The 72,089-nt window shown below is 39.4% G+C and overlaps 2 protein-coding genes across 2 annotated transcripts; one reads left to right on the top strand and one right to left on the bottom strand.

Moving 5' to 3' along the window:
* Positions 1 to 17,829: 17,829 nt before the first annotated feature.
* LOC306879935 (potassium channel subfamily K member 2-like) lies at positions 17,830 to 34,197 on the top strand (the record flags this gene model as incomplete). Its single annotated transcript, XM_079433168.1, has 6 exons — positions 17,830 to 18,132; positions 23,822 to 23,939; positions 28,569 to 28,729; positions 33,083 to 33,305; positions 33,384 to 33,523; positions 33,874 to 34,197. The coding sequence occupies exons 1-6, from the start codon at positions 17,944 to 17,946 to the stop codon at positions 34,195 to 34,197; spliced, it is 1,155 nt and encodes a 384-aa protein (XP_079289294.1). The 5' UTR covers positions 17,830 to 17,943.
* Positions 34,198 to 42,233: 8,036 nt separating this feature from the next.
* On the bottom strand, positions 42,234 to 65,927 carry LOC306880027 (cGMP-dependent protein kinase 1-like; the record flags this gene model as incomplete). Its single annotated transcript, XM_079433295.1, has 22 exons — positions 65,838 to 65,927; positions 59,509 to 59,635; positions 59,344 to 59,406; positions 58,355 to 58,481; positions 57,618 to 57,784; positions 54,265 to 54,378; positions 54,073 to 54,178; positions 53,844 to 53,913; positions 51,843 to 51,914; positions 51,597 to 51,685; positions 51,286 to 51,351; positions 51,121 to 51,168; positions 50,606 to 50,647; positions 49,588 to 49,699; positions 49,353 to 49,489; positions 49,167 to 49,256; positions 48,702 to 48,843; positions 44,055 to 44,218; positions 42,952 to 43,068; positions 42,754 to 42,816; positions 42,478 to 42,553; positions 42,234 to 42,320 (listed from the first exon to the last, which is right to left on the bottom strand). Exons 2-22 carry the CDS (start codon positions 59,594 to 59,596, stop codon positions 42,234 to 42,236), a joined length of 2,040 nt encoding a protein of 679 aa, XP_079289421.1. The 5' UTR covers positions 59,597 to 59,635; positions 65,838 to 65,927.
* Between the last annotated feature and the right edge of the window lie 6,162 nt (positions 65,928 to 72,089).

The raw sequence follows: 72,089 nt of genomic DNA, 5'->3' as shown, positions 1-72,089 counted from the left end.
TGCTCTGCATTTAACCCATCCAATGTGCACACACACAGCAGTGAACACACACCGTGAACACACACCCGGAGCAGTGGGCAGCCATTTATGCTGCGGCGCCCGGGGAGCAGTTGGGGGGGTTCGGTGCCTTGCTCAAGGGCACCTCAGTCGTGGTATTGAGGGTAGAGAGAGCGCTGGACATTCACTCCCCCCACCTACAATCCCTGCCGGCCCGAGACTCGAACCCGCAACCTTTGGATTACGAGTCCGACTCTCTAACCATTAGGCCACGACTTCCCCATAGTAATGGAGTTGAGTGTGAAAAAATTATTATTCAGTCAAAAATAATAATAATAATAATAGTAGTGGTAATAGAAGTTCATTGTTCCTTTACAAACTTAACATGTCAAAACAGACAAAATATGACTGTGTTAAAGTTTTGGCTGTTTGGACTTTGGAGGGACAGCTGAATGAAAGTTATAAGGGTTTGGAACGACATGAGGGTGAGTACGATGACAGAATTTTCATTTTTGGGTGAATTATCCCATTTATAATCAGAATGAGCTTTATTGGCCAAGTATGTACAAGGAATTTGTTGTTGTTATAATACTAACAAAGAGTATTAAATATGTTTATATAAATGTAAGCTTCATTTATATTATAAAATATAGTGTTATAAATGTACATACATTTAAAAGAAATATTAAAACTTTTGGAGGATTTATTATGATGATGCCCGTTGAGATGCATCCTCCAAGTGTTGTGAAAAGGGTCCATTAACAGGCAATCTGACCAATCCTAACGCCATCTTGTCCGTCAAACAAATCAGACAGGAGAGTAGATTAAATTCGGTGGACTTAAACTTGAAAAATGGTGTGTATTGATGTCTTTCTTGATTCAGATTTGATGTTGAAATAAACTACGTTCTTATGTTCATTCATGTTTATTTTGTGCTTTAAGTAAATATAAAAAGACGATTGGTTCACATGTCCCACTTTTAAGATACATTAAAGAGCTACAAAACGGTATTTTATTGCTTGAATTTCTTACAAAATGACCAAATTTGAAAGCTGTGACTTTATTTCATACCAAATTAACCTTCTCTGCCTTGTCTGTCAGCGTGCTGTCAGTTTCCTCTTTGCTCAGCGATGTATTTGTCACTGCGTGAGAACATGATGTGTAGTGTGAGAGTGGCATGGCTTTTCGGAGGTGAGATAATGGAGGTGAGATGGCATAACGAAGGTGGGCGGGTTTTTGTGAACGGTCATAAATAACAGAATTTTCATTTTTGGGTGAACTATCCCTTTAACTTATTGTTCAGTAATAATAGTAGTAGTAATAATAGATTGTCAAAGTTAATCGTTCCTTTACAAATTAACATATCAAGACAGACTAAAATATAACTGTGTTAAAGTTTTGTTTTTTTTGGATTTTGGAGGGACAGCTGAATGAAAGTCTTATGGGTTTGGAACGACATGAGGGTGAGACCGAATTTTTATTTTTTGGGTGAACTGCCCCTTTAACATTAACAATACTAACAAAGAATATTTAACATGTTTATATAAATTTAAGCTTCATTGCATTCTGGAATATATTACAAACAGTTAGCATAGGCCTAATGCTAGAAGACATGATTAAGGAAAGATATCAAATAAGGGATATACCATGTATATTACCAAAACCCCTTTAACTAGATGATACTATAGGTGATATTTTTTGACCAATTGTGTTTGTTTTGATTTTGTGGCACTAACCAGATGCAGAGATTGCATAAGATGGTGTAGGCTATACTCTCCAGTTGCTTATAGAGCTGTTCCCGGTTGTCGTGACTGCTCTCCATCAAAAGTGCTTAAAAGGATACTCCACCCCAAAATGCTAATTTTGTCATTAATCACTTACCCCCATGTCATTCCAAACCCGTAAAAGCTTCGTTCGTCTTTGGAACACAATTTAAGATATTTTGGATGAAAACCGGGAGGCTTGTGACTGTCCCATTGACTGCAGAGTAAATTGCACTGTAAAGTCCATAAAAGTATGAAAAGCATCATCAGAATAGTCCATCTACCATCAGTGGTTCAATCTGAATTTAATGAAGCGACGAGTACACTTTTGTATGCAAAGAAAATAAAAAATAACGACATTTGTTCAACAATTTGTCTCGTCTCTGTGTCAGCGTAGCGCCATTTTGAAGAGCATTCAAAGGATGCAAAGTGCATACGCATCAGTAACGCATGAATACGCTGTTTCCGTTCAAATCAGCGTAAATAAATATACAATACGTATCCAAGCGTTACTGATGACAGAGAATAGCGTGTGCACTTTGCGTCCATCGGATGCTTTCCAAAATGGCACTACGCTGATACAGAGAGACAGAGAGGAGACGAATTGTTGAATAAATGTCATTATTTATATTTTCTTTGGGTACAAAAAGTGTTCTCGTCGCTTCATTAAATTCAGATTGAACCACTGATGGTAGATGGACTATTCTGATGATGCTTTTCATACTTTTATGGACTTTACAGTGCAATTTACTCTGCAGTCAATGGGACAGTCACAAGCCTCCCGGTTTTCATCCAAAATATCTTAAATTGTGTTCCAAAGACAAATGAAGTTTGAGAGTCAGACAAGAAGTTTGACGAGTTTGAGAGTCAGAGGCACAGTTGTGATGGTTCAGAAATCAACCTGGTTCAAACCTACTACCTTGCCCAATTAACTACACAAGTTAATTGGGCAAACTTTGGGCCGATTTCTCCGCTTCTGACAATCTCAGGTAACGTCTCGATTATCTTGGTGGTTCTAAAGATTATCTTATCAATTTTTCCTGTGGTGTGCGGTGTGTTAAGAGTGTCTGAATCTGCATGACGGAAGCAACATGTTTCAGAATATTTATGATCAGAAATCCTGATGTGTGTGGGGGGGGGGGGGGGTACCCGAGGACACCACACACTATAGGAGCAAAACGGTTAAATCTAGGATTTTTTGTCCTCATGTTTGTAGTCTCTCATAATTGGAAGATCTTATAAGATTTAAAAAATCTTTTAGTGTGTCCCCAGCATTAGTTACCATTCAGATCCCGATCACTCTCGCGCGTCTTGCGTCATTGGAGTCAGGGATCTAGAGGAGGCGCAGTTCAGTTCCCTCCGCTTTCACTCATTCAAGATGTGCGTTTCCTGAGAGGTTCTGGCAGGTTAACAGCAGAAAAACAGTTCTATCACTGGCCAGAAGAAATGGAGTTGGGGAAATTGAACCGAACCTCTGTAACCACACGGTAACGCGAGCGTCGATGAGGAGAGGGCTGAAGAAGTAAGTTACATAAACAGGAACACAACCGGCTTTAAATACATCAGATGTGTTTTATTATGCGTGTGTGTGTCTGTGTGTGTGTGTGTGTGTGTGTGTGTGTGAGAGAGAGAGAGAGAGAGATGAGGAGAGGATGCGCATGAGGTTTAGATTTGATATAGTCGTCTTTGAAGTAAAGACAGGAATAAACGACATGAATATTAAAGGATCGACGTATCCGTGAATAATTTCCCTAGATCAAAAGGCAGAGCAGTCACATGGGTGAAGAGAGAGAGAGAGAGAGAGAGAGAGAGAACCTGCAACCTACAGAAATCGTTCATAAATTATCAATGTGTTGCGTATAACGAACTGCGTAATACAGATCATTTCATATCACCTGAATATTTCTGATGTTAACTGTGTATAGTGTATATGAATAGGACATTACTGAATACAGATCAGATGTTTAGATAAAATGTCTCTTTTAATAGACAACTTTTTTTTTTTGGTGCAGCTGATTTAGATTCATATTATGATAGGCTTACACCTTATTTACAATATGAATTGCAGTTATTAAGAACATTAAAGGATTTTTAAGGGTTCAATACAAATTAGGCATTTAACTTGTACCATCGAAAACATTTGTTAATTGTTGATTATTTGTTAATGTTGATTACCAAAAATGTTACATCATCCCTCCTTTTTTAAGAGAATTTACAAATACAATGTAAAGCTTATACATCCGTAAAAGTCCTTACATTAATTTTAAAACCTGTGTATTATTTAAGGTATAAAGTTGTTTTTATCATCATTATTACAGTAAAAGGCACATATTTGTTGAGGCATTGAATCTGGAAAAATTTAATAAATTAGTACTAGATTAATCATGTTATAATCCATTTTAATCTTGTGGCTGTTTTATTAAAACAGTGAATATTTCAATATAGCTGGAAGTGCTTCATTGTATCCCGTATTTTTTCAGTTTTTCTGGTACTTTTCTCAACATTATGCCACACATGCTGTCAATTAATCTTAACTTGTATTGAACCTGGAGTATCCCTTTTACAATTACTCAACTCTGAACTCTGTTGTAGAGTGAGCCACATGACCTTGTGCGTCAACATCCACCATGAATGTGTATTAGCCCAGGGAGAATACTGTATGATGTGAATCTCATTTTAAGAATGAAAACATACAATTTAAAATTGTTTATTAAAATATAGGTTTATAACCCACTGCCTAAAATTTATTAAAGGTGGTTTAAAATGGTAAATTTAAGATTTAAATGCCTTACTCAATTAAAATACACTTTTTTAAAACTTTTTTTTAATGCATGGAATATGCTGCAGCACCCTTATATCCTGCATCTTTTGAATCAACAATCAGTGATTTAATCATTTGTGCATGTATTTTGTGTATTTTAGCCCTAATTTACTAAATGACTGCATGTATGAAATTGTGCACACTTTAGTTCTTTTCAGTATTTCTGTTTAACTAGTGGTTCTTTGTGGTTCTCAGCCTATGTCATGTGCATCTTAGTCTTGCGTAGCCAGACCTTCAGACTGATGGCTGAAGGTCTGGAATAGAATAGCTTTTATCGGTCAAGGCCTGCCCATGAGGCTGTTTGACTGACATGTCAAACAACCAATCACAGTTCGTTTCGTTCAGCGTCACGTTTCGGTGCGTGGAAATGTCGCCACAATAACAGACTGGTGTGTAAAACTCTCAGACGTATTTTAATGATTCTATGCCGCGAACTTTAAATATTCCACATACTTTTGAAAATCCAGGGTTTAACCGGAACTGTAACCGGAAATGCTGTAGGTGACGTCAGACGCTGGAGACTTGGCAGAAAAACTGAATGAACAGCGAGGACAACGAGGAAAATTTGGAAACTCTTCAGGAATACATCGACTGGTGCTTCGACGTTATAGACATGAAGAAAAACCAAAATGCATGTTCCCCAGCCAAAAGCGAGACGCCGTCTTCCAAAAGAAGTCGCCCGACAGACTCGCCTGAAACAACATCGCCGACAGGTAAAAGCTTTACCGACATCCTGGATTCAATCGACAAGCGGTTATCCAGCTTCGACGCGAGGTTGTCCCTGGTCGAGATCCTGCACCGTGAATTCAAATCCCTGAGGGAATCACTGGAATTCAGCCAGCAGCAGGTGGAAACACTTGCTGCTGAAAACGCATCACTACGGGACTCGGTCAAGTCTCTAACTGAGAATGTGACCCGTATAAGTGAAGAAAATAAAAAAATAAAAGAGACTATTATCGATCTCCAGGCCCGTAGCATGAGAGATAACCTGGTGTTTTCGGGCATCTCGGAATCTGCCGAAGAGGACGTAGAAACTACGGTTAAAACCTTTATCAAGACATACCTGAAGCTTCCAGAAGACACCGTGGAAAACATCTGCTTCGAAAGAGTCCATCGGATGGGAGCGAAGAAACCTGGAGCCCCGAGGCCGCGTCCTATTGTGGCCAAATTTGGATACTTCAAGCAGAAAGAGCAGGTGAAGAGTCGCGGCAGGGAGCTGAAAGGAACCGACTTCAGCGTAAACGACCAGTTCCCCAAAGAAATCCTGGAGCGACGCAAAATTCTGTTCCCAATCCGACGCAGTCTTATCCAAAAGGGCTCCCGAGCTGTCATCGCCGTGGACCGGCTCTACGTGGACGGGCAGCTCTACCGTAACCTCAGTACCACTCCGTGGTTATATTAACACCACTCCAGATAAGAATCCGTTATATTTTTCTTTTTTTTTTCTTTCCTCTTTCCTCGCTTGTTCTTCCATTTACCTCTAACTATTTATGTCAATTCGCTAATTTAATATGATATCATAACAAACACGATACCGTCAGTCTCTGCAGCGTTTAAATGTTGTTGCAATGTTTTTGTTTCTGTCAAGTTTTTACTTGCATCCCTCTCTGCTTGCTTCTTTGTATGTCTTTCTTACTTCTAACTCCTTTCACTGCACCGATCACCTGCTTTACTACACATACACACACACAACACCCTATATCACACATCTGCACGGCACGACCATGTACATATACATTCAGCGTCAACGCAACCACTCCGACCTTACAGCGCACACAGACATGAAGGACATACTCGCATACAAGCGCGTACGCCCGCTCATATCTTATTCATTTGAGCATCACACGCAGCGAACAGCATTAGCTACACACACACATCTATGGGCGCACTGAGGTTTGTCACATGGAATGTGAATGGAGCTGGCTCCAGAGAAAAGAGGTTAAAAATATTTAGCCAGCTTAAAAAACTACAGGCAGACGTTGTTTTATTACAAGAGACTCATAGATCTGCCACAGCTACAGATCAACTTAAAACAACTGAGTTTCCTAATGTGTTCTCAGCCTGCTATAACTGGGGTAGCAAAGGGGGGTAGCAATTTTAATACATAAAAATGTTAATTTCACAGTACTCAACACAGTTATAGATCCAGAAGGTAGATTTCTAATCATTAAATTATCTATATTTGACAAAAAGTTATGTATTGTTAGTATATATGGTCCAAATGTTGATGACCCCTCTTTTTTTCACGGTTTTTTTACCGCACTCTCTGAACACCTAGATTGTGCATTTGTTCTTGGGGGAGACCTCAACTTTGGACTAAATAAAGAAATGGACAGGCTGAGTACAGCTGGAACTCAGCGCAATTGGGAATCCACAAATATAGTTAAACAGTACATGAGCGACTATGGACTTTGCGATGCATGGCGTTCTTTTCACCCCAACCGTAGGGAATATACTTTCTTCTCACATGTCCATCACTCTTACTCTCGTCTGGATTATTTCCTAGTCAGCAGCTCACTGCTGAGTGACATTTCAGACACAGAGATAAACCCTATAGCTGTCAGCGATCATGCTGCTGTTTCTTTAACTCTAGTAAATAAGAAGGCCACTCCACCAAGTAATAACTGGAGATTCAATACATCATTGCTTAAAGACGACGATTTTATTAAATATTTTAAAGAAGAGTGGGCTTTATATTTAGACTATAATGACCTGCCTGGAACATCAGCATCTGTTCTCTGGGAAGCAGGCAAAGCTGTGATGAGAGGTAGAATAATCTCATTCTCATCGCATAAAAAGAAAAGAGAAAATAAATGTATTCAGGAATTAGAAGAAACTATAAAAACTTTAGAAGAAGCCTACGTATCCTCCCAGGAACAGGAAATGCTGAAAAAAATACGTAAAGCAAAACTAGAATTAAATGAAATTATTAATAAAAAAAACCAATTCTTAGCTGGCAAGAATTTGAATATGGTAACAAATCAGGTCAATTCCTAGCGAACCAGTTAAAAATAAATAAAGAAAAAACAACTATATGTGCTGTTAAAGATTTAACTGGGGATACAGTATATGACCCTGAAAGAATAAACAACACTTTCAGGGACTTTTACAAATCTTTATATTCTCCACAGATAAACCCATCTAAAGACGAAATTGACCAATTTCTTGACAATATAACTCTTCCGAAATTATCAGAAAATCAAGCGATGACATTGGATTCTCCACTGACATCAGATGAACTTCAGGAAGCCTTGAACAGTATGCCCAATAAAAAGGCTTCAGGTCCAGATGGCTTTCCAGCAGAATTCTATAAAGAATTCTGGGTAATTCTGTCACCAACATTCTACAGAATGTTGCAGGAAACCAAGGAAAATGGTAGACTTCCACCAAATATGAATTCTGCCAACATTAGTCTCTTGCTAAAACCAGGCAAAGACCCTGTATTGCCTACCAGCTATCGTCCAATATCCCTTATTAATGTGGACACTAAAATAATCTGCAAAGCTATCTCAAAAAGAATAGAGAAGATAACCCCTCTCATAATTCATTCCGACCAAACTGGTTTCATAAAAGGGAGGCACTCCTCAACAAATACACATAGGTTACTTAACTTGATAGACTATTCATGCAATAGAAACCTTCAAATTACAATATTGTCTCTAGATGCAGAAAAAGCTTTTGATAGGGTTAACTGGAATTTTCTATTTGCAACTTTACACAAATTTGGTTTTGGAAACTCTTTCATAAACTGGTTAAAAATATTATATAACTCTCCAACAGCATGTGTCAGGACAAATGGCCAAACATCCTCTAGCTTCTATCTTAAGAGGGGCACCAGGCAGGGATGCCCCCTCTCCCCCTCACTGTTTGCAGTTTTTATTGAACCACTAGCAGCAGCAATTAGACAGGCTACAGTGATTAAAGGCATTAAATGCAAGAATGTAGAACATAAAGTTAGTCTTTACGCAGATGATGTGTTACTTTTTCTTCAGCATTCACAAACCACTCTCTCTGAGGTAATTACATTAATAAACTCTTTCTCAAGAGTCTCAGATTATTCAATAAACTGGTTAAAATCAACAGTTCTTCCAATTAATTGCTCCTTCCAGAATTCCTCCACTCCACTGCAATCTGGAAATATTAAATATTTAGGTATTAATGTTTCTCCTAGGCTGGCAGATTTGATTAAATTAAACCACATCCCACTTTTAAAGACGGTAGAAGATGATCTAACCAGATGGAAGTCTCTACCCATATCACTCATGGGAAGAGTCGCCTCAATAAAAATGATGGTTTTGCCAAGAATTAATTATTTATTTGCAATGATCCCGAGCAAACCATCACCTGACTGGTTTAGATCTCTGGACTCCTCCATCTCTAAATTCCTTTGGAAAGGTAAACCCCCGCGTATTAGCTTAAAAACGCTGCAAAAGACCAAGGATAAAGGAGGACTAGATCTACCTAACTTTCACCACTATTTCTTAGCCAACAGGCTTCAACACATTTCAGGGTGGTTAAAACACACCCTCTTAGATGAGCCTTGGCTAGATGTAGAACAGGCATTATGCAATAATATAGAGATTTCGGATCTGCCATTCATTAGCTTGGTCATCAAACGACACGTATGCTTCAAAAGCATCAGTATCAGCTCTTCTCTGACAGCATGGTGGGAGTTTCTAAAAATGACTGAGTCTTCACTAATCCCATGCAAACGTACCCCCATCTGGAACAATCCTGACATATTGCTAAACAATAATATGATGAACCTCACAGATTGGAGTTGTAAAGGTATTAAATACCTGGAACATATATTAGAAGGGACAGACTTTATTCCCTTTGACAAATTAGTTAAACAATATGGGATTAACAAAAACAGATTTTTAGAATATCAACAAATTAAATCTATTGTAAAAGGGAAATTTAAATCTAATCATATCAAATTACAAATACCACCAAGTGTGGCAGATTTTCTTAATCTCAAAACCCCCAAATTAATGTCTAAAATATACAGGACACTTTCCAAAATAGATGAATCAGTATCACTTCCTATTGCAAAATGGGAGGCAGATCTAGCAGTAAACTGGGACCATAATTTCTGGTCTCAGATATGTTTAAAAACCTTTGAACTGATTAGAAATCCTGGTTTACAATTAATACAATACAAAATCCTGCATAGAGTGCACTACACAGGTCATCGGATGTTCAGGATGGGTCTTACAGCTTCTAACAACTGCTCACACTGTCAAGGCAATACACCTGACAATTACATCCACGCTCTATGGTTCTGTCCACCTGTTCAGAGGTACTGGTACAGGATTTGTGAAGATTTATCAAAGTGTCTTAAATGCTCTATTCCAGCCTCTCCTTCAGTCTGCTTGTTGGGCGACCTAGATGGTGTCACTACAGAAGGTAACACAATCCACATGGCTTTCACTGCCCTATGCATTGCTAAGAAGACTGTCCTCATGAACTGGAAAAATAAAAATAATCTTAATATCAACCAATATAGAAATCATTTGTGGGATTATATTAGTCTTGACACAGCTTCTGCTGCCACATTAGATCAATCTCTCTGGGCTCCTTTGATCAGCTCCATCACCTAGTGTGAGTGGGGGTCCCGATTCTGTCCGGCTGTGGTTTTTGCTGTTGGGGTGGCCATATGGGCTTGGGGCATCTGGGAGTTCCCTGGGGGTGGGTTTCTTGGGGGGTTCGGCGCTGGGGCTGCGATCTTGGCCTGGATGGGGTATTGGTGACTCTTGGGTGCTGTTTTTCTGGCGGCTGCATGCGGCGCTACTGGGGATGCCTGTGCCGGCGGACGTAGGTTGCCGGCCTGGCGGCTGCACTGTTCCAGGGTTGGTCCGGGGGGGGCTTGGGGTTCTGGGGGCGCTCTGCCTCCCGGTTGGGGTTACGGCTGGGCCTGGGGGGCTTGGGTCCTGGTTGGTGTGCCGCCGGGAGCATGGGTTGGTGCATGCGCTTGGGCCCGGCCCTGGTGTGGGGGTCTTCGATACATCGGTGCCTCCGCGGGGGGGATCCAATAGAGGCAGGGAAAACGGGCTTAACCTGGGTGTCTTATTGTCTTATGTAGTCTGGGAGTTGAATGAGTGATGGGGTGGGGTAGTTTTTCCTCTGCTGTGGGGTCTGGTGGGCCGCCCCGGGCTGCCATGGGCCCTGGTCTGGATGGGCCTGGGCCCCCCGCCCTGGGCAGATTTGGGGTAATGGGGGTGCCTATGGGGGTCAGCGGGGGAGCTGGCTCCAAAGGGGGGGGTATTTTGCCCCCTCTGATGCTTTCCTCCCCATCCCTAAGGCTTCACTTCTCCCGCTCCATCACACCAACACATAGGTAGGGTTTTGAGGTGCGGGTGTGTCGCTGGGATGCGGGGGAGGTGGTACTCCTCTGTCTCCTCGTGGCCACCTGCATCTCAATCACACATTACAGCTTAGACATTCTCATTACTTACTGTCACATGACACATACATATAGGGCCTTGGGGGTGGGCACACTGAATGGCATCCGGAGGGCGGTCTGTTCATTCAGCCTTCCCTCTGGTGCCAGTGCCCACTTCTCAATTTTAAGTTGCACATAGACATTGAGGGCTCTAGGGAGGGGACGAGCTGACACAAGCTTGTGGAGGGTGCCCCTCCCCTGTTTTAAAGCACCCCTGTTTTAAAGCACCTTAGAACAACACACACCAACACTACATTTGAGCGGGTGAGGTGAAGCATGGGGTCTTTTTTTTTTTTTTTCTTTTATCTCACACCCCTGTTCTCTGTTCTCTGTCCGGGGCCGGGGGCTGTGAGGATGAGCTGGCCGCCCGGTCGGGGTCTGGGCTGGTGGTCTTCTCTGCTGCTGCGGGGACCGGGGTGGTCTTCCTGTCCCCACGCCAGAGCGAAGGGGGTTCAGCTCCGGGATCGGGCGCTGATTACCCCTCTGGGGGTGGTGGTGCCTGGATCTAGGAGTATAGAGTGCATATAGGGAGTGTGAGTGTGGGTACCATGTCCATTTTTGTGTGTCTACATGTGGGGCGAGGGTAAGAATATTCGTTGCGTGCATGAGTCAGGTATATATATATATAAAAAATATATTAAAAAAAAATATATAAAAAAAAAAAAAAGGCTGTGAATGATGATAGCATAGCTACACATACGTACTGTCATGTGTTATCTGTGTTACTGACAGGCCGAAAAAAAAAAAGAAAATCCAGCATTTAGTTAACCCTGATAAGCGCTCGTCGTCACCATTGTAAACACGATGGAGAGGGGTTTGGCGTTACGGCATCTTTGTTTCCATGCAGAACATTAAAGAACACGACATGTGCTCATAAATGTGTAAATAATGTAATAGAAATAAAACTGTTTTGACTGTTTACATTGAAAAATCACACCCCTACATATATGCAATAATGGCATTGTTATTACCCAATATATAATTATGACGATAAAATTCCCAGTATCGCGTCGGCATATTGACTTTAAATAGGGTTTCCTATTTAAAACAACGGTGGACCCTTCACGTCGAAAAGTGACGCCAAAATGGTCCTAAACAAGCTTCATTATGTGACGATTTGGGATGAGACTGTGTAGTTTTCGGGGTGCAGAGATTTTAAACTACCAACCTACCTGCTCAGGATGACCTACCAGTAGTAAAATTTCTGTCATGACAACTCTGGGAGGGATTAGCATGGTAATGTCGATGACAATATGAATGTGTTTTTTCTTGGTGGAATAGATCTGCTACGCTGCTGCTGCTGCGGCAGAGCAAGTACCAAGACTTGCTACTGCCAATACATCCACAACATGCTGCTATGAGCATGTAAGAAATACTGCTGCTGCACATATAGCATATATGAATATACCCCATATAGCATACATGATCATCTCATAGCAGATCTATACAGGTGGAGCTGGGGAAGGTGGAGGGTTTCTGAAGCACGCTGCAACTGCTGCAAGCACTAGCCAAGTATTTGAATGTTAAGCAGCAAGCTCATTGGCTGCTGATACAAAAGAACCAATCAGCTGCACCATGTGATGATGTCATTGAATTGTCAGATTGAGTTAGATCTATCGGATTGCACCATCTAGAGTTTCATACCAGAACTTTAGATGTAACGCACAAACTTGTCCCTAGCACTGAGCCTTTGCTTCACAAGTCCCAAAAGATTTCATGCTTTCAAGCATAAGTGTGTAAGATAAACTGTCTACAGAATAATATGTTTAAAGGTATAGTTTACACAAAAATGGAAATTATGTCATTATTTAGTTTTCCTGTAGCTCAAATAGTAGAGCATGGTGCTAGCAACGCTAAGGTCATGGGTTCGATTCCCAGGGAAAGCCAGGGCTGATAAAATGTAAAAACTGTAACTTGAATGCAATGTAAGTCGCTTTGGATAAAAGCGTCTGCTAAATGCATAAATGTAAATTTACTCACCTTTATGTTGACTTCATATGCAGAGTCCAAATTAACCTTTTGCTACACAAGCCAATGGTTGGTGACTTGAGAAAATTTACTGGGCATAAATATTTTTAGTGGCCATGAAACTGTATTTGTATTATTTGATATTGTCAAATATCACCATTTTACCTATGACGATTGTGACTCATATATTATGCTTAGTGAGTGGTCATTTCTTTCTTCAGTGGAACGTGATAAGTTAATTTTTAACAAGTCTATTTATGGTCTTCGACAAGCTGCAGAGAAACGTGAGCAAAAGCGGCCCTTTTTACATGGACGATACAATCTTAAATATTTTCCAACAGATTCTGAGGCTTCGACCCGTACACTCTTAAAAGCATCACTTTTAAGCCTGGCTCACACTACAGAATATTTAGCCGGATTTAGCCCCAATTTCCCCCTCCCAAGAATCGGAGGAAAAATCTTGTCGAGCACCTCGATTGGTCCCGATGTTCGGCGCGGATTATCTGGTAATGTGAGGCGTTCGTAGATTGAACCTTGCACCTCCCGATCTGCTCGCACACAAATCGGGGCCACCCCGATCATATCAAACATGTTTGATATTTAGGATTTAAATCGGGATGATGATGGCTATATGATTATGTCAGTACTTTCACAATAGCCAATACGCGACCGCAAAACAGCTGCTGTACGGCTCTTTGGATAGTGGAGACAGAGGAAACAGCTTCTTGAAGTTTTGTAGTAACACTGTCTGTATATAATGTGTCGGAAACGTATCACAACCGTGAGGAGAAAGAGAAGCGCTGGGGTAAAATCGCCTCAGTTTTGAACGTACCGGGTGAGTGCAGAAAGCGGCAAGAATTCTAGCTAACATATGTAAACATTGCTGACAAGCTGCTGCGTGAGATCATGTGAGGCGCTCCGTCTGGCATGATAATCTTAATAATATATTTTAGTGTGTGATGTACCACCATATTCAAATCTTGTAGTGTGTGCATGTTTAAAATTTGAGGGAAGAAAATCTGCGAAGATTCTCCTTATGTGTGTGCTGCAGCCAGATTTCATAATCGGTTAGGATTTTAAAACTCCTGTAGTGTGAGCCAGGCTTTAGAGTCCAGTCTTAAACTGTATAAAATTGCCTCAAACAGCATGGCAAATCTTCCCACACCGTGATGTAGACATGTGGGGGCGTGTTTGAATGAGCCGTTTTAGGAAGGCGTGGACGAGTCATAACATTTATGAAGAATATCTCTTTGGGTTTGAGACTTTAGACTTTGCAACTTTAGGGATCTTATCTATGCAGGAACAGCTTTTAACACTCCAAAGAAAAAGGAAAACTTGAAATCGCATCATATGACCCCTTTAAAGCACATGTCCTGTACCTCAACCTGAAGCACATGAGTTCTTTGGACTGGCTCATGAAATGGATTGAACTAGGCCCACATATAACTTACAAGTTTTGCTCACACACAGCACACATCACTGGCGTGATGCTGGAGAGAAAGAAACACATGCTGCTGACTGTAAAGCACTGTAACGACAGAGGTGTTGGTAGTTATAATTGCCAGACCAAATTGTTATTAGGGGTTCAAGTGCATAGTGCTGAAACCCTATTGTAATTTTTACGATTTTCAAAGATCACTATTCTGACATAAAATGTATCAGGCCATAAGGTGTAGAGACCTGAAACTATGAGGGATGGTAGTTCCCGCCCCGTCTACAACGTCACCAAGGCTTGCCCTGATCGATAACTCCTAAACCACTCTTTGCAGAAGCCTTGACTCAAGACAAACAAAACACACAACAGATTTGATCGCCACCCTGGCAATATTGTTGGCTATTTAAAAGTTTTGGAAAAACCTACTTTTACGAAGTAGTTCTAGGTTTTTTGCCCGATCAGAACCAAAACAGTGCAGAAAAATTCTCTGGAGAGTGAATATCAATAATTATCAAACAAAGTTGAGTTTTCAACTCACTGTCACAAAGAGACACCAGAACGTTCAAAAGAAATGGGCCCACTTTTTCTAAAATGGTTATAATTCTTGAACGGAATGAGATGTTTATATCAATCTCAATACACATATGTGAAACCTCAATCTGAGGTCACGTGACAAAAAACATGGAGTTTGGTCAGTGTGTGGAACAAAAATGTAAAAATGGCTATAGCTATGCTTCCGCTAGTCTGGTTAACTTAAATTAACTGCATTCTCATGCAGTGTCTGTCCAGAATTAAGTGCCATGGCTGTCTATTTGTGTATCTTAAAAAAAAATGGCCGCCATCGGCCAATTAAATTTAAGCACCTGTTAGACGCAATTAAAGGAGGCTGAGGAGAAGGAAATTCAATGGGCCTTTTTGACCCACGGCCCTAAAGGTCTGTGAGAAATTTGAAAGAAATTGGCCACTGGGGGCAGTATCACATTTTTCAAGTGTGTAAAAAATTGTATATTGTGCTTTTTTTTTTATCATTATGATAAATATCTGTTAATTCTGAACAACTTTGCCTCAAGAACCACTGCTGTCCATCAAATTGTTTGAATTATTCAAAATTATTTAAAAAAAATAACTACTTTTGCTAACCACTTCAGTACAATTTTGTGGACTCTCTAGGTCAATAATTGTAAAAAAAAAAATTTGAACTTTACAATTTGGTTAGCTACAAGAGTCATTTAGAAAATGGGCATGGCCAAATATACCCAAATGCCTACAATCCTGAGCAAAAACTTTAAGTGAGCACATGCAGCGTATGATTCTAAAGAAGCATGCCAACTTTTATGAATATCGCACTATAGGTGGTGCTATAACAGCCATAAATGTTAAAAAATATCATATTTCCATGGCAAATTACCTGAATTTTAAAATAGTCTTTTTAATAGTTGATTTAGGTGGTTACAGGCTTGCTAAATAATACATAATGTATTTTTTCATATGTACTTAAATGCATTAAAGCACTTGAACTCCGGAAATCACTGCTAGATTCGCAAATTACAAAACTTTGGTGAACACTAGTAGTACTATTAGGACAACACCATTCAGACACCACAATGCAGTGTTTAGGAAAGAAGAGAGAGACACAATGCACCCATGCATGTAACAGATTAAAAAAAAGATACCAACAAACTCATCCTTTAGACATTTTTATTAGAATTCACTTTTTTATCATAATTTTGTGTCCATTGTTAAATTGAGAACTCTAGAGTTGGAAATGTACACTGATAATTTTGAAGCAATAATTGGTTTACACCCCTGGTTTGGAGTGTGATGTTCAGATCCTAGAACTTCTGTTAGTTCGGTCGGGGTTCAGACATTCATGTTCTATTTTTTGTCTTTGTGAAAAAAGCACAAGTGAGCACACGTGTTGAGTGTTCATTCTCTCACCATGCGGTCTTGTCTCGTGCCTTTTTTCTCTTGTGTCGTGTTTGGTTTAGCATACGGCTTGTGAGTGGTCTCATTGCCCATGTGTTCTTGTGTTATGCTTTGTGTGAACAGATGGCTTTTGTGTTCGTTCAGTCCTGTGATAATTTCTTGTCTTTAATACCCTTGCGTTCGGTGTCCTGCCCAATGCTTCGGGGTAGTTTTTGTTTCTTTTTTGAAATGTAATAAAAAAGATTATTGCTCTGTGCATCTCTTACCTCAAACCAGACAGTAAAAGCCTACTTATTTAAAGGGAATGTTTTTTTGTAAAAAACAAAAATACAAACGCATAGGATTTTAGATCAAGTGTTTGGATTTGTATGTGCGACTCACTGAATAAATCTCGAATGTATAGAAAGATAACTAAATCAGAGGTTTAGAGATGGGTAAATTTGCACTTTCTGTATGTGTACCTAGTTGGGAAAGTTCTCAAATTAAATAGTTTAAGCCCCAGACTACAGTTCTAGAAAGATTAATCTCACGTTTGTAACATTTCTGGGTGATAATCCAAACAAGACGCACAAAGAAGAAAGTTCACAAAGAGTTTTAATAAACAAGGGACACGAAGCAACACACTACACATTACCATAATCAAGATCAAACATAGAACAAAGAGAGACAGACAGGTTAATCAAAAGGAACTGAAATATGTGCATACTAATTAGAAAGCATAGAAACTAATAACTAAAGAGAATGGAGGCAAACAGACAATGAAAACGAGACAACGAGACTGTTCGAGGAAGGCTGGAATCCTCTGCCGCCTGGTCGCTTCCGCCTCACAGCAAGTGGCGCTCACGTTAAGACCAATTCCATCCGTGTTTTGACTTCAGTAAATCAGTTTTGGCAAATACAAACAACGTGATTATTTTTCACGAGTCCAACATCCAACATGAAATTGTATTATTTGAGTCCCAATAAGATGGAAAATAGCAATAAATTAATTTTCTGATGTCTCTTTATGGTTTTGACCTTTTTAGGGTTAACAAAGACATTGTTAACCATTGTTAACAAGACTTTTCATATGGAAAAGTAGTGTTTCTGCAGCTCAAACAAGTGTCCCTGTTGTAGAAGTATGACTGCCAAGGTCATAGGTTTGAGTCTAGAAAATGCATGAACTGTACTATGAATGCAGTATAAGTTGCTTTGGGTACAAATATTTTATAAATGCATAAAGTAAAGGTTAATAAAAGGTTAATTATATTTGTTTAACACAGTCAAATGTAAGCAATGCCGTTAGCGCATTAATTTGTTTGACATTACAGTTTTATTCTGTGCAATTTTAATGACTTGAAATAAGAGCACACATACAAATTCCATTTATCAGTAAATAACTGCTGGACTACTGATGTGAATGCATGTATAATCTTATATTGTGCTTTTCTTTCTTTCTTTCTTTCTTTCTTTCTTCTCTTTGTAAGTGGCTGCGCCCGACCTCCTTGATCCTAAAACAGCCACTCACAACTCCAAACCACGCTTGTCGTTCTCAGCTCAGCCTGTACTGCTGAAGTCTCCAGATGACTTTGAGCCTCGTGTGACTGTTATGCGCTGGAAAACAGTGCTGAGTGTCTTCCTGCTGGTGGTACTGTACTTGATTCTCGGAGCAACTGTGTTTAAAGAGCTGGAACAGCCTCATGAGACGTCCCAGAAACTGGCCATCCTGGTGGAAAAACTGGAATTCCTTGAGCAGCATCCATGTGTCAACTCATCAGACCTGGAAAAATTAGTGAAGGTGAAACAGCTGACATGCACACAAACCAAACATTGGACAAAACACATGATGGGCTACCTGGGTTACACATTTTAGGTTTTTTATTTATCTGTCCCAAATGTCAGGTTATACTGAATTGATGCTGGGTTCATTTTACTTATTATTTTCATCTTTAAAATAAGAACATTTGATTTATTTTTAATTGATGAAAATAACATTTACTGGCCTGTCTGATCCTGGGGTGCGTTTCCCAAAAGCATCATAAACCATAGGTTTGCGGGAAATGAAAGAAAGAAAGAAAGAAAGAAAGAAAGAAAGAAAGAAAGAAAGAAAGAAAGAAAGAAAGAAAGAAAGAAAGAAAGAAAGTTTGCCTTCTGTTTGTCAGGGAACTGTTGTGTGTGTGTCATGTGTTCCTGCCCCTTGTGTCCATATTTGGTTTGTTTCCTGTCATGTCATTAGTAGTTCATTCTGTTCAGCTGTGTTTGTCTCGTTAGCTATGATTTACCGGTGTATATTAGTCCTGTCTGTTTAGTTAGATTTCGTCTGGTCTACTCGTTAATCCCGGTGTGTGATGTCCTTGTCTGCCTTGCCTTGTCCTGCCCTGCCATGTCTTGATGTTCAGTAAAGTGTTATTTGAGTTTGTATCCTCGTCTGCGTGTTCCTGGTTCCTCCCTCGTGTGTGCACCGTGACAGAAGACCAGACCTAAACAGTAAGCGGCGCCCCTTCACTTCATTTTGTTTTCCGTTTTTTAAAAGTCTTTTGTTTGTTCCTGTTTGTCTGTCCCTCGCGGCATGGAAGTCGTCGCTCGTCATCCTGCCTTAGCCCGCGTCAAGTGGGCGTGGGAGTTTGGTGGGATCACCGCGAGTGCCGCGAGTCCGCTGGCCGCGAGCCCTGAAGTCAAGCCCGCGGGATCGCCGCTGAGTCAAGCCCGCCGATCGCGGGAGATATCCGCCGCTGCCCGCGGCTATCCCAACCTCGCCGCTCACACCGAGCCCGCCGTTCGCGGGAGTTCACGCGGGAGTTCTCGCCGCTATCTGCGGTTCACCCAAGTCCGCCGTCCGTGGGGAAAGCCAACCCACCGTCGGCGGCTTCACCGAGCCCGCCGTTCGCGGGAGATCAACGCTGCCGTCCGCGGGGAAAGCCAACCCGCCGTCGGCGGCTCCCCCTGTTCACGCCGCCGTCCGCGGCTCCCCCTGTTCACGCCGCCGTCCGCGGCTCCCCCTGTTCACGCCGCCGTCCGCGGCTCCCCTGTGCACGCCGCCGGTCCGCCTCTGACTCAATGCCCGCCGGTCCGCCTCTGACTCAATGCCCGCCGGTCCGCCGCTGACTCAAGCCCACCGGATTGCCGCTGACTCAAGCCCACCGGATTGCCGCTGACTCAAGCCTGCCGGTCGCCGATACCCTCTCCGTGGATCAAGTCCACATGTCACGGCCAGGAGAGCCGTGTTTGTGTTTGTTGTGCCCACAGGAACATTTTAAACTTACCTTGTCATGCCATGTCTTGTCTTGTCCATGGAGACTCGTCTGGGGCAGGCGGCTCCTTGAATTGTGGCCATGGAGGCCAGTCGCAGCCGCTTGCCCCCCCTGTCGCAGAAGTGGAGGAGGTTGCTGAGGGACCCTGTGAGGGCCCCTGACTCCTCGTCAAGCCCAGAGGAAGACTCAGCTTCCTAGCCAGCCCAGGAGGGCTTCTAGTTCCTGTGGGATGTCCTGTCCTGTTTGTCTGACCCTGGAGGGTTTCATGTCGTGTCTTGTACTGTTTTGTTTGTCTAGCCCCGGAGGGCTCCTGATACCCCCTGGATTCCCCATGGAAATTTTGGGGGGGGGTAGTAGAGCTCTGGGTGGAGTGGGTGGGCCGAAGAAGGATGCCATGGCCACAGTTACCACCTGCCATGGCCTCCTGAGCTCCCTGCTCCGCCATGGGTCCTGTCTGTCTGTTCCGCTCTGGAGGTCCCCGTCCTGTGGTCCGTGTCTGTCCTGAGAGGCCTCCAGAGCGCCCACCCCCCCTCCCTGATGGAACTGTTAAGGCTCGGGACGAGCCTTTCGGGAGGGGGGAGTTATGTCAGGGAACTGTTGTGTGTGTGTCATGTGTTCCTGCCCCTTGTGTCCATATTTGGTTTGTTTCCTGTCATGTCATTAGTAGTTCATTCTGTTCAGCTGTGTTTGTCTCGTTAGCTATGATTTACCGGTGTATATTAGTCCTGTCTGTTTAGTTAGATTTCGTCTGGTCTACTCGTTAATCCCGGTGTGTGATGTCCTTGTCTGCCTTGCCTTGTCCTGCCCTGCCATGTCTTGATGTTCAGTAAAGTGTTATTTGAGTTTGTATCCTCGTCTGCGTGTTCCTGGTTCCTCCCTCGTGTGTGCACCGTGACACTGTTATAGACCCAAACATAAAAATTTTGCCTCCTGTTAAACCATTTTTGAAAAGTGAAATAAAATGACCGAAATTTGCCTGTCGAATATTATACATCGTATTTTTAAACAGATTGAATATTCTGGAAGTGAATTCTGTAAGGTGAATATGAATGATTGAATTTTTAATTGTGAAAATGTGTGTGAAATATTTTGAATTGAAATATTCACAGCTTAAATAAACAACTATGTTAAATTTCACGACCTAAAAATGTAAGCCCTGAAAATATAAGGCATTAAAATGCAAGCACTGTTAATTGCAATGGATCTTTTTTTCGATTTGTGGAATTCAGCATGCTTTATGTTTCAAAAACTATTGTCATTATTCTGCTTCCATACCAGCTACAGTACAACGGCGCCAGTGCGCTCACCACACACCAGCTACAGGTGGAGAGCAGAGAGATAGTGTCATGAATCTGGTCCATGCTCTCCCGGTCAACCACCACTAGAGGTCACCCGTTCACCACATTGACTTCACTCACAACACACTGGACTCCATTTCCCACAATCCATTGCACTGACGACACGCACACCTGTTCACTATCTCGCCCACACCTGATCACAATTTCACAATCACCATCACTCATTATTTAAGTCTGGGACTTGCTCTTGCTCACTGCCGAGTATTGTTAGCCCGTCTACTCTACAAAGCGTTTCCCTGTTTTCCAGTCAGTTTTCCTGTGTTTTGATTCCTGCCCGAGTTCTTGGATTATTCTCTCTGCCTTGCCCTGTCTGGATTTTGTACGCCGATCGTCGACCCACGCTTGCTCCACGGATTGCTCTGTCTTGCCTCTGCCATACCTGTTTGCTGTCTCCCGAACCTGCCTGTATGACCATGTTTTATAATAAAGCTTTGCATATGGATCCGCACGTCTCACGTCTCGTCAGCCCCGTAACAGATAGAGCCAATTCAGTGCATGGGGATTATTAGAAGTCTAAAAGTGTGTGGCCTAAGGAAAATGGTATGCCTATGGACCAGCAGTGAAGGTACTGATCCATACATAAGCTTCAGATTTTACTACCTCAAAGATTGGAAACTTCAGTCATTTTTTGAAAACATGTTGCAGGAGGGACATCAACAAAATCACCAAAAAATCCTTGAAATAATATTTTACAGATGCTTTGGTGCTAGGTACCATGCTCTCAGACATTCTTGACATGAAAAATGAAGACAGTGCTTTTCTGGTGACTTTGAGGCCACGGTCAACTGCTGAATCGAGGAAGCCTCAAAATTGACAAAGATGACAACACTGAGTGAGAGAGCTGTCCATGCCGAGCAAATCAGCACAATCTATCCTCCTCTGAAAGGCAGTGCCAAAGCTTGGTCACCCTGCTCAAGAAATCACCTCTACAAGGCAACAGAGAAAAGAGAAGGGTGAAGGCAGCAGCACCCTGAAGACAAAGGCGGAAGCTATACCCTTCTGTGCCACCAATAAAATGAGTCAAATGCATTGGTTCTGCATCTAGACACAGTTCTCTGCATCCCTAATAGAAGTGTTCCTTCAGAGAGTGTATTTACTGCCAGTGAAAAACAGTTATTAAACCTTTATTAAGAGGACAACACTGAAATTTGCAACCTGTTTTTCTTTTTTGTTTTGTAATGAGAAGACACCATATACCATGATAAAAACAGCAAATATCATGTTATGAAATATTTAATATCGTAACATGCCTACAACAATCACATTCAGGGACAACAATTACTGGAAATGTAAACTGTAAATGTGTGGTTACTTCCACAGTTGCTCCTAAGAACTGGTCCCTCAACTTCGTTTTTAACTTTTGCCCACATTATCTTCATCAGAGAGACACTTTATTTGACATTGTATTAGCCTTTCCCTCTTTGATGCAGCGAGACGGGTTACTAGATTCAATAAAGAAACTGTCCATGTATGGCAATGCATAAACACCCACAACGTCTGTGCTGAATGTAATTTGCATGGCGTGGTTCTTGTGGGTCGATTTTGAGTACAGGATTTTAGAGGAAGCAGCAGTGCCATTTCAGAGTTGATTGTACTTGCTTAAACCAGTCTGTGGGTGCTTAGTATAATATGAATATTTTTGTGCTAAAATAAAAAATGTTTAGTCAGCTGTTGCTCAGACAGATGCAACAGGTAATTCTAGTGTGGATTTGTCTGGAGCTATTTTCATAGGACTTCAGACATCAGTGTGCAATGAAAGGAAATAAGCTAAGTCATTTATGTCTTTAGGTATTTCTTTTATACAGCACTTGGGTTTAAGCCTTCTTTCCCTTTGTTGAGTCTACGAAAGCTCACCGATCTGTTCTTGTTCTACTCTCACACACACACACACCTCACAGACATTTCAGTCCTTGCTTAAGTGTGCTGCTGATTACAGCTTGAAACAGCACACCTGAGGCTCTTTGCCATTCAGATAATACATCACATGTGTTACAATGGTGCTCTCCGTGGCTCTGATCACCGCCATCATCTAGCAGTGTACTGTACCTAACGGCTCAATCACAAAAGTATACTTTTTTTTTACACATAAGCTAGACTGCAAGAGGGTTTACTTTCCATGGTGCTGGTGGAGTGATTGATGCAGGCTGATTACAGGAGATAGGTGTAAATATGTATAGAACAGAGACACCTGAATATTGATGGGGTAAATTGCATGTCTCGCACATGGCAGAAGTGTGCATATTAGTGGGATATTTAGATATTTTATGCAACTTGTTATGGGTCACAACCATTTTATTTAGAAAAACATGTGAGTTTGCACTTTAAATGTGTGGACATGCTGAAGCTCCAGACACGTGTTCCACAGATCAAATCTTATTTCTCGCAGTAATTTTATCACAAAATGAAGAAATAATCAAAGACATTCACCAAATATTTTTTTCATGCAACTGTGAAAGGGATTTTATTTTTTTTATTTTTTTGTATGTGAGAATATGTGAATTTTACATTAAATATTTGTTGAAATACAGTACTGCAGTTAACTTCCTGAAAATGGGAAGTCTGTGAATCTGTGGCAATTTCAAAAAATCGCTCTGCTTGTTTGAGCGGTTCAACATATAAACTACCTGCTTAGTTGCATGAAATAAGGGGTGGGACTACCTGTCTGGCCAACCAATGACAGATAGGGAGGTTTTTCTGAAATCTGCATAGAAACGGTCATTATTTTTGTAATTTCAATTGATGCTACTAGTATGTTAATCATTACATATTTTAATATGTCATACACTGAGGCAGAAACAGTATTACTTTGAAATGTGTCTGAACATATGAATATTTTTGGAATATGTGTAATAATAGAAACCTTTTTCTCTTATCACAGCAAGTGGTGTCAGCGTTACGAGCAGGAGTGAACCCTTCAGTAAACTCATCTAATCAGAGCAGTTTATGGGATCTCAGCAACTCCTTCTTCTTCGCTGGAACAGTTATTACAACCATAGGTAGTAAAGGACACACACAAACATGCATGAGTGAGCCATCACACTATCTACTACTTAGCATCTTTTTTTGACTTTATGCATTGTTTCTGTTTAAGGCTCATAAGAACAGTGATTGTTCTCAACATGTATGAGTAAACCAAAAGGCTTCAATCTGAAGTCAGTTTGAGTATTTTTTGAAGAACACTGTAATGATGTCAAGCAGTTGATGCAAGCTGACAGATGGAGCTGAGTCTGCTCATAAGCATTAACAGTTAACAAGCAAAAATGTTACATTTATGTCAGAGAAATTGAATGTTTTTTGTCCACAGCGGTAGAGCAGCTAACAGATGGCTTAGCGCATGCAAGGCAATTAAACATATACTTTACATAGCTTAAAGCACTCACCTTTCTTGAAAAAGAATGCTGTTATCCTCTGGACCCCTTTAGTCCTTGTTGCATCTTTCTCTTATTCTTCAAGTGCTTTTAGTGATGAGATTTGTGTGTTTTTGTGCCTGATGTTATATCATGACCTTCTTTACCTCTTTTCGGTTAGTTTCAGTTCTTATCACCCGATGTTTACAATTTCATGTACCAATTTGGACGGAACTAACATCTCTGTGTTTATTACAGAAGTGGGTGTATGGTTGCATGTGTCACATACGGCATATACTGTATGTCTAATGAAATATGCATTTATATAATTTAGTTATACACAAAAACATAATTTAAATAGACTTCACTTGAATTTATAGAAGTGGCCGATAAAAATAAACCCATGTAAGTGAGCAGTAAAATCAAGACAAGTATCTTACCTGATGCTGATGTTAAAATGGCCAGTCTTAGCATTTTTCCATGATTTTTATCTCTCCTTATTAATTTTCTAATTAGATTTTTTCGTCGGATACCATCCATAGTGAAAGGTACAGCATGCGGAAGACTGGTGCGCAAATGTTAACTCAGGTAGAAAAAAACACATGAGGAGAAGCACTGGGACAATACAATATCAGCAATCACAGACATTTGCAATTGGTCGGGATTAGATTTTTCCGAGGACCATTGAGTTTTTGCCGAAAAACAGTAGGTAATTCAATTCAGTTCAAGTTTATTTGTATAGCGCTTTTCACGATACAAATTCGTTGCAAAGCAGCTTTACAGAAAATTGTAAATTTCTACATTACAGTTAGGAGTAGGTTATTTGTTGTGACTATGACAGAAATGTACAGTAAAAATCATTCAGTTAGTTACAAATTGCATGTAATCAAAAAGACGGTGAACACTATTAACTGCAATGATTATATGTTGCGATTAAACTTTGGTAGTTTTGTATGTTGTTCCAGGTAATGAGGTTGTGTGAGAAAAACAAAAATCACAAAGTGGGTCTGTGAAACACAAATTTCTTTTACATTCCCGTCTGTAACGGGGTGAACGAGATGTGAGACGTGCAGATCCATTTGCAAACTTTTATTAATAAACATAGAAAAAAATCACAGGCAGGGTCAAACAACAGCAAATGGATATGGCACGGGCAAGACACAAGAGTAATCTTGGGCAAGCGTGGGTCTTGATCGGCGAACAATATCCAACAGGGCAATGCAGAGAGATAATCCAGGTACACGAGCAATAGTTCAAGAGAGGTGCAAACAAAGTCTGAACGGCAAGGCAAAGGGTTAATCCAGGAAACACGAGCAAGAATCAAAACACGAGAAAACACACAAGGCAAAGCAAGATTATGACAACTACGTGGGTTCCATAGAGTAGTATTGTGGCCGCCATTTTGTGAACGGGCTCCGCTGTCACCGCCATTTTGTGAGCGTGCTCTAACGCAGCTGCTATCTCGGTCATAGATGCAGTGTCATGTTCTTCCTCCGCAACACCCACAGTAAACAAAGAGCCAACAGTCAACAAAGCATAATCCATAAACTGAGCGAGTGATGAGCGCGGACCCTCATGTCTAAGTTCATAATGTAAAGGCTTATTTAACCCATCGCAGAAAATCTCAATCAAAATAATGTCCGGTAAATCTGAATAGTTGGCGATGGCTAAAAACTCTCTAATATGGTTCTCCAGTGATCGTGGGCCTTGTTTAAGGGCAAACAATAATCTTGTTATGTCCATACCTGACAAATGTCCGTTTGAGAAGCTGCTCGATCCTTGTGTGGCCGAGTATTCTGTAACGGGGTGAACGAGATGTGAGACGTGCGGATCCATTTGCAAGATTTTATTAATAAACATAGAAAAATCACAGGCAAGGTCAAACAACTGCAAACGGATATGGCACGGGCAAGACACAAGAGTAATCCTAGGGCAAGCGTGGGTCTTGATCGGCGAACAATATCCAACAGGGTATGGCAGAGAGACAATAGTCCAAGAGAGGTGCAAACAGAGTCCGAACAGCAAGGCAAAGGGTTAATCCAGGAAACACAAGCAAGAATCAAAACACGAGAAAACACACAAGGCAAGGCAAGACTATGACAACTACGTGGGCTCCGTAGAGTAGCTATCGCTAAGAGAGTGATAAACGCTATACAATACTCGGCAATGATAGAGAGGAAGTCCAAGGCTTATAAAGCGTGTGTGATTGTGTGATCAGAGCAATGTGAGATTGGTGACAGTGGTGTAGTGCAAGAGTCCATGCGGGGAGCGGGTGACCTCTGGTGGTCAGTGAACGGACGTTCATGGACCGTATTCGTGACACCGTCCGAATAGGGCTTTTGGCTGAATTTGCCCCAGTCGCGCAGGTTAGGTTACCGCTCCTGCATGGGACAGCTGGAAACTGATCGTATGTACAGTATCTTATGAACATTTACAGTAAGAACAAAGTGAGCAAAAACACAAGTGACACCTCTGTCTGAAAACCATAACCACAAAGCAAGCAATGTTTGGTTTAGTCTTATAGTTGTCAAAATAATAAATTGTAAAATTCTGAAAATTGCACACTATAAAAGGTCCATGAACTGGACTGAAATGTTGGTATTTTTGGCTGTATTTCATGAACCAAGTGTCATAGGAAGACTCCTCAGCTCATGCTCTTGAGAGCCCACATTCACTTATTCCTACCTAATTTGTTTTTCATATCATCAAATCATATTTGAGTTCTCGAAAATATTCTGTTGCCAAGTACGGTGGCTATAGTAAAGGACACAGCGATGGAGTAAAATAACAAACAGAGTCTTAAATAAATCCACAAAGAACTCTCAGGAGATCGTAGGAGAAATGTAACCACATCCACATTCAAACACTGATGAGTTCGGACAATGAACTGAGAAAACTAGCTTAAATACACAGAGTATGATTAACTGAAACAGAGCATGTGTGAACTAATTAGGAACTAAGGAGACTAACGGGAACTCAGGAAGAAAAAAACAGGACAGAACATAACCCTGACAGCACGTTGTTGCTGGTGTTTTATTATTTTATTTAATAAATATTATAATTAAATTAGTTAATATTTAATAGTTCAAATATATTAATTATAAACTATTGTGATATTCTCTTCAATTAGAATACAGACATTTAAATATTTCATAGAATTATGTAGTGTAATTCAGATTAAATGAAAAAATAAATAAATACAACACAATATAAATATTTGGTTTAGTGTATTACATTACCCAAAATTGACAGTTAACAGCTGAGATATTTACTGTACGCCAGGGTGTTTCGTGCCTCAGGTAGGGAGTCATCTTATCCCAGTAGTTGGGCAGGATTGCCCCCTTTCATGATTTTCAGTTTGTTGCTAACAGCTAAATTAAAAAATGTTTCAATTTATGTCCCCCTATAATATATTGGATGAAGTATCATCATAATCATCCAGTACATGCCAGTCATCTCTAAATATCCTTTGATGTTGTTTCAAAATCTTTTGGAATTTTCTGAATGCCAATCTGTTGACTATAATCCTTCAGAAAAACACAATGTACTTCTGAGACGCAGATTCTCATGCATGCATAGTTGCTGTGTTCACGCTGCTGTAATCAATCACAAGTAAAATGGCATTTTTCGCACATGACTGACATTTAAGTAAGGGATAGTGTATTCCAATGGGTTGTTATTGCAATATAGACCTTGAATTATTCTGCCATTGTCCTGCTTATTACATGGCTACTTGCCACACAAGTAAATAATTAGACACAAAATATTGATTTGAGTTGAATATTTTATTCGTTCTTTGAATGCAAAGCTTCTAAAAAGAAAAAGTTCCTAACAAACTGCTTTGTTTAGTTGAAGTTCAGACAAGACAGATATTTAAAGAGTAATGTACAGTCGTATCATTAATTACACTGCTTTTCACCACATTATTAATAAAGATGGACATAAAATGTTATTTGAGAAAAAGAAAGTTTAAAATCTTACCTATTTATTATCTTATATCCATTGCTGTGTATAAAACAACCGTTCAGGGTTTTTGTGTGATTCATCACTTTAATTGCACAATTGAGTTTTTAATCAGCACATCTCGCCTTGTCTCCTCAAGTTACATTATCGTAGTAAACAGCTTGAGTGTGTGTGTGTGTGTGTGTGTGTGTGTGTGTGTGTGTTTAAACTAAATACAACCACTCAAGAGGTAACAATATTTTTTACAGTTTTGAAAAACTAATTTCTCAAATACATTTTGAGTACTTACTATTATTTTCCTTTTATTCACTCCAGGATTTGGGAATATCTCGCCTCACACAGAGGGTGGACGCATATTCTGTATTATCTATGCCCTGTTGGGAATTCCTCTGTTTGGGTTCTTGCTGGCAGGAGTGGGAGATCAGCTTGGAACAATCTTCGGAAAGGCAATTGCCAAAGTGGAGGGGATGATTGATGTGAGTTAAAGCAGTTTTTACATTGATGTTGAGTAGTAGTTCAGTCAGTACAAAACCATTTTACATTTATGTAATTTACATCAGACATTATATAACTGACATTAGAAATAATTACAAATGATTCCTAATTGTGAAGTTGACAAGTAAAGCATTTCCTCTTGTTATGAACACAAACTAGGCTCATTGGAAATACGTGCCTCTATATACTTTTCTGCAGAACTGAAAAAACATACCTATATGTACGAATCACTACAGTTTCCAGTTGAAATGAACACTAGAGTCAGTAAAACTCAGTAAAACATGGTGAGAAAATGGGCTGTGTCTATCAAAGTCTGCGTTGTGGCTCCGTAGAGGAATTGAAATATCTGATTGTGAGGCTTACTAAAAATTTACAAGAAGAAGATTGGTGACAAACCAAAAATCAGTTGAAACGTGATTGTGGCAGAAGTCGGAAGGTATGATTGAGCCATAGTACCATTAATCAGAGCTGCAGTGGCCATCTTTCCAAGTTAATGATAAGGGCAGCGTGCTACTTGCACAATCTCACACTGAAAAACAGACAGACGAGTGCTTCAGACCCGGCTCAGGAGTTATTATTAATGGAAATCAGAAATTCTGTGACAATTCAGACAGCTTCTTACCTTATATTCCTTGTGTCTTCTACCTTTCTCCATTCCTTCAGGGTATTTATTAAGTGCATGAGTAGCTACCTGTATATGTCACATCACATTCCCAATGCTGCAGACTATCCCAGTCTTTTATCCATGCTCTGTCCACAGACCTGTCCCAGCTGATAAAGTCACTTTCAGCTTTTTTATGCTTGCTCTCTGTTGACTTCCTGCTTGCACAGCATGATCAAAGACAGCACAGATGGAAACACACTGTCTTCACTCTTGATGATCCTTGATGAAACGTTCCACTGAATTAATTTTAATTTCATTTGGTCTGTTCAGGAAAGCCGTTTCATTAAAACAGGTCACATTTATCAAAGTGGACACTTCAACTAGATAGCTGATAGATTTTTCACTTAATGTGTAACTACTGAATATTAAACTATTAACATGAGTAAGACAGAATGAGAACCATCAGAAATATAAAAATATATATATAAATCGCTGATTGAGATATGTGACCAACCCTGTCCCACAATTTAATATGCTGTTGCTTTTTAAAATACCAGTTGAAAATAACACACTTTAAAATTAATCACACATGATAACTAGTGTTCTTAACACAAATGTTCCATTTCGTCTTCTATTCATTTAATTAAAAATCATGACATTGCATTTTTAATTACTCCCTCTAACTCCCCCATCCTGACAGCATAATGCAATACCTATTAAATATTTATTTAACTTAGGGCACTGTATGCTGAGGGTCCTTATTATTCAATATTTCATACTGCTTCATTTTTACAATTATATTTATAAATATCTCATGGTTTTGATACGGTTTTGACAGGAGCAGGCATTTGTAGTCTTTAATCTGAATATCCTCTGTACTCCGTATTTCACCTGCTATGAATTCAGTAAAGCCATATAGGCTTGCCCTGATTATAAGCAGTGTTGGGCTAGTTACTCAAATAATGTAATATATTACTCATTAGTTACTCCTTTCAAAAGTAATATTGTTACTTTACTTATTACTTTCTGGCAACAGTAATTAGTTACACTACTAGTTACTGCAAAAAGTAATATTATTATTACAGTAACTAAATTACTAGTAACTAGTTACTGCCCAGAACTGATTATAAGTGGGTCCTATTAGTAGTTAGCAGCATCAGGGTCACAAAATGCATATTGCATATGGAAATCCTGCTGATGTCAGAGTAGGTTTGTTGACATTTATCTTTCATGTGGCCAGTAAACAGTAATAAATGTAGTTTCAGTGTGATATTGACCCATACTAAGAAAAACAATACTTTCTCACAAAATTGTGAGAAACAACAGAAGCAGCTGGAGATTTCAACCAAACATCTCTCTGAACATCTTCAACATATTAATCCAAAATAATTCCCTTGTACATAAACCTTTATTTTTTTCACTTCAGCTTGTTTTGTCAGTGACAGGTTAGTGTTTTTATTAGTAATTCCCTAATGCATTATTGAAAGGTGCACTCGGTGGGTGCTTCTTACTCCCCAGCCTGTGACCAGAAAATCCATTGTCTGCCATCATGAAGGATGTATTAATTCTGTAATTGCACCACAGTTGACATTACAACAGCATTTTACTTAACCATGGCAGCTGCTTTTCAAGGGCAGGTACTCTATCTATGTCCATCATAAAATTATATCACGGGATGGTTCGTTCACTGATACACCGGATGATTTTGAAAAAAATGACTTAGGTGTCAGCGCCATAGAGAAGCATTGGAAGATCCAAAGCTCTCATCGGTTTGATGGTGTTTATGCTACAACAATGGCAAAATCATGTGCCTGGGGTACTTGTAACACTGGTTCCAGGTATCATGATAGGATAGGCAATAGAAATCGGATTTTATTTTATTATTCAACATTCATTTTCTGATTGTCATTCTCTCATTAAGTTACAATTTTCATTTGCTCAAGCAGAACGTTAACGTCATCTTGTGCTTCAGCAAGGTATCTCTGGTTAAAACTAGCTAACGTTAAAGTTCATGAGTCCATGCTAACGTACAAACCTAAATAGCAGACTGTTCTCACGTCATGTACAGTGTAGGTCAAAAACACATGAAGCTCTATATTTCAGTACCTTTCCATAGTAAATTTATTAAATTAATTAATTTTACATTTACTGATTAAAATAAATTAATTTAATCACACCCTGAACAATGTTGATCCTAGTTGTCATCTGCAACCATAACATGAGGCTTCTCCCGCTTGCATTGTGAACTGTAAACACTTGCTACCAAATTAATCTTGTTACCCACCATATTTATTTTAAAATCTTTTATCCATCCATGGTGTCAGACTTGTGTCCCTGTGTCCTGTGTTTTTCCTCCCTCTTGTTTCCTCATGCCCTTATTTGGTCTTCCTCTTCCTGTCCTCATTTGGTGTCATTATTAGTTAATTAGTCTCTGTCTGTGTTTGATTACTCAGCTGTTTCAGTTCTTCCTCATTTGATTTCCCAGTGTTCTTAAGCTTTGTGTTTCCCCGGGTCTTAGGTCCTGTATTGTTTGTCTTTACCCCGCTCCACGTACCCCTGTGATGTTCATTAAAAGAAGTATTCCTCGTGCTCCTTGACTCCTCGCTCCGAGAGCGCCCCGTCTCGTCTTTTGTTTTCTGGTTTTCGAGCAGTCTTTTGTTTTCCTCGTTTTTCCTGTGGCAATGGTCACCGCCACTCAGATCATCGCCCTTACCTGCCGAAATCTCTCTTTTGAGGAGTATGCCTGGGAGTTCTGCAGGCTTCTCACGGCGATGGCTCTCGATGACGTTGCCATTCTCTTGCTGTTCTGGCATGGGGCCAACTACTATCGCCCCGTGGACCTCTCAGACACCACAGGACTAAAATGGAGGGAAGGGATCCTCCGGTTTCTGGAGAATGTCCTGCCCCGAGCCAGAACTAGCCTTCCGTCATCCGCGGCTATCCCAAGCCCGCCACCATTCGCAGCTCTCTCCTCCATCCGCGGGGAAATTAAGGCTGCCATCTGCATCCAACGCAAGCCTGCCGCCGTCCGCGGGGAAATCTACGCCTTGTGTTTCCCCGGGTCTTAGGTCTGGTATTGGTTGTCTTTACCCCGCTCCATGTACCCCTGTGATGTTCATTAAAAGAAGTATACCTCATGCTCCTTGACACCTCGCTCCTTGCTCCGAGAGCAGTATGACACATGGCATATATTCAAGTCCCACTTGAATGCTCCTTGACAAGAGGTGGTCCTTTTGTTTGCAAAATTTATCAAAAACATCATGGGACAAGGCTTTCACTCTGACAGCTGTCATTGTAAGACAGCTACTCTGTTTGTCCGAGTGAGTAACTAAACAGTAATTAAAGGGGGGCGGGGCTTACTGATAGGTCAATTCTGCTCCTGGAGGTCCACCTTCCTGCGTAATTTAACTACAACACAGTTGCCTGGAAGTTTCTAATGATCCTTGATTAGCTGGGTCAGGTGTGTTTATTTAGGGCTAGAGCTTAACTTGGCCCTCCAGAAGCAGGATCATGAAGCATAGGCTCATTTGATTTGCAGCAGTGCATAAACGCCAACATCCTTGCACAGAGAGTTATCACGGCAAACACTGCTTACATTTTATTATCAGAAAATGTAATTGTTTTCTCTAAGTATATTCTCTGGATTCTGCAAATTTATATATATTTATTCATCCATCATTCCATCTGTGGATGCCTCCATCTTTCCATCCATGCTTTTTTCCTTCCTCAGAAGTGGAATGTGAGTCAAACCAAGATCCGTGTGATTTCCACCGTTCTTTTCATTTTGGTTGGTTGTCTCCTCTTCGTCACCCTGCCGGCCATCATATTCAAACACATTGAGGGCTGGAGTGCACTGGAGTCCATCTACTTTGTCGTCGTTACCTTGACAACCATCGGCTTTGGAGATTTTGTCGCAGGCGAGGGCGAGCGACGCCAGCACGAAGAGAACAGTGGTGAGCAAAAATGGGACACACATGCATGTGCTTAGTGGTTTGCAAAATGGATTTTAGCATCTTGTCTTGTTTATTCAGGTGGTTCTGAGTTGGAGTACCTGGACTACTACAAGCCCCTGGTGTGGTTCTGGATCCTGATTGGTTTAGCGTACTTCGCTGCTGTTCTCAGTATGATTGGAGACTGGTTTCGTGCCATATCCAAGAAAACAAAAGAGGAGGTATGTTCTCATGTGAAGCAATAAATTATGCAATCTTTAAACAACAGCTGCACCCATACATCTATGCAAGGCTTTAAAACCAACATGAAATTAAAACGTAACCTATTTACAACGTTAGTTCACCCCAGAATAAGAATTCTGTCAAATTTACTCACCCTCATGTTGTTCCAAACCCAATGCAATGAAATGTACTGTATGCGTGTTGATTAATGTTTACATGTGAATAAAACCCTTCACATGGGGGGGGGGGTGCATGCATTTTGAACAGCATGAGTAAATAATGACAGAATATTTAGTGCACTAACCCAAAAACATTTTTTAATATCAATCTATTTCTTCGTGGCATATAGGTAGGAGAATTTCGAGCTCATGCTGCTGAATGGACTGCTAATGTGTCCGCTGAGTTTAAAGAGACACGCCGGCGATTGAGTGTCGACATTTACGACAAATTCCAGCGTGCTGCATCGATCAAGCGCAAACTGTCTGCTGAAATAAACCTCAGCCCACCTGTCAATCAGCAGATAACACCAGGGAAACGTGCACGTTCAGTTAACCTTGGAGATGAGAGAGAGATGTATCCCTACACGCTTGTACGAAACGGAAGCTTATTCCTCAACGGTCTCATCCCAGATTACGCTGACCATCGGGATATCAATCAAATACAAACAAAATGAACTGGAACTCTGATAAACTGTGAAAAGATAAGATGCATTAAAAAGGAATATAACAAAAGAAAAAATAACGGGGCAAAGAAAATACTTTTTCACATTTTATATAAAGAAAATATGCCCTTACTTTTAATGTGGACAAAAATCATTGTTTTCCATTGACGGCCATGCAAAAGTAGCCATGTATTCTAATTAATAATTTTGTTAGCCACATATAACTTATTTAAATTTATATGATTACAGATTAATATACTGTAGATGTTTCACAAGCTTTCTGTGGCAAGGCTCTACAAGGCATTACAGTCTTTATGCTGCAAGAATGGGCTAATATAGACAGCCGAGCAGCTGCAATTGAAATGAATGGGAATGCTAACAGAGATCTCTCAAGGTTGTGTCTAATACACTACAAGACTATGTTTACAAAGCCTGACTTTTGGCTCTGCCAGCATAATGAAGTCACAACCAGAAGAGATGCAGTCAACAGGTAGGTGAAAGTGACAATAGCAGTCCTGCTGTCAGTCATGTCAAAATGATCATATTTATGAAATGAGCACACATGAACATCGCCACAATGTCTTAATTACCAATGACAGAGACTTCTTTAAGGATTGTTTTAACCCTCCTAGTAAAAAGGGTCACACATTGGCTGCTGGTTGCTTTTTTTTATCTTATTTATGTGGTAAATTCTCTGTTTCACCATTATTTCTACACTCAAAAAAAAAAAAAAGGGATCTCTAGGATAATACCTGTTCATTTAAAGGGGACCTATTATGCAAAAATCACTTTTATAAGGTGTTTGAACATGTTTGTGTGGCCGCAGTGTGTGAAAACAACCAGCTTATAATGTTAAAATCCATCCACTCATTTTTTTATAATCTAAAAAAATCATAAACAGTCTCTCAGAACGAGCTGTTTCAGATTCTCCCTCTGTTCACGTCACCGAGGGGAAAAAGCCCCGCCCATTTGTGACGATGCCCTACAAGAATAGACACAGGCTGTGTCCAAATTCAGGGTCTGCATCCTCCTTAGGATCCTTCCTACCCGGTTGAAGGAGGAGGGATCCTCCGACGTCCGCAAAACCCGGAAGTCGGTGTTTGTGAATTTGGACAGCCTACCCTTCTTTCAGTTCCCTCCCTTACCCGTTGCTCGTATCCTGTCGCCTAGCAACCGTGACAGCGCCAAGCAAGAAGCGGGAAAATGGACAAACAAAGAGTTATTCTCCTCATTTTAATTCTTTTGGAAGAAATAAAGCAATTAAATAAATTAAATACTTTCTTTGCTCGTTGTCGGAGAGTTTTTTATATCAGACTACAAGACAGTCACATCCAGGTAAGCCATTATAGCCTATTTTTATTTGTTTTTAAGTATTCTACTAATTTCTCCTACAAATTCATTGAGCCGAAGCATAAACTTTAGCTTGTTTTGTCAGAGAAACTCCTCTCCCACTCCGCTACCGCTCGCTTCGTCCGCCATTACGCTCTGCCGAAAAGAATTATGGGATAGGTAGGACGGGAAAGGATCCACCACACCCATCCTTCCAATTCGGGGAAAAGGAGGACGTATTTGTGGGCCGCATTTGAAGGATCCTACGAATTTGGACAGCCTTCGTCGCGGCGCTGTGACGTAACATCCTTCAAATGAGTACTCCGAAGGATGCAGACCCTGAATTTGGACACAGCCATAGCCCTGAGTGAGAATCTGCGGTCCGCCTCCGCCATTACTGATTACTTGCTGTAGCTGCTGGAGATATAATGTCAGCGCCAAAGAGGCATTTCAAGTGTTGTGTTTTGGGATGCACTAACAAACATAATCTTCCCCCATCTGAGCCGCTGAGGACACTGTGGTCAAGTTTCATTGTCTAAGAAAATGTCCTGGAAAAAATCGGCAAAATCCCCAATACGTTTAGGGATCGATACCAACGCTTCGTGCGTGAAAATCAGCTCCAGACAAAGTAAGTACCACACGTTTGTTTTCCAAATTGCCTTTCTGAAAGAGCTTCTTGGCACTCTGTAAGGCTAATGATGCTAAAGCTACCATTGTCTCTGTCTGTTTTCACTGGTGCTGTCTTCATGAATGATCGTCAATAGGAATGTAGTAGTTAAAAGTTGCATATGAAAGCAATGTAAGTCGATCACTTGAGTTTATTGAGCTCATAATCACGAGTGGGTCTTTTAAAGTTTGTGATAGCATGCCTTGCACCATGAGACCAGCTATGTTGTTATTTTCATCCTGCCGTGCTCCCCGTCTGTGTAATTCATAAACGTGAATTTATTAGGCACAGTATAATCAGATGACTGACTTTGAAACCGAGTATGTTTTCTGTAAAGATAACAGGCTTGTACTAATCGTGGAATGTTTATTTGCAAAGGCTAGCACTGCTAATGCCGAGCATGAGCTCTTGAAGCTCCGCCCTCTTCTCCGGAAGCACCAGCTCATTTGCATTAAAGCAACATACTCAAATACAGCGCGGTTTGGCTCATACTCTAAAAGTGGCAATTTTAACAAGCTATAAAAAATGATCTGTGGGGTATTTTGAGCTAAAACTTCACATATACACTCTGGGGATATCACAGACTTATTTTACATCTTGTAAAAAGGAGAATAATAGGTCCCCTTTAAGGTAATAATATACACCATTTAGTGGTAAATAAGATGCAAAGGTATGCCTTTTGAAGGGGTACTGCCCCAGCAACAGCTTTTGTCCTTTGTTGTCTGACTGAGAGTGTACAAGTAAACTTTTGGAACTTCACTACAGTATAAATTTGCACTACACTTCTAAAACTACCATTCAAAATTTAACATGTTTTCGGACCAGATTGCTTCCATCTGATGACAAAAGATAAATAACATGACTTCATCTCAAAATCACATAGAACTGTTCTATGCATCCACCAGCTGCAGAACATTTCTAGATTTTATGCTTAAATTACATTTGGATTTTTTGTCATAGACATAAGAGTATGACTTTTTGTAAAGCTGCTTTGAAACAATGTGTGTTGTGAACACACATTGTCTCACACACTTAATTTGTGTGTGTGTTTGTTTAATATTGTTGATGATATATAGATTTCACTCAAAATAATTTCTCTGCCTTAAAGTCCTTCCCACTGATTTCATATGATCAGTCACCTTTGACCGCAAACAGCCAATGTGTGCCTTTTTTATGACCACTCATCAAATGAAGGCCAGTTTTTTTTGTTGTTGATTTTTTTTTTTTTCCAGATTGTGTATTTCTAAAAAGTAACCAAGTTCTGGACTTGAGGAAACAAAAATTAAATCAGTCAAAAATGACTGAAAAGCTTTTTGGGCTTAAGCAGACACTGAATGTGTTGATTTGTGACTTGAGGTCTGAAGTGGACTCGAAGGCAGCAGAAGTATCTGAGCACAGGGTGCTCAAGTGTAAGGGGTCATTGTGGAGGCAGGTATAAAAGTATTCTTCATGTAACATATTGCTCCAAATATAATTAACAAAGCTTTTAACACTACAAGTATTTGTGCTGTGCAGTGCAGCTTCAGTTGAACCATTCCCATATTTGATGTACTGCATGACTTCTCCAGGCACTTTTTCCTTTGTCCTTGCTATTCGTTTAAGTCATGCTGTTTCTGGGGCCAAGCCTCTACTCCATTTCAAGTGAGAACACTCTCAATAGCTGTTTATGCTTTTAAAAATTCACAGTGTACACTACAGTCTGTGGATTCATGGCACCTGGGAAACATGCATTTTAACAATTCACAAAACATTAATCACCGTTGAGATTTAGGTATGGAGATAAAGGTTAGGGTCATGATTTTTCTGTGGTAATACAGCACTCCGTGGGTGTATATTCAGACCATTTATTGTTTGGTTATAGGATCTGAAGCATCGTTTGGACCCAAAACGATGATGCATGGCATCAGACTTAAATGCATGGGAGAAGAGCATGAATGTTTGGTTCCATGTGGATTTAACCTGCTCGCTTTTTAACCTTCTAACATTATTCAGATAATCGTTTTGGTTTGTGTTCTCAAATAGCCCTTACAAAATCAGCTTTACTGTACAAAGCAATGGATTCCACTGAAAATGAAGTAGGATACAAAATGTAATTTTATTGTTGCTGATATATATCCCTAAACTCAAACTGATCCATGGCTAGTGGGCAGCTTCAACATATGCAGATTAGACAAGCTCAAACCATTGACCTTTTCCCATGCAGACACGGTGAAGAAGGACATGAGGAGAGCAATTGGATTTCAACGGGAGAACATACTCACCTTTTTGCTGATGGAGATGACGCTTCTTATGTTTTGTGTTTAATTGGGAACAGGTGCCTTCAGTTCATGGTTAATGTTTCCCATGGCAACCCTGACAGGCTCACAGAAGGCCATCCAGCATTTAATCAACTAAAGCTGTTTTGATTATTATGAGAGAACAAATTTGAAGCAGTCACTTACAATCAAATGTTTTGTTTCAAGTGTATCCTTTTAGCCAACATAAACTACCATTCAAAAGTGTGGGGTTGGTAATTGTCACGTCCTCACCAGTCTAGGGTTGGTAAGGCCGGTGACAAGAATAATATAAAATTGGGAAAACAACAACACTCCTCCTCTCCTGTCCCAGGGGCCTGTACCATGAAGCCGGATTAGGTGGCTAGCCAGCTATGTTTCAGCTTAGTTTCCGCCAACCCTGGGTTTTAGGTACTATGAAAGTAGCTCGGCTTTAATCGGTGTTCGTTGCCATGGTATCTTACGCTGCACGGCTAACCTGCTCCGGGGCAGGTTATGTTCTGGTTTAGAGATCTCAATCTGAAATTTGACCAATCAGCTTCAAGCAAAGTGACACATCTCTGACGCAATAAAGCCACTCCTCCAGTTTCTCTTACTCCAAATTAAAGGACGCTACATAAAACATTTTTAAAGATAAAATCATGTGATTTTTAGACATGATTATTTTTTATTATTTATATAATTAGTATACCCTTAATCCATTACACAAGACAGCTTAATTTAATAGTAATTATTAAGCTTTTATTTTAAATTAATATAAACATAGATAATATGCAATATAAATACGTTTTAGAATCAATAGCTGTAAACATGACTACATATGAGTTTCAATTTTTAAGTGTTGTTATATCTATAAATATTATAAACTTTACAAATTTTACTTGCACTTATATGGTAAGATAAGTTTTCCTCTTTAATGGATCGATTGTTTCATCTTGCTGTGTAAATGTGTTTAAATTCTTCATATTGTTCAATCTTTTAATCTTTGGTAGTGAATTCGCACTGACTCTCTCACGAGAAGTGAATCCCAGTTTCAAGGCATGTGATTGGCTGCTCATTACTGATGTCACACTTTCATGTGCACGCGCTCCATTAACTCAGGATCAAGCCTGAGTTGACAGAGAAAGTTGATGATCAGCTTCATAGTACCAACAAAGCCGGATTGAACTGGTTTGGTTTTGTCAACTCAAAACTAATCCTGTAACCCTGAGTTTGTTTAGCCACCATCATGGTACAGGCCCCAGCTCACAATGACCACAACAGGGATTATTACAAGTTGACAAGTTTATTATTTCTTGAATCAAGAAGCGCATCTCTTCGGAAGGGGATCCAGGCCAAAATAACAAACTAAAGTACTAACTAGGGGTTTAGACTTAAATTGCCTAACAAAGAAAATTGCCAAAAGAAATGCAGAAGTCTTCCCAAACTCCCTAGCTAGACAAAACAGGAGAAAACGAAGTTCACAAAAAATAAAAGGCAATCCCCAACCTACTGCTTCAGGAATAACGTAATAATTGTTCATAGAAAACTAATAAGTGATACAGAGAATGAATATATAGCTTAGTCCTTGCCGTGCAGGAAATGCTGTTTCCCCGGCACAACTCAGAAATAATTACTCACTAGATTTGAATGGCAAATCAACAACACCGTCATTTAACACACTACACAATCGAACGTTGTCTGGGGCAGGAGACAGAAGACGGAACGGCGAGACACCAGCGACGCGCACACTACAGAAGCTCTCCAACATGTTACATGTAATCAGTTACTACCCAGAAACAATCACATACTGTTACTGAACTTACTGGAAACAACCAGTTTGTTTTTCATGATCGTTCAATGCAAACCAAGTACACCAAAATATTTTAACATGATGGTTTTTGTGCTGATGCCTCATTACAGCTCAGTTTAATGTAACTGTATTGTTCTGCTTAGTGAGCGCTGCGACCTCTGACATCCAGATCGCCGGGCCATGGAGATCCGTACAGCTCCACTCTGCTGCGAGGAACACTACGGTTGCCGAGCCATGACCGTAAATTTTGTCCTTCTCGTACCCACTTGATACTCTTCAGGGAATGAAGAGAGACAGACAAATCACACACAAGACCGTTTACTGATGAAATGTGTCCTCCGTTGAAGGAGGCAGGAACTGATGTTTCTCTCATAGTAGACTCACAGCTGAAAGCATTTAGGACTGAGGTTTATAAATGAATTGTACTTTTTTTCTCTAAAATGTCTGTACACTCTTTTAAAGGCAACTAAAACGCCTTTTTCTTGTACAGGGTAGCTCTAGCTGAACAAAAAGCACTGATTTCAGTATGATTGCGATATTTAAGTGCTATTCTGTTTCGTCTCTGCTTAGTTAACAACACAAAGAAAGAAGCAATTAAGATCTTCAGGCTGTTTTTGAACTGTGTGTGAACCAGATTCAATATAATTTACTGTATATCACAGTCATAGAGCTGCATCACAATTGATTTCTGAAGGCTTTTGAGAGCCTCATTTTTATGAAATTGTTTGCGAGTTTGAGATGGTTGTAACCCTCACAGTCACAATGATGATGATCATGGTGAGCATTTTCAGGCATCAAAAGGTGTAGAGCAGAGGTTAGACAAAGTGTTAACATAACAAAATGACGTGAAATTGAGCTAGAAGCAGTTTGTTTCAGACTGAATCTTTTATTTACCAAATGTATCAGGTTTCTCTAAAAGCACAGAGACTTTGGGAAATCTACAATACTGTATGTAAGCATGCAAATTCTGCAGTTAGAATTTATATAGCAATTTGTAATAATATACAGTATTTCTACACTATAGGATCACTTAATGGGAAAGGTCAAATGTTTTAGGGGTGAAATAAGAAAAATAATAATCATAGTTGACAAATGATTGTATATTGGTGCTCTAACCATTAGGCCACGGGAAGTCGTGGCCTAATGGTTAGAGAGTCGGACTCGTAATCCAAAGGTTGCGGGTTCGAGTCTCGGGCGGCAGGGATTGTAGGTGGGGGGAGTGAATGTACAGCGCTCTCTCCACCCTCAATACCACGACTGAGGTGCCCTTGAGCAAGACACCGAACCCCCAACTGCTCCCCGGGCGCCGCAGCATAAAATGGTTTGTTCACGGTGTGTGTGTGTGTGTGTGTGTGTTCACTGCTGTGTGTGTGCACGTTGGATGGGTTAAATATAGATGCTCTGTGGTAAATTATAGACATAACGGTGTGACTTTCTGTAAAGATGCTGTTGATGACTTGACTTGGAAGCTTACAGAAAACACTATTCTTTAAAGGTACCATAACAGTCCTTGTCCCATAACTGCAGGCCTTTTAAGAAGATATTTCACATTCTTTTAATTACATTTCCCATTTGATGTTTAACTATAATTATTTATTATAATGCCTCAACAATAATAGTACAAAACCACAATTACATTCATTTGAATTGAATATTAATAATTAAATTGAATTAAATATACATAGCATTCATCGGGTTGCAGCAAAAACTATACAAAATAAAAGTCTGAACATCCAACCATATGTAACATTAATATATTAAAATTTCAATATTTCTGCTCATTAAAATGCTAGGCATAAAGTAGGCAAATATCGAGTTTTTATTAAAGTCATTTTTACTTACTCTCTGTGAAAGTCAAATGCCAAAATTATCTTATCTTCCCTTAGGATAGTTAAGTGTAAGGTAAGTATATCAAACTGAGTATATTTCTGAGTAAATAACTTGGGAAGTGAAGATATCTTATAGATATCAGAGACTTCAAGACTGTTCAGAAATCACAGTCCCAGGCTGAAAATTCCTCCTCTGCTTGGGTCTTATCATAGGGAAAGCGGTCAAAGTTTATATAGCAAGGACCCTGTAAACCAAAGAAACCACAAAAACACAATTAATGAAACAGACTTTGTTCCTTGGTGGCTTTTCAAGCTTGGATTTTCAAATCTGTCCATTAGCCTCCACCGATCATTGAAAATATATTTAAGGGAGTGGAGCTAAAGTTGTGAAAAAAAGTTGACCTTTCTTATGAGTCGAATAGTTGGTGCCTCCAGCTGCCCCATTCTTAATTTATGCCAGTTAATGCTGTTAAACCACCTGAGAAATAATTGAGGGAAAATGTCAATACAGACATTACAGCAAAAAAGTTAATTACAATAAAAAAACAGCACACGTCACATAAGCATACTCAATACCATAACCATACTCAACTCAGTACTCAGTTCTACTCAGTGTGTATACACATTTAAATCCTAATATACACTATATAATACACAATATACATTGATAAAGCTTACCTGTGATGTCGGACATCTTTGATTCCGTTTTTTGTATTGCCCAGACGCTGACCCGGACGTGATCTGCATTTCATGTAAACAACACAGAAACTGAAGATTAATTATGTAAATACCTAAATGACATTAAGGGGTGACATTTAAATAAAATGTAAAAAATGTGCAAAAACAAGCCAAAGTTGTAATAGATTCATAAATTACCTGCACAATTTACTGATGAGAGATTTGGCACCTTCCCCCATATATGATGGGAAAGTCAGCACACCATCCAAGATCTTGGCATAGATCTTCTGTGGGTCTGAACTGGAGAATGGCGGACTTTAGGACAAATAAAACAAGAAGAACAAATTTAAACACAAAAAAAGTATTTTATTTATTTCCACCCACAAAGTTTTATAGCTTATTGGCTCTGATTTAAATATGAAATCCGTGCAAACTTGATAGCACATGCCAACGCTGTCTGAACTAAAGACTGCATGCTTGTAATCTGCAAAGCAGCGCATCATTTCAGGTTCCTTTGATGAATATAACAAAAGCAGTCATAAGTAGCACGGGTATATAGATATATATAGATATCGATTTTACCTTTATGCCAAAAATCATCAGGATATGATACCCTCAGATTCCAAATATTCAAATAGTTGTGTCTCAGCCAAATATTGTCCTACCCTAACAAACCATACATCAATGGAAGCTTATTTATTCAGCTTTCAGATGATGTAGAAATCTAAATTTCGAAAAACTGACCCTTATGACTGGTTTTGTGATCCAGGGTCACATATGATTTCGGGGTGTTCCTCTATTCACATGCAAAATACAGGGCGGTGAATATTCTCATTTACTAACTTTGAAAGTAATTTTGGAAATGATAAATGAAAAGTGATAATACTATACTTTGGTGCCATAGCCTTATGGACAGTGCATATGCATACGGTGCAACAGGAAAAAATACATTAACATAACCAATGTGACATTGCATTCCTAAAAATGTCACTAACCATGTTAGCTTGTTACCCCCTGTGTATATATAGCCCTATGTTTCACTTGTTCTTTGTCAGTTGTTGAATGTAATGCCCCGTGTCTCGGTTTCTTTCCTCCCAGTGTTCCTTGTCATTAGTTTTCTTTGTTTCTTTATTAAATACTTGATTAGATCCTCTGCTCTGCCTGCACGTTACAGATTCTTCCAGTTTGTAAAACAATAGCCTTCACTCAATTTAACTTATTTGATAAAAAGAAAATAATAATAAATGAATAAATAAATCACTGTTGCCAGCCGTGTGGATTACATGAGAAAACTTTATTACCTGCCCACAAGTAGCTCATAGATTAGAACACCAAGTGACCAGAAGTCAGCAGCAAAGTCATGGCCCTGGTTCTGAATGATCTCTGGAGGGATGTACTCAGGAGTACCGCAAAATGAATATGTCTTCTCACCCCGAGAAAGCTCTTTTGCAAAACCAAAATCAACCTGCAAAGAATACAAGAAAAAAAACAACAAGAGAGAAAAAGGCTATAAACAGCTGTAACGTCATCAAAAAGGAATGCTTAAAAAATGGGTAACACTTTATTTTAGGGTCTCTTAACTAGTTGATTATTAGCATGCATATTACTAGAATATTAGCCATTTATTCGTACTAATTATTCTACATTACCTTATTCTACGTCCCTAATCCTACACAATACCTAAACTTAACAACTACCTTATTAACTATTAATAAGCAGCAAATTAGGAGTTTATTGAGGGAAAATTCGTAGGTGACTATGTTTCTCACCTATTAACATAATATTTACTCTCAACACTATTGTACCAAAGCAAAAAATAAAAACAATTATATGAAAAGAAAAAGGCATACAAAAATTGTATCGCCTTAACTTGCATTTACTTAATTTCTGTCCAACTAGTGAATAATTGGAGGCATTTCATTTAGTTTCAGAATAAATATGGCATTTTCTCTGAACACCACCGATTAGTGTTGCTTTTATAAGCATCTTGTCTTGTAACATAGTCTCATCCCAACTCGTCACATATTGACGCTTGGTTTTGGCGTCGCTTTTTGACGCTCAAGAGAAAATGCCATATTTATTCTGAAACTAAATGAAATGCCTCCAATTATTCACTAGTTGTACAGAAATTAAGTAAATGCAAGTTAAGGCGATACAATTTTTGTATGCCTTTTTCTTTTCATATAACTGTTTTTATTTTTTGCAAAAAATAAAAACATTTATATGAAATTTTATTTTTAAGCAAAAAATAAAAACAATTATATGAAAAGAAAAAGGCATACAAAAATTGTATCGCCTTAACTTGCATTTACTTAATTTCTGTCCAACTAGTGAATAATTGGAGGCATTTCATTTAGTTTCAGAATAAATATGGCATTTTCTCTGAACACCACCGATTAGTGTTGCTTTTATAAGCATCTTGTCTTGTAACATAGTCTCATCCCAACTCGTCACATATTGACGCTTGGTTTTGGCGTCGCTTTTTGACGCTCAAGGTACCTGTTACGGTCTGGTGGTTGTGGCAAAAAGGCGCACAACGAAAAGTATAAACAAAAGGAATCTTTTAATTAACAGCTTCAACGCACTTAAGACATTAAGTAAACTCAAGATCAGACAAACACAAAGGCAGAACTGAGGACTTATAAAGGGGCTGGAACAAACGAGAAAACAAGATAATTGAATCAAACACAGGTGATGAATATAACTAATTAACAGAACTAGGTCAGAAACTGAAAAAGGAAACTAAACAAACAGTTCTGTTACAGATATCGCCCCCCTCCCGGAAGGTGCGTCCCGCACCGTAACAGTAACATCGGGGGGGGGGGGGGTGGTCGTCCTGGAGGCTGGAGCAGAACCAGGCTAGGACAGTGAAGCCTCCAGGACGGATCAGGAGCCTTGGGAGACCATGTCAGGACTGGAGATTCGGGAGGCCATGGCGGAACTGGAGACTTGGGAATCCTTGGTGGATCCGGAGCCTTGGGAGGCCATGGCAGGACTGGAGATTCGGGAGACCATGATGGATCTGGGTCCTTGGATGACCATGGCGGATCAGGGTCCTCGGGCGACCATGGCGGATCTGGATCCTCGGGCGGCCATGGCGGGTCGGGGTCCTCGGGCGGCCTTGGCGGGTCGGGGTCCTCGGGCGGCCTTGGCGGATCGGGGTCCTCGGGAGGCCATGATGGATCGGGGTCCTTTGTGGCCTTGGCCTTTGGCCTGGCCACACAAACTGCGGCTATATGCCCCCCCCCCCCAAAAAAATTCTTTGGGAAAGTTCCCCTCTTGGGCCCACATTGGAGGAGCGGGTTCTTGGGGCCGCTCTGGAGGAGCGGGCGCTTGGGGGCGCTCTGGAGGAGCGGGCGCTTGGGGGCGCTCTGGAGGAGCGGGCGCTTGGGGGCGCTCTGGAGGAGCGGGCGCTTGGGGGCGCTCTGGAGGAGTGGACGCTTGAGGGTGCTCTTGCGGCGCAGACATTTGAGGGCGCACGGGAGGCGCGAAGCTGGATAGAACCAGCGGAGACGAAGGAGAGCTGGACGGGACCAGCGGAGACGCAGGAGGGCGCTCTTGCAGTGCGGACACTTGGGGCCGCTCTGGCAGCGCGGACACTTGGGGGCGCTCTTGCAGCGCGGATTCAAAGGGGCGCTCTTGTAGCGCGGACATTAGAGGGCGCTTTTGCAGCGCGGACATTAGAGGGCGCTCTTGCAGCGCGGACTTCAGAGGGCGCTCTTGCAGCGCGGACTTCAGAGGGCGCTCTTGCAGCGCGGACATTAGAGGGCGCACGGGAGGCGCGGAGCTGGACGGGACCAACGAGACTTCAGGTGGGCTGGACGGGACCAGCGGGAACTCAGGTGGGCTGGACGGGACCAGCGGGAACTCAGGTGGGCTGGACGGGACCAGCGGGAACTCAGGTGGGCTGGACGGGACCAGCGGGAACTCAGGTGAGCACTTGCGAGGTGCAGGAATTGGTGGGCGCAGACGAGGAGCAGGCAATGGAAGGCGCTGGCGAGGAGCGGGCACTGGAGGGCGCTTGCGAGGAGCGGGCACTGGTAGGCACTGATGAGAAGACATTGGAGTAAGAACGGGAGCCGAGAACTCCGGGGGAAGAGCCTCATCCATTAGCCCCTCGTTCTGCGTTGGAGGAGCCTGAGTGTGAGTGGGCAGTGGAAATATCCCTATCTCCAACGGCGCAACGTTCATCGCCGCTGACGGAACATACTTCGCCGGGGATGGCGGAATTTTCTCCGTTGTGGGTGGCGGAATCATCCCCATCCCCAACGGCGCAACGTTCATCGCCGGTTGCGGCGGATTCCTCCTCGCCGCTGACGGAACATACTTCGCCGTGGGTGGTGGAAACATCCTCGCCGCGGGCGGAGGAAGCAGGTGGATCGGCACCAAGCCTCCGTTGCGGGGAACCAAAACCAACCGCCTCCTCATGTTCGGTTACGGTCTGATCTTCTGTTACGGTCTGGTGGTTGTGGCAAAAAGGCGCACGACGAAAAGTATAAACAAAAGGAATCTTTTAATTAACAGCTTCAACGCACTTAAGACATTAAGTAAACTCAAGATCAGACAAACACAAAGGCAGAACTGAGGACTTATAAAGGGGCTGGAACAAACGAGAAAACAAGATAATTGAATCAAACACAGGTGATGAATATAACTAATTAACAGAACTAGGTCAGAAACTAAAACAGGAAGAACCAAATAAGGACAAAAAGGAAACTAAACAAACAGTTCTGTTACAGTACCCCTTTAGCATCACTTTTCGACGTGAAGGGTCCTCCATTTTTTTAAATAGGAAACACTTAGCGTATATGAATAATTTTTAAATAAATTATGACAGTAGTTGCATCTGCCTCCTATATCTTGCGTTTTCTTCACAGATGGTAGGTTTAGGGGCAGGGGTTGGGTAAGTCATATAAATAAAACTATTTTGACTGTTTACATTGAAAAATCACACCCCTACATATATGCAATAATGGCAACCTTATTATGACGATAAAATTCCCAATATCGCGTTAGCATATCGACGCCGAAAAGTGATGCTAAAGGGGTACCTTGAGCGTCAAAAAGCGACGCCAAAACCAAGCGTCAATATGTGACGAGTTGGGATGAGACCGGGTTGTGTCTTGACACTCAGTGTTGGAGGATGGCTAGCTCTTTGCGTATTGATACAGTATTTTTCCACTTGTATCAACTGAAGCTATAAAGAGCTCTACAAATCAAAGTTTGTGCACATCATACACTACGTGATTTTCCGAAAAAATCTAAACTAGCGTCGACTCATTCAGACTATAAATGGGGCAAAATTCACATAGTGTATTCCAGCCTTTATTGGACTATGCTTTTAGATATATTTGATGCCTTTGAATTTGTCTTTTGCGTATCCTTTTTTGTCCTTGTTATTTTTCAGTATATCCTGCTTGGAATGTTCTTTGGTCTGCAGGGCATAATGTCACCTATAGTAATTTTAAAGGACTTACAGTTCTCCGTGAAGAGAGATGGGAGAAATTCAATGATATAACATGCACAAGCCACAAATTTGGGATGTAAAGAAGGAAGGCAAGAAAAAACACTCAATCATTAATCTTCAAAATAAATTCAGATGCTATGTGTAGTGTTTTGGCATCCAACCTAGACCACAAATCTTGCTGAAATATATCTTGTATACTTCTTCATCCTTTTTCATTAAAGTAACGAGGGCCTATGACAGCCTGGCAGCGTGAGGACTAATAAAATGTATCTTTTAGTGGGCGTATTAAAATGTCACAGTGACAAATTAGCACAATTGTATTAACAGCTTATCAATGTAAATGCCTGTAATTGCTCTATTCGTTGAAAGTGGAAAAACAGATCCTTGTTTAAATACATCACAGTTGCATGCTGCATCACATTAAAAAAAAGAGGGTGTACGTGTTATATGCACTATAAATGTATTATTCCATTTGTTTTACCAGTTTCACATATCCTTTGGAGTCCAGCATGAGGTTTTCTGGTTTCAGGTCTCGATACAGGAACCCTTTGTTATGGAGGTATGCAAAGGCTTCAACCACACATGCTGTTATGAACACGGCTATATTCTCCTGGAAGCGCCCTCTGCAACATGACGACAAATGCGCCCACATTCACACATTCAGACAGTGCTAATTAGGGAAATACATATCTGCAGTCAAACATTTGAGAGAGAACGGAAATGGATTCTAATTAATGGTCTGCCATGTTATGCAAGAAAGATGACACTAATGTGTTATGCATTTTCTAAGAACACATGAGATGTTCTGAGTGGTTGTTAATGCATTGTTATGTGGTTGCTAGGGTTTTCGTGCTAGTTTCTATGCAATGCAACACCACAGCAACAGCAGGTGTCATAAGGATGCTTGCCTTAGCAAACAACACTAATTCATTTGTGAATGTCTTACACTTCTTTCAGCTTGGTCCAGATTTCCCCACCAGGACAAAACTCCATGATCATATAGATGTAGCGAGAATCTTTGAAGGCAGCGTGCAGCCTGAACAACACCAGACAAGTCAGACCGGAATTTCATATGTGAACGGCTTGAGCAAAATAAGATATGATTATAGGTTAGGTAGGTAGCTGCACTAACCTGACAATGAAGTCACATTGGATTGCCTGGAGAATTTTCTTTTCTAGGAGAATGTGTGCTTCCTGCTTCTTTGCAACAACATGCTGTTTGCTGATCTTCTTCATAGCAAAGTACGTTCTGTGCTGCAAGGTAGTTACCTGGTAAATAAACAACCAATCATCATTAATCTGGCCCAATTAGTGTTTTGACATTAAAAGGACTCAGAAAAGCTATCGTCTATGCTCTCCTCTCATACCAGCTCCACTTTTCCAAACCCCCCGACTCCAAGAGTGACAGGCTCTCCATGATAACTTCCCTCCTGGTACAGTACAGGGACCAGATCTTTCAGCTTTAGAGATGTTTCTGGCCTGGAGATAGCAATACTTACAATATATAATTCAACAGAGATTACAACATAATATATCATTCATATTATAACTCATTTAAAGCCTGAATTTAGCTGTAGACAGGCACCTAGCTATGTGAAAAACCCAGATTCATTCAAACACACAAGGCTTAGAAAGATGCCACTGAACTATTATATAAAACTACACTATAATACTCTAATACTTTACATCATTTAGAGAAAGTACTTCCTATAGTATATCTAATAGTTTGGATTTAATATGGAAATTAATTTTAGTACCTACCCTATCGTTAAAAAATTGGGATCAGTTCAGATTTTCATATGTTTTTGAAAGAAAGTGTTCACCAAGGCCACATTTATTTGATCAAAAATAGAGTATAAAAACCAGTAATATTGTGAAATATTTTTACAGTTTTAAATAACTGTTTTCTATTTGAATTTTAAAATGTAATTTATTCTGATGCGAAGCTGCATCATTACTCCAGTCTTCGGTGTCCTTTCAGAAATCATTCTAATATGCTGATTTTTTCCTAATATGCTCAAGAAATTATTATTTTTTTTGCTTTTTTTCAAATATGCTCAAGAAACATATTATTATTATCGCAGTAAAAAAAAAAAAAGGTTGTCTGGAAACCATGATATTCTTTGATGAACAGAAAATTTGAGGATCGGCATTTAATTGAAATAGAGATATAACTTTATAAATGTCTTTACTGTCGTTTTTATCAGTTTAATGAACTTAAAACTATTCATTTCTTTAAAAAAAGATACAGTGATCCCAAAGTTTTAAACAGTAGTCTATATGAAACAAGCTTAATATATGACTGTGAGTTTGTTCTCTGTCCTATGTGAAAATATATATTTAAAACAAAATTATTCTAAAATAATAACAAAATACCCTACTTACCCAACCATCTCTGGCTTTACATCATCCTCCAGTAAATCAACACTACAAAAACAGGTTTTGAAAAAGAACAATGTCAGCACCAAAATAAACTAAACCACTGTTGCAAAACACTATAATAATAATATGCACTTAGCAATCTAAAATATGAAGCAAGCCAGAGAACAGAATGCACAATAACAGCTGATAAACATGTCAGTGTAGCACAAAATGTTTCTACCGCCTGACAGATACAGTATGGCACACTTTATAACCTGTCATCTGACTAGTGAAGAAATCCTCTGCTTGTGAATCATTTTTTGCAAGAATTGATTAATGAATAAAATAATTGTTTATTTTAGTTATTTGTCTATGCTACAAATCTTGCACAATCAGAAAACACCACAGATCTGTGTTTGGAAAAGGATTTTCTGATGGCTTTTCCTCCTTGATTACAGGTCAAGTTCAAATATGAACTCCACATGTTAAAGTTGAAGACTATTGAAAATCTTTACAAATGTAGAAGTTACAAAACTCACTCATCGTGGAGCTCAAGGCTTTCAAAAGGAATGGTCTCCTCAAAAACCCTGTGAGATAATAAAGCACAGTGATTATTTATCAGATATACTTCATCAAGGGAATTATGTGATTGCATCTGTACAAACCAAGTAAAGCAATATTGTCATCACTGACGTCAAACTCACTCTTTATCAATGGAAAAGCATGTGACAGCTCCCACTGCTGTGCATGTGGCTGTCCTGAGGATCTCTCTGCATTAAACACGATAGAAGATTTACTTGACTTTTGCATTTAAACCAGATTTTGATATCATAATTTTGTGATAACTATCTATGGCTTACATCATTTACAAAGGTACCTGATAACTGTAGCTAGAAAATTACATCTTTAAAAACAATCATTTAAAATAACCAGCTGATCAATGATTAACAAATATTTTTTCCTGATATTGTATTTCTAATTATCCCATTTTTTGACACTAAGTAACAGTGCTTACCGTATTAGAGCCAGTTCTCCAAAGTGTTCCCCCTCACCCATCTTACGAATGATTTTCTGCTGTCCGTTCACTTTTTTTGTCACTAATACCTAATAGACAGAAAATAGACCAGCTGTTTTAAGCAAGACGTATTTTAGTATTTAAATTTAATACGAACACAAACACGGGGATTTTTTATTTTTTTTATTCTTGCATATTCTGTGTTTGTAAAAGTGCTCAAAAACAGTTGTAATGAGTTTCTTTTACCTCTCCTTTGAGGATGATGTAAAATGTATTGCCCTCTGTTCCCTCTCGGACAATCACTTCATTGTTCTGAAACTTCACCTTGCAGGGGAACAAACATGAAAAAGACTTTGAATCATCATGTCATGCTTTGCTAGAAGAAAATATACTGGACTTTGTGTCAAAATAAGATTTATGAACTCTTCATTGTGACCCTCAGATGCTTCTTCCTGAACAATATATCGAGGCCAGAATATGGTATTTGCTTGATATTGAGGAACATACAGAAAGCACACATTCGTTTTTGCCTTGTGCCTTATGTCTTTTTATTGTGCGCTCACAAGACATATTCAGTAACATATTCAACTAGATCAAAAAGTTTGTTGAGACATACTTTAAGTTGGCTTGAGAAAGCTGGACCAGGAACTTCGAAAAAGTTTGAAAAAAGTTTAAAAAGTTTAAGAAATTTAAGTTTAAGAAGTTTAAAAAAGTTTTAAGTTTGATGGTTTTCAGTCTGACAAACATTGAAGTTTAAAGTAGTTTTAAAAGCTTAAAGTTTGACAGATAGATAGATAGATAGATAGATAGATAGATAGATAGATAGATAGATAGATAGATAGATAGATAGATAGATAGATAGATAGATAGATTCTAAGGACCTCCGAGTGGTTGCTAGGGTATTCTAGGTGGTTGCTATGACGGTTGCAAGGCTAACTGGGGTGGTTGCTAAGGCGGTTGTTATGGTGTTGCTATGCAGTTGCTAGGGTACACTGAGTAGTTGCTAAGGTGTTGCTGTGCGGTTGCTAGGGTACCATGGGTGGTTGCTAGGTTGTTGCTATGCAGTTGCTAGGATACTCGTGACGGTTGCTAGTGTGCTCGGGGCAGTTGCTAAGGTACCTGGGCAGTTGCTAGGGTGTTGCTATGTGGTTGCTAGGGTATACTGGGTGGTTGATAGGGTGTTGCTATGTGGTTGCTATGGTACTCAAGGTGGCTGTTAAGGTGATGCTATGCAGTTTCTAGGGTACTCGGGGTAATTGCTAGGTTAGTTTGGATGGTTTCTAGTGTGTTGTTATGAAGATAGATAGATAGATAGATAGATAGATAGATAGATAGATAGATAGATAGATAGATAGATAGATAGATAGATAGATAGATAGTCAATGTAAGTCTATGGGATTTTTATGATTTTTAATCTTCATTTTTATGAAAACCTTAAGTCTGATCAGTTAGAAAAGATATAGCGTTAGAGTTAGACTCGTCCTAGAGCTTTTAATTTAGTCTCAGAAGAATAATAATGAGTTTAAATAGCATTTCAGTAAGTTAGCTTTCTCAAGCCAACTTAATTAATATTCAGTAATGCTGCATTATCAATTTGACTGCATTGAAACCACTGGATGAGAATAAAACTGAATAAATCTGCATGATGACATTGTTGTCTTCTATAGAGCTGCTTTACAACTGAATTGACTGCATTTCATAATTGATGAATTTTGCAACATCAATACCATTATATATTTTTTTTAGAATTCATGTGCCCTCATAATATTTAATAATAATTAAAAAATAATTTCCTCTCGCCTTACAAATACTGAAATCTCCTCTCTGATGACGTGCGTGCCCTAAAAAGACTGAAATATTTTCCTAGCTGGTCAGTGAGTGACGATAGGATCTCATTTGAGTTTAGATACTTTTATGATGCAAAGATTTCTCTCAGAAAGATTTACGACACTTTGGGCAGTGTGAAGGTCATTCACTAAATCTCTGTGGGTTAGCAAAATCGCATCGCGCAAATGCTAATTTTAACCAAATGGCCTTTTTAAGTTAAAGACATAGCTACAACTAAATCAACATTCAGTATGTCTTAATTTGACACAAAGTCTGGTATATTTTCTTCTCTTCTATATTTTCTAACAAGTTCTTCAAGAATACTTCAGACATCTTTCATTTACAAGATTCATGAGTCTGAGCTCAGACATTTAATCATTTAGCAGACAAGCTATTTACTATTTATAAGAGAAAAATCACACTGACTTCTTCCATGGAATCAATGATCTTTGACAGCTGCACATCTTTCAGGGCTTTCAAAGTGCAAGCCCTGATGGAAAAAAATTAAAACCACAGAACTCACTCTGCAATAATATACTAATATATACAAACAGTGAGAATCCAAAGCACACAACATGTAGAGCATCTTATATTTTACTAATACAGGAGAAATACAGGCTTGATGTAAAGTGGTGCCAGAATGTCTTACGTTTTCAGGAAGCCCATGAGTTGCTCTCTTTTCTTCTTGGATTTGTTGGTCATGATGCTTCGATATGTTTGTCTCTCAATACACCATAACTTCACCGTAGTGATGGCTGTGGGAAAGAGAGCATCAAATGCTTATTTACCACACCAGCAGAGGGCAACACAAATCAGCCATCACTCCAAAATAATAACTGACCTTTGACAGATGCTGTGCGTTTACAGTTGTATAGAATAGCCAGTTCCCCAAACACATCGCCGGAGCTCAAATTTCGCAGCTCACGTCCAGCCTGAGTAACCTTCAGCTCCCCCTCTAGAATAAAAATTGAATTTAGGCTCATCAATTCGTTATTTCACATTTTATATAAGACTGAGCTGTGCTGAAATAAAAGACTGTTAAATGTCATGAAATTCACTACAGTATGTATTGACTTTGAGGGATATTCTGCTGTTATATTCACATTAATGCATGTTTTTTTTTTTTTTCTAAACTGTTTTAACATTGATAATAAGAATAACTATTAACAATTGAGTATTAATAATAATTAATCATAACAGCACCAAATTACAGTGTTGTTCAGAATATAAGACACCCCCCACCACCTTTTTTTTTCTTCAAAATGTAGGCTTTTTGAAGACCAAATCTTGTCTTTTATAAAGAAAATGCTTTTATTTGAAAACATAGTGCATATTTTTCATTTTAATTTTATTGTTTTGTATCGAAAGTATGGTAATTACTGTATGTACCAGCAATCACATTTAACAATAAACACTTCATGGCATACCATAAAAATAACCTGTAGTCCATCTTAATTTAAAAACAATTAGGCTGTTCATCTCATAGTGAAAACCATTTATCCAGGGTTGCCAGGTCTGTGAAAAAAACCCAGCCCAATTGCTATTCAAAACTAGTCCTTTTTATGAATAGAAACACGTGGACTTGGCAACAGTGTATGTAGCCTTCCAAAATTTAATTAACAGAAGTTAAATCATATTGTAGTCTTGAAATCAGCCTGAGAGAAAAAAAAAAAAAAAACAGTAGTGCAATAAACGGTTTAAACTGGGCTCACTTAGCTCCTCAGATCATCATGTCAGTCATTAGTCTATTCCTCTGCTTCGCTTGGTTAATGCTCATGCTCTAGCTTCAACAGCTCCTCTCACAGAAGGTCATCCTCGCTCCCATCCAAAGCATCTGAGATGCAGCATCTTTTGAAGCGGTTGATGATGCTCTCCGGGGGCACTGCAGCCCAGGCCTGGAGGATCCGATCACAGAGCAGCCTCACCGCAGGCTTCTGTATTTTTCCAGATGGTGTGTGTGTGAGAGCAGCCACTTTGTGTATCTCTTGCACAGATTATCTTTGAATGGCTTGTTTACCACTACATCCGACACCTGTAGCTGATTGTCATCCCCCGGGTATGATCACGAGGTCACCGTTCATTGCCTGCAGCTGAGTTTTGCCAGGTGCAGTCACATGTCCGCAGAAAGTACAGTGACAGATGGCAGATGTTGGCATGTCAAAAAACATGTGTTTGATCCACATTACATTACATCTGATCCAGCCATCTTCTAAATATTATACTCTGACACGCCATATTTCCTGGCTGCTTGAGAGTTGTTTGCTGCTTCAAAGTTTGCATCATAACCAGGTTCACTTGCTTGACTTTTGAACCGTTCTGTTCAGGACAGTCACTCACCATCATGCACTGTAAAAATAGTTTACAGGGCCAGCTTGCTTCAATCCGGTGGGGCATGCTCATTTTACACATATTTGGCGCCACCTATTGTTGAGGGTGTATTATTGACATATAAAAGTCTGGACCCTGATTTTTCAACCCCATTTTTTTTTCAGCTTTATTTCCATTAAAAAAGCACCGTCTCATATTTGGAACAATATGGTAGCATATTAAAGTGATTTCTGAAGAATTATAGTGGTGATCAAACATTAGTATTTTCAGCAGCTAAAAATGGTTTTAAGTCAGTTATTTCTATATTTTGCTGTAGTGTGTCAGTAGGAAATATCAGTTGAAGAAACAGAACAAACTGAGACAGACTAAATACTGTGGCAACATCTCCAAGATGCTTCAAGAAACCTATCTGCAAAGCTACAGTACTGTTACAAGTTTTAGGCATTTGTGTAAAAATGCTGTAAATGAGGATGTTGTCAAAAAATAATGTCATAAATAGATTTTCTTTATCAATTAACTTCTATTAACTAAATTAAGTCAACATTTTACTTTTGCCCACGGGTGCACTTGTGCATAGTGCCATATCACCCTGTAGCCCAAGATTGGTTGCCCACTGAAGCTAAGCAGGGTTGAGCCTGGTCAGTACCTGGATGGGAGACCTCCTGGGAAAACTAGGTTGCTGTTGGAAGAGGTGTTAGTGAGGCCAGCAGGGGGTGCTCACCCTGCGGTCTGTGTGGGTCCTAACGCCCCGGTATAGTGACGGGGACACTATACTGTCAAAAAGCACCGTCTTTTGGATGAGACGTTAAACCGAGGTCCTGACTCTCTGTGGTCATTAAAAATCCCAGGATGTCTTTTGAAAAGAGTAGAGGTGTGACCTCGGCATCCTGGCCAAATTTCCCATTGGTCTCTGACCATCATGGCCTCCTAATCATCCCCTTACACTGATTGGCTTCATCACTCTGTCTCCTCTCCACCAGTAAGCTGGTGTGTGGTGGGCGTTCTGGCGCACTATGGCTGCCGTCGCATCATCCAGGTGGATGCTGCACATTGGTGGTGGACGAGGAGACACCACCCCTCACAATGTAGAGCGCTTTGAGTGCTTAGAAAAAGCAGAAAAGCGCTATATAAAATGTAATGAATTATTATTATTATTATTATTATTATAGTGTTTCAGGGAGCTTTACAGATACAAATGTGACCGTGGACCACAAAATTAAAATTTTGTAAATTTTTCGAAATTGATATTTATACATCATCTGTAAGCTGAATAAATAAGCTTTCCATTGATGTATGGTTTGTTAGGATCTGACAATATTTGTCTGAGATACAACTTTTTGAAAATCTGAGGGTGCAAAAATGCCAAAATATTGAGAAAATCTCCTTTAAAGTCGTCCAAATGAAGTTCTTAGCAATGCATATTACTAATCAAAAATGAAGTTTTGATATATTTACGGTAATAAATTTACTAAATATATTCATGGAACATGATCTTTACTTAATATCCTTAATTTCGAAAAATCTATCATTTTGACCCACACAATGTATTTTTGGCTATTGCTACAAATATACCCCAGCGACTTAAGACTGGTTTTGTGGTCCCGGGTCACCAATACTAGTGTTCTAATAATTTTGGCCAACATATAGCACTGAAGACTGTAAAAATAGCTGCTGAAGAATTCAGCTTTACCATATAACATTTCACAATGATATTATTTTTGCTGTATTTTTGATCAAATACATGCAGCCTTGGTGAGCATAAGAGGCTTCTTTCAAAAACATCATCAAAAAGTCATATAATATTTATGTGGCATAAATAGTAAGGGCGGTATGTTAACTCTGTTATCTCTTCTTATGCATACACACCAGCGACAATGTACAGGCTGTCTCCCTCTGTGCCCTCTCGGATGATGTCTTCACCAGACCGACAATCCAGAACCTTCATCAGATCCACCATCATACTGATCTGCTCCTCATCCAGACGACAGAGGAAGTCATTCTTATGAAAAGCCTTCATGATCCGAGCCTTCTCACTGATGGCCAGACACATGTAAACAAAGCATAACTTTTTGTGGTTAGTAAAACAAAAGCATTTATTAAGTTATTTTGAGACTGTTTAATTAGGCCTTGTTCAGACTGTCAGTAAAAGTCAGATTTTTTTCATATCTAGATATTATCCAGATTTTGAAAGTCTGGACAGCAAAAAAAAAAAAAAAAACTTTGTTGTTCAAATATGATTCAAAAACATATGGAGGTGGCTTGAGATGCGTTTCAAGTCAGATTTTTATGATGCATCTGAGTCTGGATGCTGTTGTTTCTCAAATCGGATTTTAAATAGTGTTTTCCGACACACAACGATAATGTCAGTGATGAAAATGGCAGAGGTATTCATACAGTATCCAAACAAAGCTGAAGCCGGCTGTGACTACAGCATATAACCACAATATACACCGAAAACACACAAAAATCTGATTTGATCACGTACAATTACATGCAGGACAGTCTGTATGAAAAGAGCTGATTTGAGGGGGAAAAAATCCAATTTGCCTGCAGTCTGAACACAGCCTTAGATTCCTAATTGATTATTATGTGTTTACAATAACCTGGCAGTTTTATTGACTCTGTTGGCAGTGATTTCCAGGACTTCTGGTACTCGCTCCGGAGCCATGACAGCTGCCCGACTCTGTCGAACCTCAGGCATTTCATTGCTGTTTTGTTGAGCCGCACAATCTGACAGACAACATTAGAAGTGAGTCAGTGTATACATTTTATAAAACTTTATACACACTAACGACCAGACTGAAATGATCAGGGATATTACAGAGATTTTTTTATTATACAGAATGGCAGATGATACACAGAAGTATAGTTACGATGTAATTCTTCATTAAAAAATTAACGTGTAATTAAATTACAATTACATATGAAATTGTTAATGATTACACCCACCTACAGATTTAATTGATTTCTTTCATAAATTGCATTGACCGCTCTAAAATATGACATACAGGATAGGACACATGCTTTTTCAATAACTGTTTTACTTCCTATTTGGGTTTATGTATGTTACATTGTTTTTAGATTAACCATTTTTTCCAAGCAATTGCCAGTGTTTCCTGTCATATCTATGCAAAGATTTGATTTCAAAAACAGCATCATAGCTATTAAATTACATCTTGCTATGGTTTTAAAACTGTATTTAACCCCAGAATGATCTCAAAGTAAGTCCGATTTTGTGGTGGCTGTGCGTTAAAGTTAAATTATTCTAATATTAATACAAGTGATGAAGGATTTTGAAAGACTACTGTAAGGTTAACCCTGCCTGGTTTACATGTTTGAAAATGATCAACAGTTGAAAGCCATGAAAATTTTGAAAAATAATCAAATGTAATCATTTACTTTATTAAAGTAATTGAAATTGTTACACTACTTATTACATTTTAGATTGGTTATCTTGTAATCTTTAACCTATTACATTTCCAAAGTAACCTTCCCAACACTGTTCGGCAACCAAAAGTCTGTTATTAATAACATATGAAGGAAGCAGATGAAAGAGGATGCAGATAATATTCATTAGTCTGTTCTGTCTTACCAAGCTCATCCAGTTGTCCTTGCAGCACCTGCAACAATCTGTCTTTCTGTTCAAGCTGTCTCTCTGTAATAAGAAAACAATATTCTAGTGTGCATTAAAACTGCATGCAAATGTGCACTCAAAACATCAGACAGTGACAAAATCACAGCTCAGATCTTGTCTTACTCAGCTCTTTGTTCTGGTTCTGGAGTTCCTGGTTGAGCTGGCATTCTTTCTCCAGCATTTGTCGTAATTTCTTGAGTTGGGCTTCCATTGGCCTGGTGAGATTTACCTTTACTAGAGCAGCATGACACTGACAAAGAGCAGTAAATACTCACACGTCACTCTGACAACAATTAAAAAAAAAAAATACAGATTTACTGAACCAGTATTCAAAATGATAAATGACCATCAATTAGAGTGACAAAACACACACAACAAAAACATTTTAGGAAAACTAAATTAAAACACAGATCTTCTAATTGGAGATTTTTTTTTTTATCCAAGATGTGTTAAGATTAATGGGATTGACATAAATGTATCTGCGAAACAGATTTAACCTCTTGTTCTAACCCAATGGTGATTTAGTGTATAAGTTATATTCATATAAAAGGTATAAAATTTGCATCACTTTGTCTATGCAAAGTAATCATGCCCAATGTGAAACCTGTCACGAATCCTGGCCATGAACTTCCATTCACTCACCACCAGAGGTCACTCGCTCTCTGCATGGACTCTTGCACTACACTACACTACTGGCACTTCACCTCAGACTGCATTTCCCATCATCCATTGCACGGACGACACACACACAGCTGATTACAATAATCAGCTCACAGCTGAGAACTATCTCATAATCACACACTCTTTATAAGCCTTGGACGTTCTCTCTGTAATCGCCGAGTATTGTTTAGCGTATATCCTAGCGATAGGTACTCTACAGAGCCCTCTCAGTTATCATAGCCTTGCCTTGCCTTGCCTTGCCTTGCCTTGCGTGTTTTCCTTGTTTTTTGATATCTGCCCGTTTCCTGGATTAACCCTTTGCCTTACCGTTCGGACTCTGTTTGCACCTCGTCGGGATTATTGCTTGTGTACCTGGATTATCTCTCTGCCTCGCCCTATTGGATATTGTTTGTCGATCGTCGACCCACGCTTGCCCTAGGATCACTCTTGTGTCTTGCCCGTGCCATATCTGTTTGCCATTGTTTGACCCTGCCTGTGTATGGACTATGTTTATAAATAAAAGCTTGCTCCTGGATCTGCACGCCTCACGTCTTGTTCGCCCTGTTACAAAACCAGATTCAGGAGCATTTAGGATTCATGTTGTAGTATACTGTACCAGTCCACCTGGAAATAGTGTTTACAAAGTACTGAGTTGATATAAACAAGCACTTTTGAGAAATATAAATCACTGTATTTATAAGGTTTACAGGTTAGTGGATTGAAATAAAAAGCAAGAATACTGTCAAATTATTGCCACACACAGTTTTGTGAGTCATTTAGAATGAACTGATACTATGGATTCTCACATGATAAAATTTACCTTTTGTACCAACTGCACAAAATATAGGTGTGCAAAATATAGACTAGCCAGCTCTATAAAAACCTCTACAACTAATCCAGAAAGAGTAGACTTTTATGAGCCGAAAAGAGCACGTCACACCTCTGTTCATTAGTTTGCACTGGCTACCAATAGCCATTCACATAAAATTCAAGCCATTGAAGTTTGGCTACAAAACTATCACTGGCTCTGCACCTCTTTACCTAAATTCATTATAGACTTATATGTCCTTCAGAAGCTTGCATTCTGCAAGTGAACAGTGCATTATTGTGCCACCCCAAAATCACTTTCACATTAAACTGTTGGTGGAATGACCTGTCCATCTCAATCTGAGCAGCTGAGTCTTTCAGCCATCTTCTCTATTCTGTTTCTGGAAAAAAAAATAATAATAATAAAATATTTGCTACACTCTTAAAAAATAAGGTTCTTTATTGGCATCAGTGGTTCTATGAAGAACCTTGAACATCCACTGAACCTTTCAAATTCAGAAAAGGTTATTTAGATTATTAAAATGTTCTTCAAAATGTTTCTTTTAGGAACTGTTCACTGAAAGGTTCTGTAACATTTGGACCAATCAGACACAAATATTTGTTATATTTAACAAATAATCTCTTATGCCCCCTCACCTAACCAAAAGGCCAACTATGAGGGTCTGTGGACCCTTCCCTCTGAAATGCATCTAACACCTAAGAAGGCAGAACAGGTCTCTGGTTCCATGGCAACCCATCTGATAACACTTGTTTTATTGCTCAAAGGAATGCGGGAACTCACTTCTTTGCCCCTTAGGAAAGAGGCATGGACTCTTCTCTAATTAATTCATAGAAAAACCTTTCTTTGAATGAACAAACATATCTTCAGGTCATTGTGTATATTATTACTCTTCTTGTATATGTTTTTGTGTATTGTACACCATTTTATGCATGCTTATGATAGATCACTAGTTAATATCACTCTAGCTGTATCATGTTTAGTCTCTATCAATTCGTCTTCGGATGATCTAATTGAGAGTGAATATTACATGTCGTTACCTATGCAACATATTAGTGTCCTAAGAATCTTTAGACGTTTGTGCATTAACCCAGTCGAATTACCTATGCAAATTACCATGTTCAGAGACAAAGGGTTGTAAAACTTTCCCTCCAAAAATCCAGGACTCCATTGGGTATTTGACACCCCAGTGGTGTGACCTCTATAGCAGATAAGCCCTCACTTCAGAGATGCCCAAGCAGTCTGCGGTTTTGTTAGATCCTAAGAGGATGTGAGCTAGAATTTTTCTGACCCTCTAAGTTTTTGTGCCAGGCCTTTGCGGCCTTGTCTTTCCATTCAACCAAGCTCCTTGGACCTCAACATGATCTCTTTCTTAGCTCTTTTCCATTCAAAACTTGGAAGAACATTTCTACCTGAGAACATGTTTAGAATTCATCACTCTTCAACCCGGAAGAACGTAATCGGGAGTCCAAAACTTTGAAACCATTAAGACTTTCATCTGAGACTGCATTCCGGAATTTACACTGAATATTCGCTGGATGGACAGATCAGTTGATAGCAATTTAATTCTGCAACAGTTATTACTGTCAGCCGATATAAGTAATTGTAATTAATCATAATTAAATGTAATTATTTATATACAATTCCCTTTTGAGCTTATAAATTGTTACAGTTCTTTTGGGAACCAAAAATGGTTCTTCTATGGCAGGGGTTCTCAACCCTGGTCCTGGAGGGCCACTGTCCTGCAGAGTTTTGCTCCAACCTTGATCAAACTCACCTGCCTGTAGCTTACTAGTAATCCTGAACATCTTAATTAGCTGGCTCAGGTGTGTTTGATTAGGGTTGGAGCTAAAAATTTGCAGGACAGTGGCCCTCAAGCACCAGGGTTGAGAAAGCCTGTTCTATGGAATCACTGCAAAAACCAACCTGGTCTCATAAAAATATGTACCTCTGTGCACTTTCATGTGTGATGCCGTTTTACGTACCTTACTGCACGTTTCGCCGCAGTTTCTAAGAGAAATGTCCACTGAGGGGTGCTAAAGCACAGGTTAAATATGTGAACCCTGGAACGTTCTTATTATGTTGATATAGTTACGCATTGCTCTGTTTTTATTATGTTGCTACAGGTATGTACTGCGGTGGTTCAGAATTCAAATATCCGGGGTCTGTCCCTAAAAGTTAATGCTCTATCGTGTTGGAAATATGCCCTACACCAAACCCAACCCTAAACCTACCCGATAGTGTTAACAAATGCAAAACTGGTATAAAAACATATTTGTTGATGCAACCGTGCCATTTCAACTTCCTTTTATGCAGATTTGAACTGTTTTGTCGAACCGTAGTTACACGGGATTCGAACTGGAGCTCCTCGCTTTCTAAGTACGGCTCCGTACTCTGTGAGCTACTGAAAAAACTTTCCATCTATGAAAACCCATAGATACGAGGCTGGATATGTCCGATGCTAACATTCAAAAACATCAGTTTTCAAATCTCCCAGCATATTAATATTGTTTTGAAGTCGTAACATGATATTCTTAAGGTAATTGTGCGAAAAATATGCTTTATTAATCAAAACTCTGTAAATTTGTGTGAAAATTAGTTTGTGTTTGTTTCTTTAGGAAACTGAAACTAATATGTAGTTATTGGTACGTATTTCGTGTCTCGCTAAAAAGTGCACCAAGGTACATAAATGCCATGAGACTAGGTTGGCAAAAACACCTTTTTGGAACCTTTGTTTTAAGAGTGTACTGCAGGGTTCCTCAAATCCTTCCCAGGAGGGCCAATCTGCTGCAGAGTTTAACTCCAACCCTGATCAAACTCACCTACCTGTGATTTTCTAATGATCTTAAAGACTCTGATTAGCATGCTCAGGTGTGTTTGATTAGGGTTAGAGCTAAACTCTGCAGGAGTGGGTGTTACGACCTGAGTTTTTTGTAGTTGCTGTGTGTGTGTGTGTGTGTGTGTTTTTTTTCTCCCTTTCCCTCTTTTGCTCTGTCTGATCTCTGATATGATGTCCACTGATTGGGGTGTACGATCGCCATTGGTGGGTTGGATGAGGCGTGGTCTTTATTAGGACGCCGCCGGCATTCGTTGGGGAGCTCATTGTTGGTTCGGACACGTTTGGGTTGAGAGCTCCTGGATCCCTCCTCCGGCCGATGATCAAACTTGTTTCTTACTGTAGATCACGTTAATTCATTTTAGCGTTGTATTCTAAGAACGTGGAGCAAAGGGGTGTCCTGCTGTTTTGTTTTTGCTATTTGGTTTGGGTTCTGTTTTGTGTTAGGCAGTTCGGGAAGTAAAAATGTATTTTGATTAGATTAGGTTATTTATACATCTTATTTCTTTTCTAGATTTGTTTTGTTTGTTATTTTGGCCTTCGGTACACCTTGAAGAGATGCTCCTGGTTCCACTTGTTTGTATTAAATAAATGTAATCATTTTTCCAGCATCGTGTATTTGTTTGATTATCGACCGGAGTGTATCGTGCTTGGGGATTCCATAACCACAACCCAGCTTTGTTATGCCCTGTTTAGAGACGATCTTTATTCGGGGCGTAACAATGGGTCAGATTTGAGGATCCCTGGTGTACTGTATGTGTACTGCGTTAGACTAACTAGGACTTGTCACCAGGGGCACAGCCACAGTTTCTGAACAGTTTTTGACAGCCCCCTGAACAGCATGTCGACTCGGGTTCCCCCTCGGTAGTAATCGTGTTTCGGGGCCCCTCTCCCGCACCAGGCCCTTGGAATCGTCCTAACCTCCCCCCTGCCTTACTGCTTGTCACAGCACGTCCATATTGTTGCTCTTTTGTTGGTTTGATTGCTTCTATTGTCCTTCTTTGTTAGTTGCTTTGGATAAAAGCGTCTGCTAAATGATTAAATGTAAAGTTCATGTACTATCAGGTCGTTTTAGGCAACATTAACAATAGTACCTACTGTGCATGATTATTGTAGGTTCTAGTGAAGGTGGAACTCCTGGTTCACTTGTTGGCTGTTGGGGGCCAACTACGGGCTCAGACACAACACAAACACTGGTGCTTTAAAGTAAACTGCACAGCAGAAGTTCAATGAGTGTGAAATAATCATACACTTTAAAACCCAACAAGTTAGGGTAACTCAAACCGTTTGAATAAACCAATCCCCTTGGCTTAAACCATGTAAGTTTTAAAACTTGCACTTAGTTAATTCTCAATAAGATCTCCTGTAGATATCTGACAGAAATAAAATCAGTCTGGTTATTAATAAGTGGAGCTGGTTATGCTGTTTGTGGGGTTGTTTAATCAGATTTTGAGAGATTTAATGTATTTTATTTCAGTTGATTTAATCTAAGGCTGTGACTGAAGTCAGTTGTAGTAGTTCTTGTGTTTCTCTTTTCTTCAGTGATTCTGTTTGTTAACAGCAGGTGTTCATCACTAATGCTCAATCAGCACTTAATTAATCACTTAATTACTTAACTGCAATGTATATCTTATTTAAGTGAACTCAACTGAAATAAGTTCAGAGTTCTCATAATTGTTAGTTTTAAAAACTCCCATTCAAATGGCATCCATTTTATAAAGTGTTGAACAGCAGCATTTCAAAACCATTGTTAACCTTTGAGGAAATGATTAGCTAGCCTTATTACCCTCTATGCTGTACACTTTATGACTGAAGAGGCGGTCAGGGTCTACTGAAATCCTGCTGGTGCCCAGCCGTCATTGCTTGCTAAAGAATATTGGAGGGTTTAGATAGGGTTGGTGGACTATATAATGGATAACACTATCATTTATACTGGTGCAGAGGTATAAAATGATCTTTGGATGCCCTGTCACGTGTCTAGAATATTGTCAATTGTAAGGTATAGTAGATAAATGGAAGGCACTTGACAGAGCACAGCTACACAGATACACACTGCTAATCCGTGCAAATAATACCAGTTTGTCATCTCTACTGACTACAATCAAATCTTTATTTCTTAATGAAACCTACCTGAGCATTCACGTTCTCACTCCCTCCAGATCGGTGTGTGTTCTGGCAGAAAGGTCAGCTTGATGGATATAAATCATTAACCTGACGCTCCACCCTTCATCACAGGTAAAAAGGAAAAAGTGGTTATGCTAGAACAGAAGCATAAGAAAAATTTTATATGCTTAGACATCAACAGATTTACTGTAGTTTTCAGTTATGTTTTATTTCTCAACATGTCTCGTACCATGCCTCATTTGTAAGTCGCTTTCGATAAAAGCGTCTGCTAAATGACTAAATGTAAATTTAATGTAAATGTAAATGTACCATTCATTGTAAGAGAAAAAAAAAATACACATACACAAAGTACTTGAAGGATAGTAATGGAGGCCAGTGAGAAAAGCTCTTAATTTGTTATCCATTCCAAATCCTTAGTAGCATATATTGAACAATCCTGTGCCAATCAACCAGGAGTTATGTGCATTTGTCCACAGCAAGAGTAGAGTATGCCAGCATCACCTCAGCCAAAACAGTCCCTAATCAGTAATGCAAAGGAGAATTTCCAAATGTGTCTAAAACAAAGGCTGTTATACAGAAATGAAAGAAAAATGACAACTGGTATAAAGTTTTGTGTAACACTGGGCTTGTCTGAAAACACCTCTGGGTGTCATTGAATTGCTTTTAATGGCAGGTCAAAAGTCACTTTTTCTACAGTGAAAATAGTTTTCCTACTGAACTCTATTCTCTGACCAGTTTTGTCCAGTAGGACTGGCATATTTCTGTTTACAATGACCAATAGCACAAAGTCACATTCTGATTTTTTTAATACTACACTATATATACATAAGCCAGCAATGAATCAGCTGAGAGACAGAATAACAAAAAAAAAAATGCATTTCAAAAATTATAAATTGATTTGCATTTTAATAAGGGAAATAAGTATTTGATACCCTATCAATCAGCAAGATTTCTGGTTCCCAGGTGTCTTTTATACAGGTAAGGAGCTGAGATTAGGAGCACTCTCTTAAAGGGAGTCTCAGCTTGTTACCTGCATAGAAGACACCTGTCCACAGAAGCAATCAATCAATCAGATTCCAAACTCTCCACCATGGCCAAGACCAAAGAGCTGTCCAAGGATGTCAGGGACAAGATTGTAGACCTACATAAGGCTGGAATGAGCTACAAGTCAAAGTCAATTTCAAAAGTTGTTTTACGCTATTAAGAGAAATATCAAAATTGACATCCCAATCAGAATCTGGATAAAAATACTCAAATCAGTAATAGAACCCATCTCACTCTACGGGTGTGAAGTCTGGGGCCCACTCACAAACCAAGAGTTCACTAAATGGGACAAACACCCAATAGAGTTAGGATTATACCCACTTATAATCACAATTCAAAAAAAGGGGCCATTAAATTCTATGCCCACCTAAAAAATAAGTGATAAACAGACCCTCCATCACAAAGCCCTGAACTACCAAGTGCTGACACCAGAAAGAAACGCCCTCAGCCAATTGGTCTTAGAGCTGACTACACAAACCACAACATGTCTGACTGAGAATAAAAACTTAGCCAGACCAAACCAAATAATTAAAACACAAAAAGAATAATACCTAAAACATTGCAGGGATGCAACAGCCCTACAAAGTAAATTGGAATGCTATTTGGTATGTGAGGTCCTGTCACGACGAAAGAGCCTCCAGCGGGACAGAACTACCAACACACTCACTATATGCCTAGAGGCACTTCTATATTTTTTTCTATTATTATTTATTTATTTTTATTGTAGAGTGTTATTAAAGCTTTGGCAATGTAAAGATTTCTTTCACCATGCCAATAAAGCTATTTGAATATTGAATCAAGTCAAGTCATACAGTTGTGGTCAGAATTATTGGAACCCTTGGTAAATATGATCAAAGAAGACTGTGAAAATTAACCTGCTTTGTTAATCCTTTTGATCTTTTATTTAAAAAATTCACAAAAAGCTAACCTTTCATTGGATAATAAGAATTTAAAATGGGGGGAAATATCATTATGAAATAAATGTTTTTCTCAAACACACGTTGGACACAATTATTGGCACCCCTAGAAATTCTTAAAAGTATACTCCCATTCATATTCACAATTTTGAGCACTCTAGGGTGATTATGAACATGAAATTATCCAGCCATGGCTTCCTGTTTCACAGAAATATAAATAGGAGGGAAAACAAAGCCCAAATTCCCTTAATCATCCATCACAATGAGAAAAAACAAAGAATATATTTCTGATGTGCAGCAAAAGATAATTGAGCTTCACAAATTAGTGAAGTGGCTTTAAGAAAAGAGCTAGAGCAGTGAAAATCCCCATTTCCACCATCAGGGCAATAATTAAGAATTTCCAATCAACAGAAAATGTAATGAAACTGCCTGGAAGAGGACGTGTGTCTATATCGTCCTAATGCACGGTGAGAAGGAGAGTTTGAGTGGCTAAAGACTCTTCAAGGATCACAGCTGGAGAATTGCAGAAAATAGTTGAGTCTCGGGGTCAGAAAACCTTAAAAAAAAATTGTCAAACAGCCCCTACATCACCACATGTTGTTTGGGAGGATTTCAAGAAAAATTATCCTAGCTCATCCAAAAACAAACTCCAGAATATTCAGTTATCAGATAGGACTGGCACTTCAAATGGGACTGGCTTCTATGGTCAGATGAAACTAAAAAATTAGCTTTTTAGCAGCAAACACTCAAGATGGGTTTGGTGAACACAGGGATACTGATCATGTGTACAATGAAATATACTGCTGTATTTCTGATGTTGTGGACCTATATTTCTGCTGGAGGTCCTGGACATCTTGTTCAGACACATGGCATCATGGATTCTATCAAATACCAACAGATAAAAAATCAATAAGTGACTGATTCTATTAGAAATCTTATAATGGGCCATGTTTGGATCTTCCAACCGTACAATAATCCAAACACAAACCTCAAAAACAACACAAAAATGGGTCACTGAGCACAAAACCAAGCTTCTGCTGGCCATTCCAGTCCTCTGACCTGAACCCTGTAGAAAATGAGTGAGGTGAACTGAAGAGAAGAAGCACTGTCATGGAGCTGTGAATCTAAAGGATCTGGAGTGATTCTGGATGAAGGAATGGTCTCTGATCTCTTGTCAGGTGTTCTCTAACCTCATCAGGCATTATAGGAGAAGATTTAGAGCTGTTTAACTGGCAAATGGAGGTTTCAAAAAGTATTGAATAAAAAGGTGCCAATAATTGTGTCCAACGTGTGTTTGAGAAAAACATTTATTTCATAATGATATTTCCCCCCATTTTAAATTCTTATTATCCAATGAAAGGTTAGCTTTTTGTGATTTTTTTAAATAAAAGATCAAAAGGATTAACAAAGCAGGTTAATTTTCACAGCCTTCTTTGATCATATTTACCAAGGGTTCCAATAATTCTGACCACAACTGTATAGCGCTTTTAACAATACAGATTGTGTCAAAGCACTTAACATTATCAAATTGGAGGATAGAGTATCAGTAATGTATAAAAATAAGATTAAACACTCAATTTTCAGTTAAGGCATTTCATTATTGAATTCAGAGATGTCATTGTCTAGATCAGTTTAGTTTAAATAGTATCTGCGAAATCAAATTGACGATAATCACTAGAAATTAAGTGTCCCCAACTGAGCAAGCCAGAGGCGACAGCGGCAAGGAACCAAAACTCCCTCTGTGACAGAATGGATAAAAATAAAACCTTGGGAGAAACCAGGATCAGTTGGGGGGCCAGTTCTCCTCTGGCCAGGAGATAATAGTTTATTTATTGTTTTAATTAAAAAATTTGACCAGCTTGGAGAGAATGTGACAACAGTTGGTGTGATTATTCGCAAATGGAAGAAACACAAAATATCTTGTGGAGTTTCAAGGATCATGAGAACGGTGAGGAATCAGCCCAGAACTACACGGGAGGATCTTGTCAATGATCTCAAGGCAGCTGGGACCATAGTCACCAAGAAAACAATTGGTAACACACTATGCCTTGAAGGATTGAAATCCTGCAGCGCCTGCAAGGTACCCCTGCTCAAGAAAGCAGATGTACAGGCCCGTCTGAAGTTTGCCAATGATTCAGAGGAGAACTGGGTGAAAGTGTTGTGCACTGTAAAAAGTGAACCTGTGCAGTTGTTGCTTTAAGGAGGTATTTCTATCTGATACTACATAAAATTCGAATTTTGTCGTTGTAACCTAGATTGTGTAACACAAAACAAGAGGATGTTATTTCAACTTAAATCTATTACGTTGACCCAACATACTATTTCCAAAAAAATCTGAAAAAACACATTGAAAACATGCACACCTGCTCCATGCTGATTAGTGAATATTGGTTCGATGAGAAATTATGATTTGAAGTTATTGGCCCGGTTTCACAGACAGGGCTTAGACTAAAGTAGGATTAGGCCATAGTTCAATTAGGACATTTAAGTAACTTTTATTAACACGCCTCGGAAAAAAACATTACTGGTGTCCATCTTGAAACAAAACAAAGACATTTTTGAAATCTTTATAATTACATGATTTGCTTGTTAATTAATCTAATTAGTCACAAATAATTATTTATCAATATATGCTGAGAAAAAACTCTAAATGCCCCAAATAAACAATTAAAAGTTTAATTATCCTTTTAGGGTAGGGAACATTGATCTTGGAGGACCACTGTCCTGCAGAGTTTTGCTCCAACCCTAAAAAAAAAAATACCTACCTTTATCCTGAAGACCTTGATTAGCTTGTTCTGGTGTGTTTGATTAAGGTTGGAGCTAAACTCTGCAGGGACACCGGCCCTCCAGGATCAAACGTTCCCCATCCCTGTTTTAGACAGTGATGTTGAACACTAAAAAGTGGCCTTTCCAAATGTTAATGTTGTATGTTTTAATTCTATGACTCTCCTCATTAACACAACACATTGTTGTATTCTATCTGTAATAGGTTTCTAGCCTCTGCATCACATCTTGCTATTCAAAAATGAAATTTCTCTCCCTCGTGTCATCCCAGATGTTTATGACTTACTTTCTTCAGATGAGCACAAGAAAATATTTTTTAGTCTGTATAATGCAAGGGGACAGGACCACTTCAGAAACCACACAAAGTGAACACGACGGTCAAGTTTAAAACATTATTATTTGTATTTTTTGCATTTATCATTTCACTTAAGAAGACACTGATTCACTAACAGGGGTTGTATGAGTTACTGTCATATTCATTTTTGGACGTCCCATACACTTGCATTATACAAAGAGAGATTTTTTTTTCTAAAACTCTTAGTTTGTGTTCATCTGATAAATGAAAGTCATATATATATATATATATATAGGATGGCATGAGGGTGGAAGTTTCCTTTTAATCCCTTTCCCTGTGTTTGTGCGTGTGTGTGTGTGTGTGTGTGTGTGTGTGTTCCACTGTGCAGCATTTTAAATGTTGTTGCACTAGACGTATGTGTTTGACCTGTGCATTTTGTTTCGTTTTTCTCCCTTTAACAAAACTTATGTATATCTGTTAAAAGAAAAGTACTTCAACTTTTTTGATACTTGAGTACAATTTAAAGTTGTGCTCAAGAAAAAAAGCTGTCACTTTCAAAAGGTACAAATTTGTAGTAGGCTATAGGTACTAATATGTGCCTTTAAAGTATGGTATTAAATATGCTCCATTCAGGGGTAAAAAAGGTTCAAAGGTCTGACTTTGTAAAGGGTACCGCCCCAGTCACTGCATTTGTGCCTTTTTTTCTGAGAGTGTATACAGGTGCATCTCAGAAATTTAGAATATGGTGAAAAAGTTAATTTTTTCTTGTAACTTATTTAAAAAAGTGAAACTATTTTAGATTCATTACATGTAAAGTAAAACACTTCAAAAGTTTTTTTTGTTTTAATTTTGATGGTTAGAGATGGTTTGATGGTTTGATGGTTACAGCTCATGAAAGTCAAAAATCGGTATCTCAAAATATTAGAATATTTACATTTGAGTTTCAATTAATGACCATCCCTACAGTATAAATTCAGAATATCTCTTGTTCTTTGAAACCACAATAATGGGGAAGACTGCTGACTTGGCAATGGTCCAGAAGACAATCATTGACACCCTCCACAAAGAGGGTAAGTCACAGAGGGCCATTACTGAAAGGAGTGGCTGTTTACAGAGTGCTGTATCAAAGCATATTAAATGCAAAGTTGACTGGAAGGAAGAATTTGGGTAGGAAAATATGCACAAGCAACAGAGATGACCGCAAGCTTGTGAATACTG

The sequence above is a fragment of the Barbus barbus genome, assembly GCF_936440315.1.
Source record: "Barbus barbus genome assembly, chromosome: 14".
NCBI lineage: Eukaryota > Metazoa > Chordata > Actinopteri > Cypriniformes > Cyprinidae > Barbus > Barbus barbus.
The sequence above is the reverse complement of the archived record's forward strand: the minus strand, read 5'-3'. Positions and strand labels throughout refer to the sequence as shown.